Here is a 72089-nt window from a genome sequence, read left to right as displayed (position 1 = left end):
TAGGAACAGAGCGAATACGAAAGTTCAGCTAGGAATAATACGAATATGAATGCGAATACGAATACAAATAGTAATAAGAATAGGAATGGGAATACGAATACGAATACGGATACGAATACAAATAGGAATAGGAATACGAATACAAATACAAATACGAATACGAATTCGAATATGAATAGGAATACGAATACGAATACGAAAGCATGCCTCTGGATACATTCGAGTGTAGAACAACTAGGATATCAGAATACCTAACTAATACGACAAGTATGATAGATACTAGGGCATAGCATTCCAAAAGAATAACTAACTCACATATAGGAAAATAAGGGTTTTCCTGGGATAACGAAATGTTTCAAATTAAACTGTAGGATAACCGAATAACTAAACTTTACTTATAAGAAAATATGGGATTTTCTTGGATAACGACTTTTTTGGAAAACCAAAGGAAACTTGTACATTTTCATAAAACAAACCTCTTATGAACTCACCAGCTTTATGCTGATTTTCAAACTACTTGTATTCTCAGGTCCATATAAGACAGGTACCCGCGATCTTTTGGAGAGACGGAGCATACAGAAGACTCGTCTTAACTTTTGTTCATAAGATATATGTATAACCTTTGTAACACTTTGCTTTCAAACAAATGTAATTATTCATATGTGTAACGCCCGCAGATCCGGGCTAGTCAATTTAGAGGCAATAGGGGTCGAAAACGACTTTTCTATAAAAATATTATTTAGAATATATAATCTTAACCAAGTTGTAGAATATGTCACAAGGTTTCCGTACATATAAAGAACGCCGAAATCCGAGTTATAACGAAGAAGTTATGACCCGTCGAAGTTTCGCGTCGGAACCGGCACGACACCGGGAAGCGTAAAATAGTAAATTTATGATAGAGAGAGAGAGAGATTTAGCCTTAGATCTCTAAACTAAAGTCATAGAATATGTTAAACTAAGAACATCGTTAAAAAGAACGCCCAAATCTGACTTCGTATGAAGAAGTTATGATTTTTCGAAGTTTCGGATTAGCGGTGTACAATCCGAAATTCGAATTTTAGATCGATTGATTTTTAGCCGACACAACCTAGACAAGAATCGAAGATCTCGTTATTAGTAGCGTAACAATAAAAATACAGACGAAAATGGACATCGGATAAAGAAGTTATGAGATTTTAACGGACCAATCCTGTCCCGGCCTGTTAAAAATATAACTTTAAAAATAAAGTCAAAATTAGCCGACGGAGTCTAAACGAAACTTGTAGAGTACATCTCCACCTACGCGTGGATATAAAGAACGTCAAAAACGGAGTTCGTATGAACGAGTTACAAATTATAATAGCATATTTACGTATTAAAATAAAGTATAAATCATGTATACGTACATATATATATATATATATATATATATATATATATATATATATATATATATATATATATGTATATATATCATTAGAAAGGTATCGACGATGCGGTCATTATAAGACTAATGTTGAGTTCTTTCGACATTAGTTTAGTACAAATAGCATTAAATTCATTTAAAATAGTATTATAGATGGGTGTTTAGTTGTTTATATAACTAAAAGGTCATTAAGTAATTATGGAGGGTAGTTTTTGAAAATTCAATTAGTATAAATAAGAGCCTTGGGCTCTCATATTTCTTGCACCATTCTCTTGATTCAAGAGTCTTTCTCTCCTTATCCCCCGAGCATTTCGGTCCCTCGTGATTCGACTTCTCTTTCTGTAGTTTTAGTATAGTAAGGTGAGCGCTGAAGCGCTGCACGAATCTTTCTTAGAAAGATTCAGCGACGAAGTTCTGCCCCTGCAGAGCCCGACTCCTATCTAAAATCCCCTTGAAAGTAAGTTATGCTTACCCTATTTTAAATATAGTTTATATTTAAAATTAGTATTGTTATTATAAATTTATAATAAATATTTGAGCTATTATTATGACTTATATAAGTGTCGTTATAATATCTTTTAACTACTCGTGGTACGGGGAATCTGGTTTAAAGGACCGCATAGGGTTGTTGGATTTCAGAAGTGCTATACGCCAAAATGGTCCTGCCCTCCGGTGTTTTATGTCTGGCCCCTGTCTGTACATAGTAGTTGGAAAGTATTGTTTAAACGCTTATATAATAAAAATAATAAGACTAATAATTAGTCACGGTAATATTAAACTAAAATCTAGTGGTGATAATACTAGGTTTCGTCAAAGGAAATTATTTTAAAGTAAACGAAGCGCTGTCCGAGTACCGAGTCACCACCTTCTCAGGTGAGTACATAGTCCCTTTCATCTTACACATAGATATGAAGTATTTTAATATAAATTACGTGCTATGTGTGCATATTGTCTGAATACTTGCTGTCTATGCTGAGTGAAAGATTTTATACATGTTTTAAATGATTTAAACTATATATGTATTTTATATCTACGAAAATGTTGGGGTAAAACATGGGTAGATATAATAGATGAAATATGAGTTGGATGATGAGTTGAGAGGTGATATAGACTATAAGGTGTGGGTGAGAGGTGTACGATGTGAGAAGCCTTTTTCCCAAACGATGTCCCCGTCATTCAGCAGAGTATGGATGACAACCACGGACTATCCTAGATAGTCCAGTGGAACACTATCAGGCTCGCAACCTGTAGGTGTTGTGAATGATGTGTTCACCCGGTGTACTCTAAACCTTGGTGATCATGCAGACTTGATACCTAGACCCTGGCGATCATGCAGACTTGGTGCCAAAACCTTGGTGACTATGCAGACTTAGTGCCTATTGTATAAATTATGGCGACTATGCAGACTTAGTGCCTAAACCCCGGTGACGATGGACTTCGTGCCGATTCCTTAGGATGATCCTTAGGAATGTATGAACGAGGAATAGTTGATTCTTAGGGTAGATCCTTAAGAATAAAGCAGATAATAGGGATGGGTAATTGGGTTGATTGTTTGATTGTTTGAAAATAATAATTATATTATTGTGGGTTGAAAACCCTATGTACTCACCAGGTTTCCCAACCTGGCCCACTCAGTTTATTTATATCACAGGTGTTGATATGAAGTCACATTACACTGAGAGATTTAAATAGATGTAGATCACTAGTGTAAATAAATGTAAGTTCTATTTATGCTTATGTTTATGTATTAACGATGACATCCCAAATGTTTTAAAATTAACAAAATACGTTTCTTCGAAAATGTTTTAAAAACGTATTTATCATGTTTTTCTGGGAACAAATTCCGCAACATTTTTATTAAAAGAAGTACTCTGATTTTTATAAAACATAAACAAAAATCGGTCTTTTCTAGCCGTGAAAATGGGGATGTCACAGTTGGTATCAGAGCATTAGTTTAAGGGAACTAGGAATATGGATTTATTTCTAGACTTAAACTTAGAATGCTAAGTGATGATTGTGAGGAGTGTGTCAAATAGATTTAGGTAATGCACCTGAATAGACACAAGCACTAGCTTATTTTAGGAATGATGCCTAAATTCCTTTTACGTGCTAAATGATGCTATAGTTTGATCGGATCTATGGTCTGTTGCCGACCGGATCTGGAAACCTTATGTGTTTAGGATTCTAAACGTACGAATACGATATTAGAACTAGCATATAAATGTTTCGGAGTGATAAGGATGATTTAAACGTCAATCTTAAGTAAAGGTCTAGATTCACCTTATTTGGTGTATAGATCAAGATGGCAAGGACCCGTAGCGGAAACATGAATGCAAATGGGAACCGGAACCAACCCCCGGTGATTGAGCAAATACCGGTTGTGGTAACCGCTGCTGAGCCAATAACAATGGCCGGAGTGCAAGCAATGATCCAGGCGATGTTGGATCGTCAAATGGAGGAAACCAGACGTTTGCTCCAGCAAAATCGAGAAGAAGCAACCATACAGATCGAACAGCCCGAGTTAAACGAAGGGCAGACTGAGGAGGGAAACTACAGTGGGACTGTTGGTCAAGCCAACCCACCGATAGTTAGGCAAAACCACTAGGATGGAGGAAATGATGGACGTAGATGCAAATACAAGGATTTCATGGCGTCCAAACCACCGAGTCTATCTGGAAGCCCGACGCCGGTGGAAGTCATGAACTGGATCTCCGAGATGGAGACGATGTTTGAGAGTTGCGAGTGTAGCAACAGGCAAAAGACCGCTCTCGCGGTTCCTTTGTTGAAATCTGGAGTACTAAGCTGGTGGAAGCTACTAGCCGATTCGATGCCCAAAGGAGAAGCGAGCAAGATGTCATGGGAGGATTTTCTAGTGTAGTTAAAAATGCAGTACTGCTCTGAGCAGGATCTTCTAGAGATCAACAACGAGTTTCAGAATCTAAAGAAGGGAAAGATGAGTGTCATCGAGTATGCTGCAAGTTTTACAGAGAAAATGAAGCTTGTTCCTTATCTAGTTCCAACTGAGCTCTCCAAGGTCAATAAGTTTGCCCATGGATTACCAGCAGACTTTGGACCAATGGTCAAGCAAGCAACCACTTTGAAAGGAGCCATCTGGGCAGCCAGGAATGTTGAGACCCAGATTAGGGAAAAAGGTCTGGAGAGAGCAAAGTTGGCGAGAAAAGGAAACATGAAGGATCATCAAAATCCAACAAGGAAAAGAAATTCTCAAAGATTGAAGAAGGAGGAGGAGGTGAAACCAAGTGGTGCGAGAAGTGTAAAAAGAAGCACTTCGGGAAATGTAGCGAGAGGTGACTTGCTACAAATGTGGGAAGACAGGGCATTACGCCAGCAAGTGTGCGTCCAACAAGAAGGTGTGTTATGGATGTAACAAGGAAGGGCATATTTCCAGGGACTGCCCGGGGAAAAATAAGGTAGCAAGACCAGAAACGCCACCGAGGCCAAGGGCATTCCACATGATCCTCGACGAAGCAGAAAACCGTGCAAGGAATCAATGATGAGGACTTCATATCCGAAGATCAAGTTATGCAGTAGCCATAGTGTCGTATGATGTAGCCTATTAGAGGCATAGTCTAGGGTGAACTTGGACACCTATGTAATAGTTTCAAGAAATAATAAAACCTTCGTTTTGTTATCTGATGTGTTAAAATGTTATGTGATTTTCTTGTATGGTGACTTGGGAAACTGCGGGACAATACTTTGGACGAGTATGAGTAGGTGTGAATGGTAGTAGAGGCCTATACTACCGGAAGCACAGGACTCACACTTGGATCAGGGAAAGTCACAATGTTACCAAGAAGCTAGTAACTGATTCTGTTTTTTTTCAAGTATGTCATTACCATCGTTTCGATAATGACTAAAAAGATTGTTAATTTGTGACCCTAGTGGTCGTACCGAATTGAGTCCGACTACGATGAGTATGTTGCGTGGTTCAGGGAACCAAGTTCGATGTAGCGTCCGACTTAAACCAAACAATTGAAATCAAAGCGGTCAATAGAAGTATCGCGTTCGTTGTTAAAGAAGTTGGTAGCCAGAAACGCTACATGTTAAAGTGTGATTATATCACATTAGAACATGAAGGAAGGCATAGTCTATTTTAGAATTTAACTCAAAGAGACCTAAGTCTAAACGTGCATCACATGATGATAGGTCATAATTTGAAGTCTAGCGTGGGGTAGAGAGCAGGTTCACGATCGAGTACTGCTTACAGCCAATGAGTCTAAGAGATAGACTTGAAGGAATATAGAAGTTATAATTATTACCTAGGATGACGAGATGATGTATGGATTCATTATACGAGCTCTGTTTCGTTGATGATTCCGAGACGTAATCATCCTAAGGGGGAGATAATTGTAATGCCCGCAGATCCGGGCTAGTCAATTTAGAGGCAATAGGGGTTGAAAACGACTTTTCTACAAAAAGACTATTTAGAATATATAATCTTAACCAAGTTGTAGAATATGTCACAAGGTTTCCGTACATATAAAGAACGCCGAAATCCGAGTTATAACGAAGAAGTTATGACCCGTCGAAATTTCGCGTCGGAACCGGCACGGCGCCAGGAAGCGTAAAATAGTAAATTTATGATAGAGAGAGATTTAGCCTTAGCGCTCTAAACAAAAGTAGTAGAATATGTTAAACTAAGAACATCGATAAAAAGAATGCCCAAATCCAACTTCGTATGAAGAAGTTATGATTTTTCGAAGTTTCGGATTAGCGGTGTACAACCCGAAATTCGAATTTTAGATCGATTGATTTTTAGCCGACACAACCTAAACAAGAATCGAAGATCTCGTTATTAGTAGCGTAACGATAAAAATACAGACGAAAATGAACATCGGATAAAGAAGTTATGAGATTTTAACGGACCAATCCTGTCCCGGCCTGTTAAAAATATAACTTTAAAAATAAAGTCAAAATTAGCCGACGGAGTCTAAACGAAAGTTGTAGAGTACGTCTCCACCTACGCGTGGATATAAAGAACGTCAAATATAAATCATGTATACGTACATATATATATATATATATATATATATATATATATATACATATGTATATATCATTAGAAAGGTATCGACGATGCGGTCATTATAAGACTAATGTTGAGTTCTTTCGACATTAGTTTAGTACAAATAGCATTAAATCCATTTAAAATAGTATTATAGAGGGGTGTTTAGTTGTTTATATAACTAAAAGGTCATTAAGTAATTATGGAGGGTAGTTTTTGAAAATTCAATTAGTATAAATAAGAGCCTTGGGCTCTCATATTTCTTGCACCATTCTCTTGATTCAAGAGTCTTTCTCTCCTTATCCCCCGAGCATTTCGGTCCCTCGTGATTCGACTTCTCTTTCTGTAGTTTTAGTATAGTAAGGTGAGCGCTGAAGCGCTGCACGAATCTTTCTTAGAAAGATTCAGCGACGAAGTTCTGCCCCTGCAGAGCCCGACTCCTATCTAAAATCCCCTTGAAAGTAAGTTATGCTTACCCTATTTTAAATATAGTTTATATTTAAAATTAGTATTGTTATTATAAATTTATAATAAATATTTGAGCTATTATTATGACTTATATAAGTGTCGTTATAATATCTTTTAACTACTCGCGGTACGGGGAATCTGGTTTAAAGGGCCGCATAGGGTTGTTGGATTTCAGAAGTGCTATACGCCAAAATGGTCCTGCCCTCCGGTGTTTTATGTCTGGCCCCTGTCTGTACATAGTAGTTGGAAAGTATTGTTTAAACGCTTATATAATAAAAATAATAAGACTAATAATTAGTCACGGTAATATTAAACTAAAATCTAGTGGTGATAATACTAGGTTTCGTCAAAGGAAATTATTTTAAAGTAAACGAAGCGCTGTCCGAGTACCGAGTCACCACCTTCTCAGGTGAGTACATAGTCCCTTTCATCTTACACATAGATATGAAGTATTTTAATATAAATTACGTGCTATGTGTGCATATTGTCTGAATACTTGCTGTCTATGCTGAGTGAAAGATTTTATACATGTTTTAAATGATTTAAACTATATATGTATTTTATATCTACGAAAATGTTGGGGTAAAACATGGGTAGATATAATAGATGAAATATGAGTTGGATGATGAGTTGAGAGGTGATATAGACTATAAGGTGTGGGTGAGAGGTGTACGATGTGAGAAGCCTTTTTCCCAAACGATGTCCCCGTCATTCAGTAGAGTATGGATGACAACCACGGACTATCCTAGATAGTCCAGTGGAACACTATCAGGCTCGCAACCTGTAGGTGTTGTGAATGATGTGTTCACCCGGTGTACTCTAAACCTTGGTGATCATGCAGACTTGATACCTAGACCCTGGCGATCATGCAGACTTGGTGCCAAAACCTTGGTGACTATGCAGACTTAGTGCCTATTGTATAAATTATGGCGACTATGCAGACTTAGTGCCTAAACCCCGGTGACGATGGACTTCGTGCCGATTCCTTAGGATGATCCTTAGGAATGTATGAACGAGGAATAGTTGATTCTTAGGGTAGATCCTTAAGAATAAAGCAGATAATAGGGATGGGTAATTGGGTTGATTGTTTGATTGTTTGAAAATAATAATTATATTATTGTGGGTTGAAAACCCTATGTACTCACCAGGTTTCCCAACCTGACCCACTCAGTTTATTTATATCACAGGTGTTGATATGAAGTCACATTACACTGAGAGATTTAAAGAGATGTAGATCACTAGTGTAAATAAATGTAAGTTCTGTTTATGCTTATGTTTCTGTATTAACGATGACATCCCAAATGTTTTAAAATTAACAAAATACGTTTCTTCGAAAATGTTTTAAAAACGTATTTATCATGTTTTTCTGGGAACAAATTCCGCAACATTTTTATTAAAAGAAGTACTCTGATTTTTATAAAACATAAACAAAAATCGGTCTTTTCTAGCCGTGAAAATGGGGATGTCACAATATGTAATGTAATGTTTTGTGTTCACTATGATTACTATGTACATTGGTTGCGATATTCATGATGTCCTTTGCCCCGGAACGTTTCCGCCTTCGGTTTCGAGGTGTGACATAAGTTGCATAACCATATGGTGTTCATGATTATGTTATCAATGTCATCATATTTTCAACAATATCTTTGTGGTACTACAAATAGGCATCGATGAAGTAGGGGTGTAGCCATATAGGTGCAAGAGTGGGCCTACCTCACACAAATTGAGGTTACATATATATAATATGAACAATATAGATTTCTGTGCAACATAAATAAACAATTAAGTTTAGAATTATTTTAATGATTAGACTCATTTTATATTGTTTTAACGATATATGACAAAACCGTGTGCAACTTAAATAAACAATTTAGTTTAGAATATATATAAAGTTCTCTTGTTAAGCATTCTCTAGGAGGTATAAAGTTCAAAACTTGATGAATCTCTTGTTAGATCTTGTTAGCTTTATATTTATTTCCCTTTTTTCCCATATTCTTGGTCTATTTGGGTATGAGCTACTCCAAACCTTATGAGTAGACTTTTCCAGACGTTTTTTAGTGCATGGAGTTAGGGCTGTAAACGAACTGAACGTTCGGCGAACCGTTCGTGAACTGTTCGGCGGGAAGTTCGTTTATGTTCGTTTATTTAATAAATGAACGAACATGAACAAAAATTATCGTTCGTTTAGTTAAATGAACGAACATGAACAATGGTCTCGTTCGTTCACTTATGTTCGTGAACGTTCGTTTATGATGTTCATTTATGTTCGTTCGTTTAAGTTTATTTATGTTCATCTATATTCAATTATTTTTTATTATATTGATATATTATATGTTCGTTTATGTTCATATATGTTCAATTGTGTTTTTTTTATCTTTGTTCTTTTATGTTTGTTCGTTTATGTTTGTTTAGCATGTTCATGAACATAAATGAACGAACATGAACAAAGTAATTTGTTAAACGAACGAACATGAACAAGAAAATCTCGTTCGTTTATCCATTCGTGTTTGTTTGTTGTTTGGCTAACTTAAACGAACGAACATGAACAAGACCTTGTTCGTGTTCGTTTGGTTCGTTTACAGCCCTACATGGAGTCATAAATATTCTATCTTGGTCCTTTCGATCTATGTGTAAGTTATGGAGCTTAGGATCTTGTGATAACATAGGGTTTTGGATTTGGACACTTTCTAGCCATATAAAGTCATGAAGTTTGAAACTTTATGATTTAGGATTCTATTTGGGGGTTAGATCTGAGTATTGGGTGAAACGTCTTAAGGGGATAAGTGCTTAATGAAGAGTTTGAATTTGTCTTGAGTACACAGGGTGTACCTATGGGTACGCAACGCGTAACCTCTTTGAGATGGAATACGTGGGGCGTACTCAGTCTGATGTAGACTTTTAAATTTTGATAGTTGACTTTGACCAAGTTTGACTTTAGGTCATTCGGGGTAATTTAAATTATAGACTGAGACTGGATCCCCGTTTTTCACATAGATGATCTATAACAGAGTTCGGAGCAATGATCATTTTAGCTACTTTCCATTTTGCGAGGTGAGTTTTCCTCACTATAGTTGTGGGTCGAAGGTACGAATATCGGTCCACTAGGTTGTGTTATGTATCATGGTATATAGGAAGATGTGTGAATAGAGGAGAAATAACTTGGAAAAGTTCCAAGCAAGAGACAGTACCTGATTCAATGTGTGAATCATAGTACATAGCAACGAGCGAGGCATCGAAGGAGGCGATATGGCTGAAGAACTTCATTAGAGACCTTGGAGTTGTGCCAGCTATAAAGGAGCCTGTGGAGATTTTCTGTGACAGCGAAAGTGAGTTTGCCTTAGCCAAGGAACCAAGGGATCATGGCAGATCCCGACACATCGACAGAAAATATCACTTTATAAGACACTGAATAGAAGAAGGACTCCTCGTAGCAAAGAGGGTATCGTCAGAGGTGAACCCACCAGATCCCCTCACGAAGGGACTGAGTAGGGTTAAGCATTTACGGCATGCGAGGCGCATTGGGTTGAAGGATGATATTAGTTTTAATGATAGTTGTGAAACTTGTAATAGTTGAAATGTAATTAACACTTGATGATTAAATAAAAGGTGTTTTTTTATTTACGAGTAAAGTTACTATCTTGTGTCAATCATTTACTATTGTTTCACTTTGCATGTTTTGACTTCCAGAATAATTAATATTATTAACACTATCCACAGTTGATCATACATTGGAAGTAGGTATTGAGGTAAGACTGTCATGAATCTGGATTGTAGATTTATGAATGGTTTAGACACAGTAAACGATTGCTACAACATTCATGAGTAATCATAAGGTCTACGTATTGGATTAAATCCACACTCACTTATATCACTTCATGAAATTTATCTCGAGTGATCATGAGATGATAATATCATATAAATCTTCAAACCAAGAGATATGAGTTATTGACTATGAGTTGGTTGTACTTTGATAGTACGAAACCACATCAGTAACTTGATGCTATAAAACGTTCTGTTGTGTACAATTTAACGAGTAGTTAGTACAATAATATGAGTCGAATTTTATCTGTTCCTTTTAGTCCTTGGAGGATTAAAAGTGATGTCTTGGTCCCCTCGGTGATTGTGTTTTGACTTATGTGTCGGGCCCGGTCATAACTAAATTGATGTGTTCTATTAAGTTCTATGTCAAACAAATCAGAAATTTGGAAACAAACTGCTAGACAATAAGTATAATGTTGTCCCATGTATTTGTCTAGCTGATATCTTGAGAACATAGGATTATATGATCACTTATCTAAAATGGTACGTCTAAGTTCGACAAAGGCTTTTAAGATCTACGATTTCTAGTCGGATGCTGAAGTTATACTTACAACTATAGTCATTAGAATTATCCAAGTAGGAGACTGTTGGATAAGGTGTCTAAGTCCATAACTATATTTGGTATGTACTTGACTCGAGAGTAGCATGGTCCATTTGGGTTGCATGTTACAGAAACAATCTGAAAGATGGACATTTGAGAAGAGGTTAATTATGATTTATTAATATATTACAAGTTCTAATATATTAATATGAAATCATATTATTCAATTAGTATTGATCAAGAATTAATTTGAAATTAATTTAGTGATCAAAAGAGACTAATTAAATATAAGGGGTTAATTTGGTAAATCTATGTTTAGTGCAAGTTATCCTCTCTCAAGTCCTCCATTGTTGGTGGGGGTGTGTAAAGCATCTGAGGTATCACATTTAGGGTGCTAGGCTCTTAAAGGTTCAAGGTTTCAAGCTACAACAAAAGGTAAGTCATCTAACTAGTTTTGTAATACAAGTACCCATACTTTTCATGCTAGTTAGGGTAATTCTTTGGAGAATCAAATTGCATGTATAATTAGAGAAAACATAGATCCAAAGCATTTAGGGTTGTATATGTAACTTAAGGTTGTTAGAGTGCTCAAAACCCATCACTTCCATCCTTCCAGAACTCTCTCAATTCCTCCGGTATACTCTATTATCCCTAGAAACCCACCGCCTCATCTCGATCCTTCCTCAACGAGTGTTTCCTCTTCTACCACCTCCTTTCTACGCTCAAGAAATCTCCATTAACGTCTGTCTCTTCTTCTTCTGAGAATCGTCGACCTCCACCACCGCCTACCTTAAAAAGTGGTTTTCAGAATCGTCGGCCCCTACAAGCCCTAAAAGCAACCCACCATTATCCGCCTCTTAACCCAATCAATTTATCCGGTTTACATTTCTTCTACGCACCGCCATTCATCCACCGATACTAGTGACTTTACCATCGTTGCTGATGGTGAATGACGACGTCTTGATATAAACTTTAACAACAACAAATTAGGTGAATGACGACGTCTTGATTCCACGGTGTTTGTGACTCTACATCATTCTCTCTCACCGTTACCGTTAACTTTAACACATGTGTTTTCGACCTGTTGATTTTGGCTTCTGCAAATACGCTCTGTTTTCTATCTTTTCTCCTACTAATGGTTTGAACTAAGGTACAGTTACGATTTTATTTTATCCTCTGTCCACAGGGTCGTATTCTTCAATTTGCAATGAAATTAAAACCCCTTGCAACTCCCACATACTTTTCTTATCCTAAGAGGTATTTTGTTGTTTCTGTAATGAAATCTATTTCATTTTCATCTAAAATCAACTTATGAAATTGTATGTACGAGGGATCCTGGACCATTGATTGGTTTGTCAGGTACAATTCCCCTTTCTGATGCATTTTTTTTTTACTATTTCACTGCAATTGTTGGTGGATACTTCAAACATGGTGTTTCCCTCAGGTTTTGAACCCTAATTTTACTTTATCAAAGGTAATTGTGAATTTTTATGCTATTGTTCTTGGTTTTCTTGTGTATTTTAGTTTAGTTGATGTAGGGTGTCATTTGTTTCTTTGATTAATACTTATGATCTTCTATTTCTCTTTTGTTACAAATTTATCTTCCAATACACCTTTTTTTCATCTGATTGACCTTCCAAGAGAAACATTTTCTATATATCTGCTTTTAGAGATGTGTTACAATGACAAGTCTTGACCTTTGAATGGACTGAAAAATGAGGTTACTTATTTGTTTCTATATATGTAGTTTTTTATGCCTTTCTTAAGACCTTTTTAGGTTTGGATTTGTTATGCTTTTTACTAATTTCAGCTATTTTTACAGAATGTAATTGAAGGAACTCATACACTGTAACATCCTATAGCTTGGATTGATTTTGAAAATGGGCTCATTGATGTGGTATCAGATTCACATTAATTTCAGCTTTTTCGTTTGAAATATTGTTTTGAGTGCCATGAGAATAGATCACATGGAGGTAAAATGCTATAACTGTGACCTTGACAACTATTGTAACTTGCAACTTTAAAAGACTGTTCTAATTTGAAATAGATTTCATTGTTGTCATTGTATTTTGATATTAAATAGTACGTCCATTCTAACATGGTTGAGTAGAAACTTGATAATTAAAGCTACATGTGCATTTGTTAAATTACTTCTAACTTTTTGTTGTTTCTCAGCAGTATATTTGGTAAAATGGGATGCTTACATTTGGCTATTTGCATTTATAGATATTAAAAAGGTATGATATCTTTTGTTGTACATTAGTTTTCAATTGTATTTTTTTATGAAATAGGAAAACCTGACTACCCTCTGAAATAATCCCTCCAAGATTGGGATGGAAAGCTTTGACAATAAAAATATTCATAACTTCTTAGATAATAATTGATACTTTTATTGTCATCGAGGTCCATCCTAATGTTAAAGTTGACACGTCTGATGGAAATAATTTCAATTTTGTTAAGTATATTGGTCAGGAGGTATGGGCCTTGCTATGAGATAAACAGGCAAACACACACTGGCATTTTTTGAAGCAACTTCCTGCTAAATTTTAAACATAAAAACTGAAACCACACGTATAAAGGTTATGAAGTTACACCATGTTGCACAAAAAAATTATATAGTTTATAAAAAAAATGAACGCATGTGCGTTGACTCTAGCTTTAAAAATTTTATCACATTTTCACATAAATGGGCTAATTTTGTTTATTAACAATTTCATTAACATGTTAGCGTAGCATAAACATCATGTTGTTATAAACCAATGCAATCTATTTTACAAACATTTACATCAATTGGTTGGGTTAACCATTTAAACTTATACTATACTAAAATTACTAATGCATGCGAGTGTTAAAAAAATGCCCAAATCATAATATGTAACACCCCGACTCCCAGGTGTAACGACCAGAATTTTCAAAAATAACTTTTCATTTTTAATTATTCAAGCACATATTCATAAACCATGAAATCCCAACATAATTGTTTTCAAATCCACATTCATTACATCTTTATTTAAAACTATCAGAGTGTCCCACAAAATATCGGTGAGAGAATGCACGTCGTGCCATCACGCCTTGCCCTTGCCCTTGGGCTTAGAAGTATCTGAAACAAATCCATCTGTAAGCTAATGCTTAGTGAGTTCCCTATAGCATACCGCACATACAATCCACATAACACATATCATATTAGCCAAAAATGCTACACATATCACATAAGCCATGCATACCAACATATAAGGAAGCCCTAGAAACCCCCAAGGGTCTTACTCTGGGTGCCACAGGAACCCCCTCATGGTCTTAGCCCAATGCCTCAGGAACCCCCCGAGTTCTTGACCTAGGATGTTAGGGAAACCCTCCAAGGTCTTAAATCTAAGTGCCTCGGGAACCCCCCGAGGTCTTTGCCTAGTATGTCGCGGAAACCCTCCACGGTCTTACACCTAAGTGCCCTAGGAACCCCCCAAGATCTTTCGTACAAGCTTCATAGATACAACTACGACATTGCATATCATATAACTCAATACCACACAAGTAACAAATAATGGGCCAGCCTTGGTGCCTTCAACCCATTGGGATGGTGAGGAGACTCACTTATCACGAATGTTGAACTGACAAGCTAGAATCAGATATGTCCCACGTGCTGCTCCAACTCGACTGCCTATAAGCAACAAGAGATAGACTTTTCATAAACCCAAAATTACTCCCAAAGTCACCCTTGGTCGACCTTGATCGAAACCAAGGTCATCAGTCAAAGTCAATGGTCCAAGTTGACTCCAACTCATCGAGTGCATCTAGCGACTCGTCGAGTTCCTTCCGAGTCCAAAAACTCTAATCGAACCCTAGCCAACTCACCGAGTTGTTTCATTAACTCGTCGGATATACAGAAAACGAGGAAACCCAACCCGACTCGTCGAGTTGCTAGGGGAACTTGTCGAGTCCCCCCTTCCTGTTTTCTTGTTGTGATTATACATCGAATACAGTGATTCCAGGGCTTAGATCTGATGCCCTAAGGTGCCTAGAAGGATAAAGTCTCCAACTTTACCTTCTAGAACCATTCCAAATGCTCTAAGGTCCTTAGTAAAGGTTGGAAAGCTCCAAAGCTTTGCCATATGGTCCAACACTCTAGGGATCTGAAATCCCTCCTTTCTAGAAAGGTTTCTAGTCCTGAAAATGTTCCAAAGGTGGAGGCTTATGGACATGCATGTCCAATGCATGTCCCTAGGTCAAAATGGCCAAAAAGAGGGAAATATGCCCTAAAACCCTTGCATGGTGTCCTTACTCGACCAAAAGCCAGATCTAGCCTACCTTGGGACCATTTTACCCTGGAGATTCATAAAGTTGCAAACTTTATGAACCCCATGCATGAAATCAACAAAAAGGGTAGGAAATGAAGAGTACTCTCAAGATCTAGCCATAATCTATGATAGAAATTTAGTCTTGAAGACTTACAACAATTCACAAGAAGGTCAAGCTCAAGGATAGGTGATTGGTTTGCTGGATCTTCACACTATCTCCTTCTTCTTAAGCTTTAAAACCACACTAGCTCACAAAATGAAAGAGAATGACAATTAGGGTTAGGGACGTTCTTAGGGTTTAGAGGTTGATGGGAGGTTAGCCTCAAGGCCCTTAAGGAGATTATATATGGGGTAAACCCTAAAATTAGGGTTTTATCATTATAGTGCCTACTCGCCGAGTCGGCCTTCCGAATCGTCGAGTAGAGTGTAGATCCTGCGTCCTTGAAATGACCTCCACACGGTGAGTTGGACTCCTAAGTTGTCGAGTCCACACACACCAACACCCTAGATTTAGATATAAATAAAGTAATGCCTGGAACAAGTGTTACACCATGTATATGTTTTAAAGCACTTTGTGCGTGTCTATGGACTTACTCGACGAGTTAGTTGCCCCCAACTCATCATGTAGAAGAGGGTTAGCCCGCGTGGATTATTGGACCTACTCGACGATTCGGAAGACCTGGACTCGATGAGTAGGAGATGGAAAAATGGAAACCCTAATTTTTAGGGTTTTCACCATATTTTAAGGACCTTAAGCCCTCACCTTCAGTCCCTTACCACCTCTTGACAGTCAGAAGAAACCCTAATCGTGATTTTACTCCATTTTGTGTGTTAAAGAGCTTAGAAAGTGGTGTTTAGGAAGAAGGCTTGAATTTTAAGGAACTTAGAGCAAAGGAGGGCTTGTGAATCTGACTCTATCTCATCTTGGCATCATTTGGAAGGTAACAAGTGGTTACCTTGACTTTTCCCTAGCTAGATCTCTCCTTACTTAAGTTTAGGTCCATTTTTAGCATATATGGGAGCCATTTCGAGTATTAGTCATGATCAGAAGTTGCAACTTCAATCTGGACTGCTCTAGGTCTCAAACTCATAAAGCTATCAACTTTATCTCATATGAACCTCTCACCATGCCCTAAAACTCATTCTAGGCTTGGTTTTTAGTGTTCTAAGCCTTTAAGACCTTGCATGCATGTAAAGTTTGCAACTTCACATGAAATTTGTGCCTTAGGAAGCTGGATCTGTGAGTTGGAGCTTTAGGGTGGCTTAAAAAATGTCTGAATGCAAAATGGACTAAAGAGACTCGATGAGTTTCATGGTCAACTCAGTGTGTGCGATGAAGATTAACCGTTGTTGGTTTCTGCATGAACTCGGCGAGTTAGCAAGACGACTCGACGAGTCAATTAGGGTTTTCCTGACTTTTAGACATGCATGGACTCGACGAGTTGTCTGAAACTCAGTGAGTCAACTAGGGTTTTCACAATTTCTCAAGTTCTGGAAGGACTCGACGAGTTGGGTCAACATAGACTGTTGACCTTCACCGTTGACTTTGACTTTGACCAGTTTGACTTATGTGGGTATTTTAGTAAATTAGGAATTTATGGAAGTGGTTCTATGGTGAATATAGGTGGTGGAGTTTGCGGCTATGATTCGAGAGTTTGATCTTATCACTACAGTTTTGATAGTTGTGAGGTGAGTTTTCCTCACTATACTCAAGGGTCGAAGGCACCAAGGTCGGCCCTTTTGGATTGTTAGTATGATGTTATACTGTTATGATCTGTTAGATCGGTATCCTGGTAGATAGGATGTTATTATGCTGTTACGATCTTCTAAGTCGGTTTGTATGTCTATAGAATGTTATGTGATTATCTGATATATGTGCACATGTTTTATTGGTGGTTGAGGCTTATCTGTTTTGTGCGAAAGCCAATAGACATGTGCATTCCAACCTGATGGTTATGGGCCATGAGTATTCCATACTGAGGATGATTGGACTTGTAGTGTGTGGGCATTCCAACCGGATGGTTATGGGCTTGGAGTATTCCATCCCGAGGATGATTGGACTCATAGTATGTTGACATTCCAACCCGATGGTTGAGGGTCTGGGGTATTCCAATCCGATGGTTAACTGGACCCATAGTATGTTGTTTGTGATTATATGTGTATTGTTGTGTGTATGGGTATTTTGAGGGAACTCACTAAGCTTCAGGCTTAAATTTTCAATTTTGGTTTCAGGTGCGTTGGATGATCGTGGGAAGGAAAGGCGTTATCATACAGCTCCTCACATTTTATGACTTTTTTTCTGGGATACTGTGATGTAGAACTATTTTGAAAACAAATTTGTAATAACTGTTGGTTTCTAAATGCTTTAAAAAGTTTTAAATTGGCATGATTTTTATGGATCTTACAAGTTGGTATCAGAACCCTGGTTTGAGTGAATTGGAGGAACACTCATGTGAATCCAGTCTCAAACCAAGGAAAATATTTTCTAAATGATTTTCAAATGGTTTTCAAAATATCAACGGAGGATGCAGAGTGTACGATCAGCCAGAGCCAATAAGTAGACCCCAAAATACCATACGGTTATTTGATATTGTGATATGTTAGAACAACATACTAGTACTAGGCTAGAGATCTTCAGGAATTGAATGATAGAATTTTCTGATTATATGATGCATGATAACCTTGGGTTTTCCTTATATGATATTGACATCATTAATGTAGTTGTTTAGTGTATGCATCACGGTTGTACATAATTAAGATCTTATTGCCTGAGAATATTTGGTTTAGCTTTATTTCCTGTTCCTTGTTTGGTTGTAGGCTTGGAGTAGGACTGAGTATTCGAATGTTTATAGGGTCCAGTGTTATGTATGGCTAGCATACACGAGTATTGCAGAATTGGTGAAAGTTTCATGGGTGGGTTGTGCAATGTCGGTAGGCTAGTATGATATATTTAACATTCCTCTAGGAGTGAGGATCGAGCGATCACCATGAATATGCATATTGTTAGGGTGTTGTGATGATACTTAAGGCAAATATGGGTAGGTGTGGAAGGTAGGATGGGTCCGTACTACTAAAAGCAGAGGATCCATACGCATAGCAAGGAAGTCACAACCCCTAGGATTTAGTTGGGAGTTGGTTCCATGTTATTTATGCGGATTATCTGATATCTTCCTGGTGTAATTTCAAAATGGTGGTTATGAGGCGTTTTGTGACTGGATCTGGATCTGGACCGAGATCGGGACAGGGCGATCATGGTGTCCGACAACACTCGAGATCATCGTCCAGGATAGGCCAGCATTGACAGAGGATCGTGTCAGGGAGATCATCCGTGAGGAGGTGGTCGAGATTGTCCGGGGTCAGATTCCGGAGATGTTTGGGTCTATTAAGACCGCTATGATGGAGTATGTTGATGACAGATATGCAACCATAGTTGAGACGGCTGCCGTAGCAGCTACAACTGCTATAACAGTGGCATGGGGAGGAGCTGGTCGAGCTTTTCAATACCGAGACAACGATAACACGAAGCCCCCGACATTTGATGGGGCCCAAGATCCGATAAATCCATGAGGTGGTTATCTGACATGGAGGGCTAATTCTTCACTTGTTCATGTCCTACTAACCAAAAAGGCCAGATGTGCCCTGAACCAGCTGAGGTCCAGGGCAAAGGACTAGTGGAATTTGACGACTAGGTCGTATTCAGATGACCACAGAGCAGCAATTACTTGGGAGCAGTTCATCAATATGTTCAATGACTGTTACATTCCATGGGTCGAGGAGGAATGGTTAGCTCATGAGCTTTTGGAGTTGAGACAAGACGGTGATACGTTGACGAAGATCACTTGTATGTTCACGGAGAGGGCCATGTTCTACCCAGAGTTTTCCTCTAAGCAGGCTCAGATGACACGTTATCTAAGCATGCTCAATACTGACATTCATCAGTTTGTTGCTACTGTAACGTCCTGTTCTAGATTATTTAACTATGGAATTTCAAAGTCAAAGGCTAGGGGCCTTTTAGTCTTTTATGAATGTTAGGGGTATTATTCGATAAGGTTTCAGGCTGGGGTGTGTGGTTAGAAGCATAGGGCTTCTCGCCACCTTTCCGTGGATATAAAGTTCATCGGAAACGGACATAGAATAAAGGAGTAATGACATTTTGAAGATATTGACATTTATGGCACCTTAATGGAAAACTTGACAAGGCAGGCCATGCATGCAATTTGGGATACGTGTGGGTACACCCAGCTTAAGCTGGGTTACGCCCAACACAGCGGAGCAAATGATCGCGGGTTGGAGAGGCGTACGCCCAACGTATGAGCAGTACGCCCAACGTATGCTAAAATCCATTAAAACCTAATTTTGGGTTGAGCCACTACATAAAGAACATAATGGCTTCATTTCTAGCCCCCATATCAGCCTCCCCAACCTTCAATTTGTGAGATCTTGATGTTGAAAATCTTATTTTGGTGGTTTAAAGCTTGGAAGAGAAAAGAAGAAGATTGGAAAGGAGGAACCTTGGAAGCTAAAGCTTATAGATCTGGGATAAGTGCTTCATTTTGGACCTCTACAAGGTAAAAACTTTTGAGCTTGATGATTATTCTCTTAGATCTTTCTTTGTACAAGTTTATGGACTTTTTGGTACCAAGAATGGGTCTTTGAGACTTAAGCATGTTTCTAAGACCAGGGTTGCCTCCCTTAGAGTCAGATGTGTCCATTAAGTAGTAAAGTTCCAACCTTTAGGACTTATATGAGTTCATGCATGAGTTAATACCTTCTTCCATGGAAATAGATTATGGTTTTTGTAGTTGGGGCTTATGTGAGTCAAGGAAGCCATAAAATAAGCAACTTTATGGTTTAAGACGTGAAATAAGACGTGGATATGAGTTGGTAGCTTCTGAATCGAGCTATTCAGATCTTAATAGTGAAAGGACTTAATAGAGCATTACCCTGAGTGTACGTGCAGGTACGCCCAACGTACACGTCATCTAGCTTGTATGCTAAGCGTACATTGAATTACGCCCCACGTAACGCTGCCAGTTTGGGCCTTGAGTAATTATACCTCGGTGTGGGCTGTGCTTTGGGTCTTTAGGCTTCAGTGGGCCATTAGGAGTCACAGAATATGGGCCAAGCATAGGTGTTGGCATTAGGGTAATACCCAATAAAGAGATTGGGCCCAATGTAGCAAATTGGGCCATCAATGGGCTTGGGAAGCCTACCTAGGGTTTGGGCCTTTATATATTACGCTTGTGCCTTAGTTATGGACTATATTGGGGTAGGGGTAAAATAGTAATTTTACCCTGAGAAAATGTAACAACCCGAGTTCCCAGGTATTAGTTATTTTGTATTTTGTTGGTGATTTGTGAGGAGGCTCGGCGAGTTGGAGTCCAAACTCACCGAGTATGCTCGCGGTTATGGGCACGGGTTCGCGTCCGGACTCGGCGAGTCCACGCTGTTTAATGAAACCCTAATTTCCAGGGTATGAGACTTATTTAAAGGGGCTTATGGCCGTCATTTGCGGCGACCAACCCCAGAGAGAACCCTAAAGAGTCTTTGAGTGTTTTGTGAGAGAGAAGAGGAAGATCCTTGATTATTTGTGGGTATTTTGCTTATAAAAAAGGACCAATGCAAGAGGAGACCAAAGAAGGTGCTAATCCAGTGATTTCTGAGCTCAGAGACTTCATTTGAGGTAATCATTCGTTCCTTTCTCAGTCCTTGGTGTAAATCTTAGAGATAAGGTTTCTTTGTGGCCTTTTTGGAATGATCCATGGAGTAACTGGCCTCTTCTCGTGTTGATGCTTTAGATCTAGACCCAAAGAGGTCCAGAGACCCTTTTCCCTCAAGCTTTATGAGTGTTAATGGAGGCCATGAGCTTAGAATAGCATTCTAGAGACCATATCTTCAAATAAGGCCTTTGAACCTTTGCATGGGCACCAAGATAGTAACTTTACGTGATGAATAAGCTTGGAAGGACTGGATCTATGAGTTATTGGAACGGATCTGACCTCAGGAGTGAGTTTGAGTTGATGCATGGAATAGACTCGCCGAGTCTGAAGAACAGACTCGACGAGTAGCATGAAGATTGTCCATAACCACTCAGCGAGTGGTCTTGCCGAGTTAAGGGGTTGACTCAGTGAGTCAGGGAGAGTCAGAGAGGGTTGACGGGTGGGCTGAGTCAAGCCGAAACTCGCCGAGTTGTTCTTGAGACTCGGCGAGTTGAGTCGTGGTGACCCCGCGACTCATGCCAGGTGGAACCCGTCGAGTTAGGAAAACACTCGACATGTCGAGAGAGGATCCCAAAGAGTTAGTGGACATGTGTGTACTCGCTGAGTCACCGGAGTGCACTCGGCGAGTTGGGTCAAAGTTTGACCGTTGACTTTTGTTGACTTTTAGGGTTGGTCAACAATGTGACCTTTGGGCCAAGAAGTGGGTAAAATGGTCTTTTACCCTTGAGAGGATGCCAAGAGAGGATAGAGTCTAGTCTCGAGAGTTATATTCATGAGAGCATTTGCCTTATGTGATAGATGGTGGCGAGTTCGAGAGGCAAGCGTGAGGATATCTGCTTCCTGCTTGCCAGGTGAGTCTTCTCACTATACTTTACCTTGAGTAGGTAACCAGAGTTATGTGATAGAGTATTTGTATGCTATGTATGTTATGTGTTGTACTGCATTATTTATATGTGATTTATGATGTGCATGTTTACAGAGTTAGAACCGGAAGGTTCCCAGAGTTAGAACCTGAGGGTTCACAGAGTTTGGGTGCACGTACCCACAGAGTTATAGCCTCGAGTGGCTAATATGTGTTATGTGTGGTATTTTGGGGAACTCACTAAGCTTCGTGCTTACAGTGTTTTGTGTTATGTGTTTCAGGTTTCTTTCAGGATCACGGAACGGCACCGGCTTGATTGTACACAACAGCGAAAGAGTCATATTTTGAGGATCCTGGTTTATTATGCAAGTGAAAACGGAGTTATGTTTTGTAATTTGATTATGAATGAGATTTTAAGAAAAGTGTTTTTTTTAAATTAAACCATTATGTTTAAATGAAAATTTGTTTTGAAATTTACGGTGTTACAGAAAAGACTATGATATTGAGCTAAGTAATATTATGATCTTGGTAGCTCGGGGAGCCGAAGAAGCAGCAGTCGGGGAATTTCCAGTGAGCAGTAGAGGGTTACCAGCAAGTTCGGCAGTGCAGGTGAGTTTTCCTTCCAGTAGGAACGGGTCTACGACCACAATGCCAGCCCATTTAGTTAGCAGTAGTTCCGGACTTTGGTCTGATGGAGTAGCTTAGTGTGGTTGATGTCTTTGTGATTCAAGCATGTCTTTGTGTTATGTGTTCTGGACTTCGTTCCGATGCATTATGCCTTATATGTGTTTATGCTAGGAGTTAAGTTATGCCATGCTATGTTTAGTCAGTTTCCGGACTTCGGTCTGATGCAGAGGGCAAGGCCCTGGTTAGTTCCGGACTTCGGTCCGATGCAGTTTCCGGACTCCAGTCCGATGTAGAAGGAAAGGCCCTGGTTAGTTTTGGACTTCGGTCTGATGCAGAGGGCAAGGCCCTGGTTAGTTCCGGACTTTGGTCCGATGCAGTTTCCGGACTTCGGTCCGATGCAGTGGGCAAGGCCTAATATGTGTTTATATGTTATTGTATGGTATGTGGTAGTTTGGGGGAGCTCACTAAGTTTCGTGCATACAGTTTCAATTTTGGTTTCAGGTACTCAGTTTCAAAAGAGGAGCTCGAGAAGATTGCAGTGCACACACCATTTGTTTAGCCTAGGATGTTTATACTCTGATATTTTAACAATTGTTACGATACTTTGAGATACAATGTATATGATTTTTATATGATGTTCGATGACTAAGGTTTTATTATTAAATTAAAACAAAAATTTTAGATTGCAGCTTTGGGATGTTACAAGTTGGTACCAGAGCCTTGGTTTGAGGGATTCGGACACACTTTCGGGTGTGTCTGAACTCAAACTAAGGAATTGGTATAGAAATTTTCGACAAGAAAATCAATTTTTGTAAAAAGGAGTTTTAGAAAAGAAAAGAGTTTAGAAAAAGCAAAAAGAATTTTTAGAAAGAAAAGAACTTTGAAAAAAGAAAAGGGTGTGGTGCATGCAATCAGCCGAGCTCAAGTAAGTCTCCCAAATTACCCATGCAAGTTTATGTTATGATTATCAGTTTCAGTTTCAGTAGAACAGCATGCTAGAATAGGACTAGGGTTCTAGGAGAATGCCTTATGTGCCTGCTATATGTGTTCCAGCTTTATGAGAATTGCATGCTAGTATTGAGTAGATAGTAGTAGGATAGCCTTTTTAGGTTATGCCTGACAATATGAGCTCAGCATTGTATGCTAGTACAGTTTATCGTTATGAGGATAGATTTGATTGAGTAGTTTCCTGTGTCTGAATGTTTCTTGCTTTGTGCCTTATGGGACTCTGAGTGATGGGAGTTAGCCATTAGGTGAATACGTCACGTCACATGTGATTAGGGTTGAATAATCTCAGAGTGCTAGATTTGACCCTATTGCACAGCTCTCGTCTGAGAATAACCGTTGTAGGGACAAGTCTTCTACTCGAATGATTATCTGAGCCTCGTCACATGTGATGGTATTCAGGTGATGGCTAATTGGCATTACAAGGAGGCCTTCAACAACTGAGGACTGGTTTGGGTGGAGTCAGAGATTACCCTAGGGCATGCCTAGGATGAGAGTAGTGCTGGGAGCAATAGTAGTAGTGAAAGTGACTTGGTGGAGTCAAGGCAATTCTTGTGGAAGGTACGGATAGATGTGGAAGGTAGTATGGGCCCATACTATTGAAAGCAGAGGATCTGTACTCGATTCAAGAGAGGCCAAGACAAAACCAGGGAACTTGTAGTGTGTATATGTAATCCCTCAGCAGTAAAGTGTATGTTGATTTTTATTGTGATATGCTTTTAGCATGGTGACATTGCGTGAAAGGCCAGCAGTAATCATTTCGAAGGCCGGAGAAGGATCAGGTCCAGGCTCGGGTTCAAGGGCCGAGCAGCTTGAGGAGCGTATGAGAGAGCTTGTATCAGCTGAGATCACACACAGTATCTTAGACCAGACTCATGTGATCTTTGGCACGGTCAAGGAGGGTATACTAGAGATTTTGGATGAGAGGCTTGGAGCCTTTCGTATGGAGATGATGACGTTGATAGAGGCGTGTACCTTGACTTTTCGGGAGTTCAGAGCTTGTGGAGCATTAGATTATCATGGGGCTAGGGATCCCATTGCTAGCAGTAGGTGGTTGGCCGATGTTGCCAACGCTTTCCGCACGAGCCGATGTCCCGAGGGGGACAAGGTCAGACTCACCTCCTGTCTTCTGAAGGACAGAGCGCGATATTGGTGGGAGGAAGTTGTTCAGGCCTTGGGGGATGGTGTCGCGTTGGATGCGATGACATGGAGTGATGTCTCAGCCAAGTTCAGGGCTGAGTTTTCACCAATTATTGAGGTGCAGCAGTTAGTATAGGAGTATAGGAGTTCCAGGACCTTCAGCAGACGACTGAGACTGTGGCGGATATCGCTGCCAAGTTCAAGGAGAGGGCTCTTCTTATTCCACAGTATATAGTGGACAAGGAGATGAAGAAAGCCTGGTATCACGAAATGCTAAGGTGTGACATCAGGCAGTTTGTAAGCAGGTCCAGCTGCAAAACACTGGATGACATGATTGCTCGAGCCAGAGGGAGGGATATTGACATGGAGCAGATCAGGAAGAGGAATTCGGATGAGGTTTATATAGCCACGGGATCAGATTTGAGATCAAGGAATTATCAGAGTCGCAGCTGATGCGGGAAGTGTGGTAGGACGCGCGAGGGAGTATGCAGGAGTGGTAGTGGTAGTGACTCTGGTTGCTTCAAGTGCGGCCAGACTGGTCATTTTAGCAGAGATTGTACCGCTACCACCACTCAGGGGTCAGATCTGATCTATTTCGATTATAGACAGCGGGGCCACAGGAAGGCCTAGTGTCCGAGTTTTCTTCCGGCAGGACAGATGATAGCACCTATCCCTGCCACTTTGAGGATCACCGACGATGATCAGGGCCGGGTAGAGGCGCCTGCGGTGGGAAGCAAGGCTTGTCAGTTGTTCACATTAGAGTCACGAGAGGTATGCGAAGAGTTACCCGACAATATTGGGTGTGTTGCTGATAGGATAACTGCTAGGCTTCAGGGTCAGACAACGAGTATTCATGCGGATAATGAGGTAGTCGGGGTAGCTCGGGAAAAAGAGATTGGTTTGGATGGACAGCTCGGTAAAAGGAAGCGAGCACTTATTTCAAGACAATTGGGAAGAAGTGAGGAGTGATGCCCAGCCGATTTGGGCGTTGGGAGTCGGGAAAACCTTGAGGTGTGTGGTAAGTGCGGAGGGACTCATGGGTTTGCTTGTCACAAGTTCAGGTGTTTCAAGTGCAAGGAAAGGGGGCATGTATCGGGATTGTAAGAAGAATCAAATATGTTTTCATTGTCACTAGTCGGGTCATTTCAAGTCTTGCTGTCTTGTTTTGGTGACGGGGAGAGTTTAGGTTCAGGCGCCCATCGTTCCGCAGGAAGTCAAGATCGAGCCGCACTAGGTCACAGGTATGCCGTTCGAATTCTCCCTTTGTAATGAATCAATTTTTTTTGTTCCTGCATCGATATTAGTTAGCATATGTATTGGAGTATTATATTACCTGCTTGTGATTGAGTTATATGACATCTACATACATTGGATTTTAGAATGATAGTTGAGGACGTCCCATGTAGAGCAAGTTACTTCGGATGCAGTAACTAGCAGCCAGATAGTGATAGAGTGTTGTGAGTCTGCGGGTGTAGCCGTAGCATTCACAAACAGTCAGATAGTGATAGAGTGTTGTAAGTCTACGGGTGTAGCCGTAGCATTCACCAGCAACCAGATAGTGATAGAGTGTTGTAAGTCTACGGGTGTAGCCGTAGCATTCACTAGCAGCCAGATAGTGATAGAGTGTTGTGAGTCTACGAGTGTAGCCGTAGTAATCACTAGCAGGCAGATAGTGATAGAGTGTTGTAAGTCTGCAGGTGTAGCCGTAGCATTCACTAGCAGCCCGATAGTGATAGAGTGTTGTAAGTCTGCGGGTGTAGCCGTAGCATTAACTAGTAGCTAGATAGTCATAGAGTGGTGTGAGACTGCGGGTGTAGCTGTATCATACAAAGGTTGGTAGATAGCATGAGCGTGTTGTTAGGACGTAGGAGGAACAGTAGTAACCACCAGTTTGGGTGCAGCAGTGAGGATTGGAAATCCATGGATTGGATTTCAGAAATTTTCCCAAATGGTTTAGATATGGTTGAGCCAGCGATATGACAGTTGGAACGTCCCTACAGCTATGAGGGCAAGAGAGCAATGGATTGCTTAAGGGTGCTTGATATATAAGGCTACAATTGGTCATGTGGAAATCGCGTTTAGCCATGGTTGGATAACCCCAAGATTTCAACGTATGGAATCGATCAATTAGATCAGAAGGCTGTTAGGGCCACAATGACAAGATAACTAGTAGCAGTTAGTTCAGAGAAGGATTTTCATTCAGAAGTTATGTGGGGCGGCTACGTAGGGAGTCCTTTGGCTCCACGATCGGGCTGGAACCCGGTATTTCAGATAATTGGTGATCAAACTGAGACTAGGGAGGTCTCCTTAAATTTTGGAGAGTAACCATGTGGCAGCATACTGCTTCAGGCAGCTCAGTGTTTCAAGTAGTCATGTTTCAGGCAGTTTAGTGTTTTCAGGCAGATCAGTGTTTCAGAAAGTTTTGGGGTCTCCAACGGTAATGGTATTTTGGATTTTCATGGATAGCTTAGGGAATGAGAAGTCACTCACACCAACAATTATCTAAGTTTTGGTCGAGTATAAGTGAATCGCACGTATAAGTGGGATTGTGAATTCTGTTGTTCGAGTGGGAACATGGAGTAGTTAGCATGTAAGGAATGTTAAGGAATGATTTTGAGGATGAAATCTAATTTAAATGGCTAGAATAATGGATAGTGTGAAAGGTATGCCCTTCGCAGGGGCAGGGGAGGTGGTTAGTTATGGGGAGTTGCCTTAGGAAGGCCATTGATTGCGAAGGATAATGGTTAGGACCCTCAGGATGCCAAGTATAGCATTCCTTTTGGGGGTCGAACTGAGTATACAAGGTTACACATTGTATAAGGATGGTTGTGAGCTTTCAGGCTAGCTGGGAGTGGCTACTATGACCGAGAAGAAGTACCCGATAGAAGTATCCGTAAAATACTTCAAGGACGAATTCTAGTTTAAGTGGGGGAGAGTTGTAACACCCTGTTCTAGATTACTCAACTATGGAATCTCAGAGGCCAAGGCTAGGGGCGTTTTAGTCTTTTATAAATCTTAGGGGTATTATTCAAGAAGATTTCGGGTCGGGGTGTGTTGGTAGAATCGTAGGGCTTCTCGCCACCTTTCCGTTGACATAAAGTTCATCGGAAACGGACCTAGAATGAAGGATTTATGACATTTTGAAGATATTGACATTTATGACCCCTTAATGGAAAAGTTGACAAGGCAGGCCATGCATGCAATATGGGACACGCATGGGTACGCCCAACATAGCGGAGCAAATGATCGCGGGTAGGAGAGGCGTATGCCCAGCGTACGAGCAGTACGCCCAACGTACGCTAAAAGCTATTAAACCCTAATTTGGGTTGAGCCACTATATAAAGAACATAATGGCTTCAACCCTAGCCCCCATATTGGCCTCCCCAACCTCAGAAGAAACCCTAGAACGTCCCAACCTTCATTTTATGAGATCTTGACCTTGAAAAGCTTATTTTGGTGGCTTAAAGCTTGGAAGAGAAAATAAGAAGATTGGCAAGGAGGAACCTTGGAAGCTAGAGCTTATAGATCTGGGATAAGTGCTTCATTTTGGACCTCTACAAGGTAAAAAGTGTTGAGCTTGATGATTATTCTCTAAGATCTCTCTTAGTACAAGTCTATAGACTTTTTGGTCCCAAGAATGGGTTTTTGAGACTTAAGCATGTTTCTAAGACCAGGGTTGCCTCCCTTAGAGTCAGATGTATCCCATAAGCAGTAAAGTTCCAATCTTTAGGACTTATATGAGTTCATGCATGAGTTAATACCTTCTTCCATGGAAATAGATTATGGTTTTTGGAGTTTGGGCTTATGTGAGTCAAGGAAGCCATAAAGTAAGCAACTTTATGGTTTAAGACGTAAAATAAGACTTGGATCTGAGTTGGTAGCTTCTGAATCGAGGTATTCAGCTCTTAATAGAGAAAGGGCTTAACAGAGCATTATGCTGAGCGTACGTGCAGGTACGCCCAACGTACACGTCATCGAGACTGTACGCTAAGCGAACATTGAATTACACCCCGCGTAACGCTGCCAGTTTGGACCCTAAGTATTTGGGCCTCGGTGTGGGTTGTGCTTTGGGTCTTTGGGCCTCAGTGGGCCATCAGGAGTCATAGAATATGGGCCAAGTATGGGTGTTGGGATTAGGGTAAGGCCCAATAAAGAGATTGGGGCTAATGTAGCAAATTGGGCCATTAGTGGGCTTGGGAAGCCTACCTAGGGTTTGGGCCTTTATATATTATGCTTAGGCCTTAGTTATGGACTATACTTGGGTAGGGGTAAAATATAATTTTACCCTGAGAAAAGACTATGATGTTGAGCTAAGTAATATTATGATCTTGGTAGCTCGGGGAGCCGAAGAAGCAGCAGTCGGGGAATTTCCAGTCAGCAGTAGAGGGTTACCAGCAAGTTCAGCAGTGCAGGTGAGTTTTCCTTCCAGTAGGAATGGGTCGACGACCACAATCTCGTCCCGTTTAGTTAGTAGTAGTTCCGGACTTTGGTCCGATGCAGTATCTTAGTGTGCTTTATGTCTTTGTGATTCAAGCATGTCTTTGTGTTATGTGTTCCGGACTTCGGTCCGATCCAGTATGCCTTATATGTGTTTATGCTAGTAGTTAAGTTATGCCATGCTATGTTTAGTCAGTTTCCGAACTTCGGACTGATGCATAGGGCAAGGCCCTGGTTAGTTCCGGACTTTGGTCCGATGCAGTTTCCGGACTCCGGTCCGACGCAGAGAGAAAGGCCCAAGTTAGTTCCGGACTTCGGTCCAATGCAGTTTTCAGACTTTGGTCCGATGCAGAGGGCAAGGCCCTTGTTAGTTCCGGACTTCGGTCTGATGTAGTTTCCGGACTTCGGTCCGATGCAATGGGCAAGGCCCAGTATGTGTTTATATGTTATTGTATGGTATGTGGTAGTTTGGGGGAGCTCACTAAGCATCATGCTTACAGTTTCAGTTTTGGTTTTAGGTACTTAGTTTCAAAATAGGAGCTCGGGAAGATTGCAGTGAACACACCATTTGTTCAGCCTGAGATGTTTATACTCTGATATTTTGACAATTGTTACGATATTTTGAGATACACTGTATATGATTTTTATATGATGTTCAATGACTAAGTTTTTATTATTAAATTAAAATGAAATGTTTAGACTGCAGTTTTGGGATGTTACAACTACCCAGCGATGTGATACCTTGCTGGAGTTACAGGAGGCCGCTAGGCGGCGGGAGCTTGAGATTGAGTTGCAACTGAGAGAGCAAAAGCTAGCCTGGCACAGTCACAGTCGGCGCCAAAGCGGTCTAAGACAGTTGATTCTAGGTCAGGGGGACAGCAGGGTCGCACTTGTGGGAAGTGCGGAAAGGCTCATTCGAGGGTTTGTCGATCAGGGAGCAGGTTCCACAAATATGGCAAGCAGGGCCATCTTTGTAACACCGTAAATTTCAAACCAAATTTTTTTCAAATTTTTATAAAACATAATTCATTTAATATTCATAAAAACAACCATATTCGATTATCCCATTTAAGTAACACAAAATCCCAAGATCACAAATGTATAAACTCCGTGTGTGTGTGTACGGATCAAGTCGGCGCCTTCCCGCGGTCGTCACTAATACCTGAAACAACAACATCAAACACTGTAAGCACAAAGCTTAGTGAGTTCCCCAAAATACCAAATATAACACATATTAGCCACTCGAGGCTATAACTCTGTGGGTCCGTGCACCCAAACTCTGTGAACCCTCAGGTTCTAACTCTATGAACCTTCCGGTTCTAACTCTGTAAACATGCACAGCATAAATCACATAGAAATAATGCAGTACAACACATAACATACATAGCATACAAACACTCTATCACATAACTTTGGTTACCTACTCAAGGTATAGTATAGTGAGAAGACTCACCTCGCGTGTCTCAGTAATTCGTAAATCCCTTAAATCACTAGTGCTCGATCTACCGAGCTAAAGTCCTCCTAAATCACAATACATCACTAATTAACACTTTCCCAACTAAGGTTGACTACTCTTTAACAAGTCAACTTAGGTCAACGTTGGTCAACGGTCAAGTTTGACCGGACTCGGCGAGTGCACTATAGTGACTCGGCGAGTCTGAGCGTATACACTGATTTCCCTGAAATCCTCCCTTGACACGTCGAGTATCCTCCTAACTCGACGAGTTCCACCTGGCATGAGTTGTGGGGTCACCACGACTCAACTCGTCGAGTCTCAAGAACAACTCGGCGAGTCCAGCTTGACTCATTCCACCTGTCCACTCTGATTTCCCCCTGACTCACTGAGTCAACCCTCCCCAACTCGGCAAGACCAGTCGCTGTGTGGTCGGGCAAAATTCATACTACTCGCCGAGTCTGTTCTTCGGACTCGGCGAGTCCGTGCCATGCAATGACTCAAACTTGCTCATAAGGTTAGATCCAGTCCATTAACCCATAGATCCAGTCCTTCCAAGCTTATTTAGCACGTAAAGTCACTATCTTGATGCACATACAATCTCTATATGACCATAAATGATGTTTTTGTCTCAAATACTACAACCCAAGGTCATAAACTCCATTGCTATACATAAAGCTTGATGAATGAGGCTCTCTGGACCTCTATGGATCCAGATCCAGAGCCTCAACACAAGAAGGAAACTAGTTGGCATCAAATCATCCCATAAATGTCCATAAGAAACCCTAGATCCCATATACTTCACAAAACAGAAAGTAATCCGAAATCATACCTCTAGATTGATGATTTAAGCTTCAAATCCACAGAATAGCAACCTCCTTTGCTTCCTCTTGCCTAGAATCTTCTCCTTCTTTGCTAAGTAACACACACAAGGGTCAAGAATGCTTCCTTTCTCTCTCCAAACGTTCAAGCACACAAGGGTTTCTCTCTAAGGGTTGGGTAAGCACAAATGATGGCCATAAGGCCCTTTAAATAGGCCGCAAACCCCCGAAATTAGGGTTTCACCACACAGTGTGGACTCGCCGAGTCCACTCTTGGACTCGTCGAGTCCGGACGCGAACCCGTGCCCAAATCCACGATCCTACTTGGCGAAGTCTGGGCTCCAACTCGCCGAGTCCACTCACAATTTCCATAAACAAATCCAAAATAAATACCTGGAAATTCCGGGCTGTTACAATTCTCCCCCACTAGAACTAGACTTCGCCCTCGAAGTCTCACTCTGCAAATAACTCTGGATGCTGCTCTCGCATCTCACGCTCCGGTTCCCACGTCATCTCGAACCCCTTCCGATGTTGCCACTGAACCAAGACCAAAGGTACCTCCTTGTTCCTCAGGACTTTGATTTTTCGATCTCTGATGGCCACTGGTCTCTCAGCATAATTCAGGCTCGCATCCACCTGAATATCGTCTAATGGAACCACTGCCGACTCATCGGCTATACACTTCCGCAATTGCGACACATGGAAAGTGTCGTGAATCTGCCCCAACTCTGCTGGCAAATCCAAGCGATAGGCTACCCTGCCTACCCTCGCGACTACCCGAAATGGTCCGATATATCGGGGCCCCAACTTGCCCATCTTCCTGAATTGGATCACTCCCTTCCAAGGAGAGACCTTCAGGAGCACAAAATCACCGACCTGGAACTCAACTTCGGACCGGCGTCTGTCCGCATAACTCTTCTGTCGACTCTGAGCAGTCAGTAACCTCTGTCTGACCTGCTGGATCTACTCTGTCGTCTGAAGCACTATCTCCGTATTGCCCATAACACGCTGCCTGACTTCTCCCCAGCAAATGGGGGTTCAACACTTCCTCCCGTACAACAGCTCAAAGGGTGGCATACCGATGCTCGAATGATGGCTGTTGTTGTAAGAAAACTCGGTCAACGGCAAATACGTATCCCAACTTCCCCCGAAATCCAATACACATGCTCGGAGCATGTCCTCGAGGGTCTGAATCGTCCGCTCACTCTGTCCGTCTGTCTGGGGGTGATATGCGGTACTAAAATGTAGCCTAGTACTCAACTCCTCATGGAACTTCTTCCAGAACCTGGAAGTGAAACGCACGTCCCGGTCGGAGACAATCGAGATCGACACTCCATGCCGAGATACCACTTCCCTCACATATATCTCTGCTAACTTCTCTGCGAAAGAACTCTCACTGATGGCAAGGAAGTGAGCGCTCTTCGTCAACCTGTCCACAATCACCCAAATTGCATCGACTCCCCGAGCAGTTCTTGGCAATTTGGTGATGAAATCCATGGTGATCTGTTCCCATTTCCATTCGGGAACCTCCAATGGCTGCAACTTACCATGTGGCCTCTGATGTTCGGCCTTAACCTTACGGCAGGTTAAGCACCTCTCAACGAACCACGCAACATCTCTCTTCATACAGGGCCACCAATACTCCTTCTTCAAATCCAAATACATCTTAGTGGCCCCGGGATGGATCGAGAATTTCGACCGATGAGCTTCTTCCATCAAAATGGCACGCGCACCTCCCACGAACGGTACCCAAATACGCCCCTGAAAAGGCATAAGCCCCCGACCATCGGTAATGAACTCCGATACCAGTCCAAAAACTCGCTCTCTCTTTTGGTTTTCCAACCTCACTGCCTCAGCCTGTGCTCCTCGAATGGTGTCCAACACCGGAGTCATCACGGTCAAATGCAAACATACACCTCGCAACGGGGCACTCTTCGCCCGGCAACTCAGGGCGTCGGCTACCACATTAGCCTTGCCCGGATGGTACAGGATCTCGCAATCAAAATCCTTAACCACATCTAACCACCTCCTCTGCCGCATATTTAGGTTGGGCTGATCCATCAAATACTTCAGACTCTTATGGTCCGTGTATATCGTACACCGAACCCCATACAAATAATGGCGCCAAATCTTTAGGGTGAACACCACTGCCCCCAACTCTAGGTTATGAGTGGGATACCTCGACTCATGAGGCTTTAACTGCCTTGATGCATACGTTATCACATGCCCTCTCTGCATCAGCAGCGCTCCCAATCCCAAAATCGATGCATCGCAGTATACAACAAAATCCTCCATTCCATCCGGGAGGGCTAACACCGGGGCCTCGCATAACCTTTGGCGAAGCGTCTTAAAGGAGGCCTACTGCTCGGGGCCCCATGAAAAAGCAATACCCTTCCGGGCCAACCTAGTGAGTGGCACTGTGATCCTAGAGAAATCCCTGATAAATCTCCGATAATAACCGGCCAACCCTAGAAAACTCTTGATCTCGGAGGGTGACCTCGGCACTTCCCAACTCATAACTGCCTCCACTTTGGCCGGATCGACCAATATCCCATCCTGGTTAACAAGATGTCCAAGGAACTGGACCTCTCGCAACCAAAAGTCACACTTGGAGAATTTGGCATAAAGCCTCTACGATCTCAGAACTCCAAGGATCTCCCTCAAATGCTCCTCATGCTGCTCCCTAGATCTCGAATATACCAAAATGTCATCAATAAATACGATCACTGACTGATCCAACATCGCCCTGCATACCCGGTTCATCAGATCCATGAACACTGTCGGAGCATTGGTGAGCCCAAAAGGCATCACCACAAACTCATAATGGCCATAACGCGTCCTAAACGCTGTCTTCTGGACGTCCTCATCTCGTACCCTCACCTGATGGTAACCAGACCTCAAATCGATCTTGGAGAACCAAGATGCTCCCTGCAACTGGTCGAACAAATCGTCGATCCTCGGCAACGGGTAACGGTTCTTGACCGTCAGCTTGTTCAACTCTCGGTAATCAATACACATCCGGTGTGAACCATCCTTCTTCTTTACAAACAGAATGGGCGCTCCCCACGGCGAGCTACTCGGCCGAATAAACCCTTTCCCCAGCAGCTCCTGAAGCCGCGAGGATAGCTCTTGCATCTCTGGAGGTGCAAGACGATAAGGCACCTTAGCGATAGGTGCGGCCCCCGGGACCAAATCAATACCGAACTCTACTTGCCTCACGGGAGGCACCCCCGGAAACTCCTCTGGAAAAACATCTGGATACTCACACACTATAGGAACCTCCTCCACCGACCTCGGCCTCCTGGAATCAACCCGCGTATCTGACACGTACGCCACAAAACCCTTACAGCCCTGCTGTAAACACTGCCTCACCCTAGCGGCCGAACAAAATGCTGATCCAGAACGGGTACCCTCGCCGTACACTGTAAGAAATCCCCCACTAGGGTCTCGTATGGTCACTAGTTGTCGCTTGCAGTCGATAACCGCACCGAACTTGCTCAACCAGTCCATGGCCACGATGACACAAACATCCCCCATGGCAATAGGAACCAAATCAATCGGGAACTCAACACCGAAAATATCGAGTACGCACCCATGGATCACCTCCGTGGCATATATCGCCTTCTCGTCAGCTATAGAAACTCTCAGAGGCCGGCTCAGCGCCTCGCGACTAATACTGATGTGCTGACTAAAAGCCAAAGATACAAAGGACCGACTCGCACCCGAGTCAAATAGTACCAAGGCAGGTACAGAATTCACAAGAAAAGTACCTACGTATAACATGATATAAGCATAATATTTCAACATATAATAAATACACGAAAGAATACATACCAGCCACGACATCGGGTGCTGCGCGGACCTCCTCCACGGTCAACTGAAATGCTCTCCCACGTGCCCTCGGCACCTCGGCCTTCACTGGCCCACTCCCGGTAGCTCTGATGGCGGCAGAGGCAGATCCATGAGGTGCTCCCTGAGCTGATCCCCGTAACTGCGGACACTCCGCCTTCCGGTGTCCGGTCTGGTTGTAGTGAAAACATATTGCAAACCCCTTGGGGCAGTCCTTGGCCATATGCCCCTCCTTGCCATATTTGTAGCAAGATCCCGCTCTACACACTCCATGTAACGCCCGTAGATCCGGGCTAGTCAAATTAGAGGTAATAGGGGTCGAAAATGACTTTTCGACAAAAGATTATTTAGAATAAATAATCTTAACCAAGTTTTGGAGTATGTCACAAGGTTTCCGTACATATAAAGAACTCCGAAATCCGAGTTATAACGAAGAAGTTATGGCCCGTCGAAGTTTTACGGCAAAACCGGCACGGCACCGGGAAGCGTAAATAGTGAATTTACGATAGAGCGAGATTTATCCTTAGCAATCTAAACGAAATTCGTATAATATGTTAAACTAAGAGCGTCGATAAAAAGAACGCCCAAATCTGACTTCGTATGAGGAAGTTATGATTTTTCTAAGATTCGGCTTAGCAGTGCACGACCCGAAACTCGAATTTTAGTTCGAGCGGTTTTTGGCTTACGCGACCTAAATGAGAGTTGAAGGTCTCCTTAATAGGAACTCAACAGTAAAAAGACAGACGAAAACAGAGTCCGGATGAAGGAGTTATGAACTCTTCGCGGTCATTTAACAGTCTAAACGCCTCCTACTGTTAAATTTGAGATCGGTCGAGAATTAGCTGACGGAGTCTAAATGAAAGTTGTAATCTTGATTTTACCTACGCGTGGATATAAAGAACGTCAAAAATGGAGCTCGTATGCGAAAGTTATGATTTTTCTAAGTTTGAAGGCTGATACGCGATAGGGGGTGACGTGGCACTACCAGAATTGGACACGTGGCACCACCAGAAGGCCACCACATGGACCAACTCGACGAGTCATGACTCAGACTCTATGATTCCATCAGATTCCTCCCCTATAAATAGAGGTGTCGGGTTCCCTCATTCTTCACACCTTCCTAAACTATTCTTTCTCTCTCTAGACTCTCTCTCTCTAGCCCCCTAACCCCCCTAAAAGCCTAGGTAAACCCCCTAGCACCCGAAGGAAGCCCCGAGGCTCCCGGAGTCCCGAGAAAAAGGGTCTTTCGGCTCGGAAACGCTGCTCCAGTGAAGCCCGGTTTTCGAGAAAACCCGCTGTAAGTGAGCTATGCCTACGCTATCTTTAGTATAACTTATGTTTTAATATAGTAACATTATTAGGAACGTATAATGAGTATTTGGGCTATTATTATGAGTTATATTGAGTGTTATTTAACGCTTGTATAATAATAATAATAGTCAGACTATTAATTAGTCACGGTTATCGTTAGACAAAACCACAGTGGTATTGATACTAGGTTTTATCGAAGGAAATTGTTTTGAGAGTATCGAAGCGATGTCCGAGTGCTGAGTCACCACCTTTCAAGTGAGTGCATAGTCCCTTTCATGAACATGATTTAAATACAAGTATTAATTATATGTTTATGTGCGAGTTAATTGATGTTGCTTGAAATTCGTGTTAAAGAACATACATGATTATATATTATAATTTAGGATAAAGAGTAGACCTAAATTAAAAATGAGGAATATTGGGTAGTATATTCTTACGAGTACAAGTGAGTTAAACTCAGAGAATAGAAGTTAGTATATGTCACTTATCCGGGAGTATGGATTAGACATAGTCATTGTCCCTAGTCCGAGAATATGGATTAGGCATAACCATTCGTTATTAATCCGAGAGTATGGATTAGTCATTGTCCCTAGTCCGAGAGTATGGATTAGGCAGAATCATTCATCATTAATCCGAGAGAATGGATTAGTCATTCTTCCCTATTCCGAGAGTATGGATTTGGTAAATTCGTTCATTTCTGATCCGGGAGTATGGAGTAGGTAAAACGACTAATCTTAGGTCCGAGAGTATGGATAGCCTCGTTGCGAGGATCGACGGGGTGGGATAAGAGTTGTTTATATATATGTATGGTGAAATTTTATATTTTGTGAATTTTAAACTATATATATGGTATAACATTGTGGGATTGAAATCCCTATGTACTCACCAGGTTTCCCAACCTGACCCACTCAGTTTATTTATATCACAGGTGTTCATATGAAGTCACATTACACTGAGAGATCAAAGAGATGTAGATCACTAGTGTAAATAAATGTAAGTTCTGTTTATGCTTTTGTTCCTGTATTGACGATGACATCCCAAATGTTTTAAAATGAATAAAATACGTTTCTTCGAAAATGTTTTAATAACGTATTTATTGTGTTTTTCTGGGAACGAATTCCGCAACATTTTTATTAAAAGAAGAACTCTGATTTTTATAAAGCATAAACAAAATCGGTCTTTTGTGACCGTGAAAATGGGGATGTCACACTCCATCATGACCCTTGCCGCACTTTCCACAAGTACGGCCCTTCTGGCTCCCTGATTTGGGATCAGCGAGCTTGGCCAACTTGGCTGCCGGCTGGAATTGTACCGGTCGTCGATCCCTCCCATGAGACTCAGCCTCCTCCCTAGCCTGGGTCTCCAGCTCAATCTCCCTCTTCCGGTCATTTGCCTGAAGCTTGGCAAATGTCCGGTATGAGGAGTTCGCCACGAACTCCCGAATGTCCCGTCTCAAAATACTTAAATATCGACTCATGCGTGCCTGCTCAGTGGACACGTGCTCAGGGCAGAACATCACCCTCTCGTGAAACATCCTTGTGATCACTGTAACAGACTCAGTGCCCTGCTTGAGGGTCAGAAACTCCTGGGCCAAACGCTCCCTCTCCACCTGGTGAACATACTCATCTCGGAACATGGCAGTGAACCTCTCCCAGGTCACTGCCGCAAGCTCAGCAGGCGAAAACTGTGTTGTGACAAACTTCCACCAGTCCTTCACTCCCAAGCAAAGCTGGTTCAGCGCGAACCGTACTCTCAAATGCTCAGGAGATGAGCAAGTGAAGAAACACCCCTCTATGTCAGAAATCCATCTCATGGCCGCCACCGGGTCCTGGGTCCCATCAAACTCCGGTGGTTTCGTGTTGTTGAACTCCCGGAACAGCAACGCGTCACCACCCTGCGGCCTAGCAGCAGCAACAGTTGCAGTGGCCGCCGCAACCGCAGCCTCAGAAAGAGCGGCATAACGCTCATCGAAAGTCTCGATCAGTGCGGTCTTAATAGACCCGAACATCTCTGGTATCTCTGCCCTGATGACCGCAGCCACCTCCTCATGAATGATCTGTCGAATCTCCTCATCACTAGCCCCGACACCCTCCGGCATATGACGTGTCCTCACCATGATCAACCTCTGAAATACAACATACGATAAATTAGAATCCGCTCGAGCACACTCACACTCGACAACCCATCCCTCCTTGATTCTTGGTATTCCGAAGATTCTTATCTGGACCGTGCACCGCCCCGGTGCTTTCAGTAGTACGGGCTCAATACTACTGTCCACACCGTCTCACTACACACCCCAAATCCTCCTCTTCGGATCCCAAATTCCAAGTACTCTATCACTCTCTAACAGGTCTCTCATAAGCTCCTTGCTGCTACCTATTCGCTCTCAAGCATCTCATAGCAGCTCACATCTCCCTAGGCTAAGGCATCATAAATCAGGGCACTCTAGTCCTAATAAGAATACCTAGCCTACTCTAGCAAGAGAATACATCATAAACATATAATATACGGGTATTTTGGGAAATCACCGTTCGGGCGCTGACTGATCGTACACATATTTCATCCTTAAATTTCTCTAAAAATCTTTTACTCTTAGAAAAGTTAAATGTCCTTTTGAAAATATTTTTCCAAATCCTCAGTTTGAGTTCAAATACTCCCGAAGGTGTACCCGAATCCCTCAAACCAAGGCTCTGATACCAAATTGTAACACCGTAAATTTCAAACCAAAATTTTTTCAAATTTTTATAAAACATAATTCATTTAATATTCATAAAAACAACCATATTCGATTATCCCATTTAAGTAATACAAAATCCCAAGATCACAAATGTATAAACTCCGTGTGTGTGTGTGTATGGATCAAGCCGATGCCTTCCCGTGGTCGTCACTAATACCTGAAACAACAACATCAAACACTGTAAGCACAAAGCTTAGTGAGTTCCCCAAAATACCAAATATAACACATATTAGCCACTCGAGGCTATAACTCTGTGGGTCCGTGCACCCAAACTCTATGAACCCTCAGGTTCTAACTCTATGAACCTTCCGGTTCTAACTCTGTAAACATGCACATCATAAATCACATAGAAATAATGCAGTACAACACATAACATACATAGCATACAAACACTCTATCACATAACTTTGGTTACCTACTCCAGGTATAGTATAGTGAGAAGACTCACCTCGCGTGTCTCGGTAATTCGTAAATCCCTGAAATCACTAGTGCTCGATCTCCCGATCTAAAGTCCTCCTAAATCACAATACATCACTAATTAACACTTTCCCAACTAAGGTTGACTACTCTTTAATAAGTCAACTTAGGTCAACGTTGGTCAACGGTCAAGTTTGACCGGACTCGGCGAGTGCACTATAGCGACTCGGCGAGTCTGAGCGTATACACTGATTTCCCTGAAATCCTCCCTTGACACGTCGAGTATCCTCCTAACTCGACGAGTTCCACCTGGCATGAGTTGTGGGGTCACCACGACTCAACTCGCCGAGTCTCAAGAACAACTCGGCGAGTCCAGCTTGACTCAGTCCACCTGTCCACTCTGATTTCCCCCTGACTCACTGAGTCAACCCTCCCCAACTCGGCAAGACCACTCGCTGTGTGGTCGGGCAAAATTCATACTACTCGCCGAGTCTGTTCTTCGGACTCGGCGAGTCCGTGCCATGCAATGACTCAAACTTGCTCATAAGGTCAGATCCAGTCCATTAACCCATAGATCCAGTCCTTCCAAGCTTATTTAGCACGTAAAGTCACTATCTTGATGCACATACAATCTCTATATGACCATAAATGATGTTTTTGTCTCAAATACTACAACCCAAGGTCATAAACTCCATTGCTATACATAAAGCTTGATGAATGAGGCTCTCTGGACCTCTATGGATCCAGATCCAGAGCCTCAACACAAGAAGGAAACTATTTGGCATCAAATCATCCCATAAATGTCCATAAGAAACCCTAGATCCCATATACTTCACAAAACATAAAGTAATCCGAAATCATACCTCTAGATTGATGATCTAAGCTTCAAATCCACAGAATAGCAACCTCCGTTGCTTCCTCTTGCCTAGAATCTTCTCCTTCTTTGCTAAATAACACACACAAGGGTCAAGAATGCTTCCTTTCTCTCTCCAAACGTTCAAGCACACAAGGGTTTCTCTCTAAGGGTTGGGTAAGCACAAATGACGGCCATAAGGCCCTTTAAATAGGCCGCAAACCCCGGAAATTAGGGTTTCACCACACAGCGTGGACTCGCCGAGTCCACTCTTGGACTCGTCGAGTCCGGACGCGAACCCGTGCCCAAATCCGCGATCCTACTCGGCGAGTCTGGGCTCCAACTCGCCGAGTCCACTCACAATTTCCATAAATAAATCCAAAATAAATACCTGGAAATTCCGGGCTGTTACAATCTTGCCAGGGATTGCAGGCAGCAGACTCCAGCTACCGGAGTCATACTTTGTTACCATTATGAGTAGGTGAGCCATATGAATGCCTATTTCCCCTACTAGCCACTAAGCCGGCATAGGCTCCCATGCCGACTACATTGAGGATTGCTGATGGGAGGCAGGGTAGAGCGGAGCACCAGAGAGCTTAGGGACGCGTCTTCCAGCTCATAGCAGAGGAGGCCAGGGTAGCACCAGACGTGGTTGTTGGTGTGTTTCTATCCCTTATCTTACTGATTATATATGTTTTATGCTTATCTGTTTGAATCCTTTTAATTCATTGGTTAAGAAAAGTGCTTTCAATCATTCTTTTCATTTGATCTTTTAGGGATCTTGAAATTATTCATTAGAATAGGTTATTGTTAGCTTTAAGGTTTCAAGAAAGTTTACGACTATTCCATATCATAGATTTTCAGATTTTCATAATTAAATCATGCGGATTGTAAAGTTTTCATGCTTTCTCTTTGGTGTTCTTCATTTTCTTCTATGTTGTAATGATTTAAGAAAGCTATTAAAATTCTTTTATTTATGCACTCCAAAGTTGACAAAGAATAAAATTACTTTCATTTTCTATAATAAAAGGCAAGAAATATGAAAGTACATTGTTATTGATTTATATTTGAATGAAATATGCTTACGTGTGGTAATCGATTATAACATATTTTGATATTTTATTAGTTTTTTGATGCTTTGTAGGTTACCAATTGCCCTTGGCTTAAAATAAATTTTCAGTTGTTGTTAAAAGTCATGTGCATTAGTTTATTTTTTGGATAATAAAAGAAATAGTATCATAGACAGTTAAGTCTTCTATTTATTAATATAATGATTTACCACTTATTTGATTGTTTTTGACATATTTTATTCGTTTAATTATTTGTAATTAGTTTGAACGTGAATTTCTTTGTGTTTTCTTTATTGAATCGATCCTTTTTATCACCGTTCAAGCGATCAGGCAGCTAATGGAGATAGATGTGGATGGCGTTGGAAAGGTTGCCCTCAATCTCTGATGATGTTAGGGAGGAAACTCTTTGGTATGTTTATTTCCTTTAAGTTTTTCTTTGTATGTTTTTACCAAATGACTTTTGGATTTAGTTTTTTTTTTTTTTGACCGAATATGTGGTGTTTAGTGAAAGAAAAATGGGAGAGGGTGATAAAAACAGTGTCTCTTGATTTCTTTAATGTTTAACAAGTAGACGATAAACTTTGGTGATGGATTATCTAAGAATGGAAAATTTATATCTTAGAAACTGTCTTAAATGTCAGTTTTTATTATTCAATTCATTGTTAGCTTTTTAGGTTCATATATACATGCAATAATTTTTTTTTTCTCTCTGATTATTTGTATACATTACCAACTTCACCCTTTTGATGTTACATTGAATATGTTGTTGTAGGGGAATAATGATTAGAAAATTGATAGATGCATCCAATGCAACACATCCATATATGGAGTTCTGCACGTAGAAGCTGTTCGTCAAGATGCAATTTCCATGAATAAGAAATCAACAATCTATCCACCTCCTGATAAAAGCTTTTATAAACATATATATATATATATATATATATATATATATATATATATATATTATAATTCTATTAATGTACCAACCTTATTCAATCACTCTAGCAACCTTCTGTTCATCACTTTCTTTTGGAGTGTTTTAGGTGTGTGTTTATTAGATTATTGAGAAGCAAGTGGTTAGTAGTAAGAAGAAAAAGGTAGTCAATGGTTTTGTAGCTCGGGGTGTTGAGAAGAATAAGGTTGCCAAGAAACAGGAAAACAGTTCTTCTGAAGAAAGCTCATCAGAATCTGATCGCGAACCAATGAAGGTATAAAGTTCTATGATTTTATACATATTTGCATATGTTTGGTTTACTACTCTTAAACACGTATTGATGTTTATTAGGGCCTCACTTGCTTAGTGAACGTGATTTACAAATTAATGAAGATACAACTTATGAAGACATATGGTTAATATTTATCTACAATACCAAAATCAGCTACTAATCTGGCAGGTTAGCTGGAAAGAAACACAAACTTTTTTCTTTTCGATTTTCTAAAGTTAAAATTCTAAAAATGCCCTATTATGTAAAAAAAATATTCTCAATTTTCTAAAGTTGAAATTCCAAAGATGCCATTTTATGTAAAAACAAAATTCAATTTCTAAAGTTAAATTACTTTTATTTTATTTTTACAAGTATCGGAGCAAGAGGAGGAAGTTGCACTTTATGCCTTTAAAGTTTAAGAAAGAAGATTCATTTCCAGTAGTCCTATCACTCTTTTAAGGTTAATAGCAACCTATTTTTCTTGTGAATTAATATAGGCATTCTACTTATCTGCAAACATTCTTTTTTAATATTTTTAAATGACTGTCCATATAAATAGGTTTTGTGATAGCATGAAAAATTGGTTTAGATCGAGTTTAACATGCTATTATGTCATCACGATTAATGGCAATAGGGTGTTGTCTATCAATTCAGTTTTCCTATATGTGTATATGATGTTAGCTTTTTTTCCTTTTAACTTGATAAATGTATGACTCTATAACATGCTATGGTTATTGGATAATCATGTTTTTCCTTATGTCGAAATTAAAATGAATATTATTAAATTAACCATTTTTTTACTTCTTTAGTTTCCAACTTGCTTTTTATAGAATAAAAAGAGCAGTTATGATGTAGTTGCTTGAACATTTTAGGTAGTAATGATTCAAAGTTCTATATTATTTTGATACTTTTCTTTTCTACTTACCTTGAATATGGATTTGATGAGTCATTACATGAGACTTCTCATCGTCTTTTCCACTAATGTTTATAGGTTTTGTGTACTTGGAATATCTCCAACGAATTATAGTAATGGCTTTATATATATAGATTTTTCAAAATAAAGTAAGATGTTATACTAAGTAGATTTGCATTTAATAAATCAGGAATCGTAACATGGGTTACCCTTCTAGTTATTATTATTATTATTATTATTATTATTATTATTATTATTATTTTGCAAAATTATTACAAATTTTGTATAAAAGTAGTATTTCAAAAATGATGAAAATAATAATTAGAAGGGGTGTTTTTTTTGGGAACGTCTTACAAAAATAATTAAATATTTAATAAAAATATAATCAATTAGTAATCATAAAAAACTTTCAGATTTGGTTGGTATGAGTTTCTCCATCTGTTTTTTGAGTTTTGGATCTATTCAATTATTTTTTTCAATTGTCAAGGTATATAAAACCAAACCAAACCGAATTTTTAAGTTTTCAAAACATAAAAACCATATTATCGGTTTTTGTATTCATTTCTATTTTCAATTATTTTGGTTCTAGTTTGTTTTTCATTCAACACTTTAAATTGTTGTTTTAAACTAATAATATATATGTGTATGAACTTTCATTCACAAATTTTTACCACAAATATTAATAACTAGGTGTAGAACTCGTGTATTACACGGGTTGATTTAAAAAAAATATTAAACATTAAAGTGTAAACATAAAATATTTTTTAATGTATAAACTTTAAAATAAAGAAGATACATATTTATTGCAATTTAATATCATATATATCATATTTAATACTTTGCATATATAAGTATATGACTTTAATTTTAAAAATTGAAATAAACCAAAAATTGACAAGTGGATAATATTTATTTCAAAAATACCACAAAATGACAAGTGTCAAAATTAATGAGAGGTTGACATGTGGTAAAAAAACCTTCATTTATTAAGGAGGATTAAATTAATATATAAATTGAATATATAAATATCTTTGGATGAAGACAAAAAAATTATTTGTAAATAGCTTTCAATTTCTATCAACATGAAAGTTCAATACATATCGATTGAAGACAAACGGGCAACAAGTTGCGCCGTTAGTCCTTTCTGGATGGCAAAACCAATTCTTTTGAAAACAACATTTGTGGATCTAGGAGATATTACATTAGAATGCATGACCCATTGGACTCTATTAAGGAGCTTCACCGCCTCTGGTGCGAGAAAACCAAATGTATCGAATGCAAAAGGAACATACACATGTTGATTTTCTCTACATGCATTCTCGTGCTTTACCACTTTGCACGCAGCGGCTTTTAAAGCGGAATGCCCAGCTGCGAAACCTCCGCTCCCCAAACCAACGAGAGGAGAGACACTAGTAAGATGCACGCACGCATGCTTCCCTCCTATCCATCCAAAGACCAAAATGTTAGCCGGTCTAAGTGTGGACCTGCCATCCTGCGGGTCCATCAAAAAGTTCATTGGCGCTTCTTTCTTCACAGAAATACCAGCACGCCGACAAGCATCAAAGAGAACATCCTGAACCACATCATGTCTATACTTGAAACCAGGGAGCTCTCTACAATGAACCGCGTGTTCCCCAAAGGTATCCAAACATGCCTTGCGACAAACTGGGCATATCTCGTCAATTGGGAATATGGGAATCATGAGGTGGTAACGAAGGATAGTTCGGTACTCCACAGGAGACATATGCTGGCCAAGACCAACAGTAGGGATAGTTAGCAGAAAATCCTGAGCATGAGGCGCCCGCAGACACTCAAAGACTGCTTTCTGTCTGACAGTCATGTCGAAGTTGACTTCCATATCTTGGACGATTTTGCTAAAAAGGGCACACGCCAAAGCTTTTTTGGGATTTAGGGGGGGGGGGCGGTGTCCTTATTAGTGAAACCGCTACAGTCAAATCCCGGAAGCGTATCACGAAGACGAGTCATAGCACATAGGTAATACGAGTCCATACCACATATGCCACTGTCATGTAAGATGTGGTCTTGTAATGCCCAAGATTGGGCCCTCGAGGCTACAAATGCGTAGGAGCAAACCTCGTAGGCCGAGTACAAACCCAAACCACCGAAACGAATAGGTAAGGAAGCCAAGCGCCACTGAATGTCTCCAAAGAAGGGGCCTCCACATACCACCATATCCTCGATAGACCTGCACAATCCTTTGTCAAAGAATAACGCTGCCTCTTCTATGTGTACCGGCTGACATGTTCTTAAACCAAAGAAAAGTTTTGCAATGCCCATACATGATCGAAGCAAAAGGAGCTCACTCTGCGGGTCACATAGTTGTGGAAGAGGGCCCATCAAATCAACAGCATTGACCGCTCTTTTCATGGCCAACCCGCTAATAAACCCCGCGTCTCTGCTAACATCCCCCCCCCCCCCCCAAGGAGTTTCACCCCCAAAGAAGGTCTCCATATCTCCATAGGGAATAAATCAGCACGAAGCTTCCTACCATCACATGAGGGCCAAAAAATCTTTGTTTTCTTGATGTTCAACTCAAGACCCAAACCTGGACCATGCAACCGAATTATGTTCAACACTCTAGCCACCTCCTATGAATCCCCAATGACAGTCCCATCATCTAGGTACCAAGCATGGAGAAGGAGCTTACAATTGTCTTTAATCGTGTGCACAAGCGGGTGCAAAACAAGGGGAAAAGGAAGAGGGCCCAAGGGGTCACCTTGTTGCACCCCAGTGGCAGACCATATATGTTGGTCTCCGATATAAAGTCACGTTGCTTGCCCGTACAAGAGATAGAGTTTTATTCTAGGTTATACCAGTGGCGGAGACAGTAGAGAGTTGGTCGGTGCTTCGCCCCTCTAACTTTTCCAATAAAGCTTTATATATTTCAAGGAAATCAAATTAGGAAACTCCTTTACTTCCAAAATATAAAGAAGAAAAGAAATTAGGAAAAAAATGGTAATAGCAATTACTAATTATGTGGAATTTACAAAGATATAGGAATCGAATTCACAAAATAGAGGGGAATAATCGTATTTTGACTTTTGAAAGGAACATTGAAAATTTTGAAACATCTAACTTCTAAAAAGGTTTAAAACCCCCAAACCCAAAATCAATAAAAAAAAACTAAAAATCGAAAAACCTTTCGTCTTCGTCGTCCCTCCCCAGTCCTTGATTCACCCCCTTCTTCGCTTGACAACCCATTGTTGACTCCCTGAATGTCCGAATGAAAATTGTAACAGAGTCGGCTATGCCTCTTGCCTCCGTCAGCCTGAGTATGAATCAAGCTTTGCCAGTCCTCGATTGCCCTCTCCGTCGTCGGCGACCTCTGCATCTTTGTCTCTTGTTGTTTATTAAATAAATTTCCAGGCTAGGCTTACTTTTTCTCTCGTGAGTATTTCTCTCTCTCTCTCTCTCTAACATAAGTATTTACAGGGTATATTTATTCAAGATGCATCTTTTTTATTTGAGCATGTTTTTGCAATTTTGTCTTTATTCTTCTTAACATAGTTTATTTACCTTTGTCTATATGTGGTTGAAAATCATTTATATTATTAGTTTATTTGTCACTCATTCCGATAAAATAATAAAATACACATAATTAATTCTATTGAACTTTATTGATTTTCTGAAGGTTAGAATATTTTAGTTTATTAGCTTCTCAGACGTTTATGAAATTTACTTTTACTAATTTGATGGCTACTCTATTAGTTTTTTTATGTCTATAAATATATCTTTATTAATTTTGGGGCTGATTGTATGTGCTAATTTTAATTATACAAGTGCTAATTAATTCTATTGGACATCATTATTATTATTTCATAAGGAATGCTTCTTTTGGGTTCAAATTGGACATAAATATTATAATTTAGTCTATAAATGGAGAACTATTTTATTTATAGTCTAAAATCTTCAATATATGAAATAATGAACCTCACAAGACCAAAAAATAAAAAACAATGTTGTGTATAATTTAAAATCTTCATACGTATATGAAGATACAAACTAATGCTAGTTAATTAGGTTCGATATACGTGTGCATGAATTTTCGATTTGCCGATACCTTTTATATGATCAAAACTAGCTTTAACGCGTTTAACGTAAAGTGCCCCTATCCATTTGAACCCATTTGTCCGATTTCAGTTAATTGTTAAGATGCAAGCCCCTTTAATATAAAATTTTAGCTCCGTCCTGGATTACACATTTGTAAACTAAACTAACTTACTCATTTATCATCATTGTGAGAGTATGTTGAGAGAATGCAAAAAAGCAAAATAAAGTGGAATAAAAAAAACTAACATCAAAACTTATGTAATCTACCGATAAAATATTGAATTTCCACCGGAAAATAATGTAGTATGCTAAAAATATATGATTAATCATTGATTGATATTATTTCATATCTGACATTTTTAGATATTTAAATATTTGTTTTCATTTTTAGTTAACAAATATCTTTACTGAAAAAAAAAAGATTTATAGTGATCTCGAAGAGTCTTATATTTTTTATATTCCTTATTAATATTTTTTAATTATAAAAAAATAAGTGCATATTTTTAAATTGAAAAACTCATATTAAAAACAAATTTTTTTATTGAAATTAGTTATATCATTAAACTACCAATGAAATAAACTTACAACTATTGAAAAGTAGATCTTGAAGAAAGTGGTGTATAACCCATGTATTATATGATTTAATTTAAAAAATTATAAACGTTTAAATATTTGAGAACTTTGAATTTGTAAAAAAATAATATAAACTAGGGAAGATGCCCATGCTTCGCATGGGTTAGAAAGGGTTTTGTTTTTGGTTGATTATATTAATGGAATGCACTTACAGGTGAAAGTGGATTGCATTTAAGGATAAAAGTTTCCAAAAAATCGAAGAACAAAAAATAAATAACCATTAAGAATCAAACCTCTGTACTTACATTGATTTGTTTATTTTCAAGCCATCTATTATTTAGACACCAAATTTTGAAAAATCTTTGTGCAAATAAAGAATCAGGGAAAAAAAATCCGACCATACTCGAGAACTAACTCATTGCTTTTCTATTTGATTCATCAAAATCAGCTTCACTCATCAACTCTTCTTTGAACAATCTGCAAGATAGATAAAGTACACGATACTTTACTCAAGGGTAGTTTGGACATTTGGTCAAACAACTAAACTTTGTAATACAAAATAGAGAAGGATAGAAGGATTGGATAGACAAACCTCATCTGGAGTGATAGGAACATCATCATCTGCAGTCTTAGTTAGTATTATTATATTTGCAGGTGTCCTAATGTTTTTCACCATTCCTGATGTCACATATGATATGTTAAATGTTAAAACCAAAAAAGTTTTCATGTTTGCCAAAAAAAAAAGATAAGCATTTAGAAGTTTGTTTATCAAACTGTCAATATTTAAGCAAAGAGCTTTATAAAAACCTAGATATAAGAGTAAACAATGAGATCTTCCATGCATGCTGTCCCAAAATCAATAATTATGATCCTTGCTGTCTTCACACTGGTAACAAACAATAAATAGAGGGGTTTATTCGTATATTATGTACTTATATGGAAGGAATCAGATTTTTTGCATACCACATATTAGAGAAAATCTAACAATAAATGCAACCTTCTACAACATCAACATTTTATTATTATTTTTTTAAAAACAATAAATCAATTCAATTCTCTAAAAATCTAACAAACAACAAAATTGTAAATAATCGTAATGTAATACGGTATCAGACACCGATAATCCAACAAAGTTCTATATCAAATAGTCGTAATGTAGTAACTAATTTGTTTCTGAACCAGTGGTAATGTAACCATCAGACACCGATAATCCAACAAAATTTTGAAAAAATAATACATATCACACTACTTTTGCAATTTTGGTCCCAAAACCTTTTCTCTATCAAGTTTAGTATTTATTCTCAAGTTTTTCATTCCTAATGCTTTCATATAGGGGTGCATATACATTTTTATTTATGTTGTAGTTAGCATGGCCGCTTAATTTATTTTTAAATGGCAATTTTGCTCTTGTATAAAATCTGAAAAGAACAGTAATGAAATAAATTTAACAGTTAGGCTGTTAACTCATATGACATAGGAACCAAAGTCATTAGGGAACTTCAAAATAAGAACAAAATTTGCAAAAGAAAACTTTTTGGAACGAATTTTCAAAAAAAAACATGTACACTCAGGTGCCATTAATGTAAAAGTTATTCTTGTAATAACGGATAAAAATATCATACCTTTACATTCATACGTCCTGTGAACGACTCAATGAGGGAATCAAGAGAAGTGCAGTCTGATAAATCCCAAAGCTTGATTGTGTTATGAGTAGATGATGATACAGAAGTCATGTAATCTACAAATTTCACATAACTAACGATTTTGTTGTGTCCAACTAACGTAAAAAGTGCCCTACTTGGATCCCTCAAATCTTAGTAATAAATCCTATGATCAGCTGAACGAAATGCTAAACTACTCACCAAATCAGTTGGAAACTTAACACAAGAAACTATCATCTTCGTTTTAATGGTCCCCACACTCTACCCCCTGCATAAACAACCAATGCAAGGAAAATCAACTTATTACATGAATTTTTTATTTTTTTCACTTATGTACATTTAAATATATCTACATTACGTTTACTTTTCAAAGTTGAATTACCTGATTGATATTTCAAAGCTTTAAAGATCCGTCGTCACTCCCGCTCGCTATCATTGCCGGTTTCGTAGTTGAAAAGTCAACTGACCACACACATTTTTCGTGGTCTTGCAACTCCATAAATAATTCGTTCCGTGTGATATCCCATATGTAAAAAAAATTAAATGACTGATTAATATTCGGGGTTAATGTCATAAACGGATAACCAACTATTTAAAGTGTTTGAAAAACACCCCTGAATTATTTATTAAAACAATAAAAGCCAATCCAACCAAAAAATTTATACTGAAATTAAAGCATATGAAATACCATTACATGATGCATATCAATATGTGAATAATCATCAGAATAAGTGCAAAAAACTATTTGAAAGTTATGAAAGTGAAAGGGAAACCTGAAGGAATCGAGTAAGCAATGGTTTGTATACAAAACACCTTTAAGACATGAGATATCAAATTTACACCTACAATATGTAATATATGTAAGTAAGTATATATAATCAATCAAGGATATTCATCTCAGTTGGAACACAATTGGAGGAAAAAAGAAGATTACATGAAAGTTTACATACTATTTGTAGATCATGGAATAAAATATCGGTTCTTTCAAGCATTGGATCGAGTAGTTGGTCTGCATCTCCAAACCTGCCAACTTTTTCGAAAGGAGTGGGAGTTCAACGGTATCAACTTTCAGTCATGAAATGGAACTGTAGCTTAATTGAAATCCGAAATCAAATATTTATTTGAAAAGAGTAGTGCAAATAGTAGTAGAAAACATAAATAATTAAATTGTTTAACAGCTAAGCAATAAGAATAGAAAACTAACAGAGTTTAAAGTTGTTGATTATTCGTACTGAATTATAATAAATTTACAAAATAGTAAATTCCAATGACCTTGTGCCAGTGTAACTGGCATGGGAATCCTAGCTTCCATGCTCTGCATCTTTAATGATATCTTCCACAAATAATCAAAGCTCATTGCAGCTGGAACCTCCAATTGCGTGCATTCATGACCTAGTAATATAAGTTGTGTTTACAACACAGTAGACATCAAAATTGACAACTAAGCATATAATGAGAGGTGTGTTTTAATTATAGCAATCACCAATTAGAAATGGTTTGGGTAAAAATAGAGTCGGAAATTAAATAGCGTACACACAAGACAAATGTCTAATTCTTCTTGGAGATAAAGCAATTGGATTCTATCTGAGATTCAAAATCAAACAACTCAAAAGTAAACTATCGAGTATAATCAGAGACTGAATCGATTTGGCCGTAGTCGGTAAGATTGCCTTGAAAGGTGCTTCCTCGATGGTGAAGTTGGAATGTGGTGAGAGACGTAAAGAAAAATAAACAAACCTGGTCTATTTCTTATGTGAAGTAAGGTTTAGGGTTCGTTTGCTGACAAAAGTGGTGCTCTCGTTGTTGGTCCGGGGATGGAACGAAGATGCAGTAGCGGTCGATGGAGGCACCGGCTTTGAGACTTCCAATAATAGTAGAAGTCGACCATGTCAGTCGATTTCTCCGGTGCAACCACAATCGGTGGCAAGGAGGTGGCCTCTGGTTCCCTTTCATTCCGACTGATTGAACACATTAGTCAAAAGGTGACTTCAGAGAAGCTCCACCGTTGGTGGTATCTGGAAAATTAGGAACATGTAGAAGTGAACAATCGGGTGGAAATAGAGAAAAAAACGAAAGAGGGACGATGCTCTAATTGTAAAGCGGTTGGAGGTACCGAATAGTCTTTGATCGAGAGAGAGAGAGAGAGAGATTATAATCTGTAACACTTTGATTGGAGAACAAAACGGTAGAGAAGAAGAAGCAGACACATATCTGTGAGTAAGACTGTCCGGCCACGACCACCATTGACCATTCGACTCCTTTTGAAAAGTTAAAACATTTGACAACTTTGTATAAGAAAAGGGACTAATTCTGCCAATCCCTTAGCCACTTTTAGCTAAGGGTGGACAAAAATATGGCAAACCCCAACAGCAAGTACAACATAGTAGAAGGACTTAATTTGACAAAAAAGACTACAGAATACTGTTGCTAAGGCTTGAGAACTTTAATATATTGTATAATAATGATTATTATTATAATGGAAATATTTTTTATCTTTTAAATTTAAACAAATAATTTAAATAAAGAAAAAAAAAAAAAACTAATGAATTTTAATTTTTAGAATTTTGAAATTAAAATGTAAGTTCATTAATGATATTGATATCCATTTATTAATATATTTGTTGCAATTATTAAATTAAAACATTATGTGGAATTTTAAAAAATAGCAAAACTTATAAAATGATATGTGGAAAAAATTAATTCAAAATAACCACAAATGACATTTAGCTAATTAAATGAGAGTGTGATAAATAAAAAAAATTTAAAAAACCTTTCATTTATTAAAGTAGATACATGGACATTGCAAGGTTTGCTTGTAGATGAGGTGCTGATTTATATGCGAAGGTGGGGGAATTGGAGATGTGAAAAGAGATAATTAAGGGAATTCAATAATTCAAATTTAGTTCCCATAATTTCAATTTTAGCAAAGATTAGTGGTCTATTTATGTTTAATTATGCATAGTTGAGTCGTATACCAAACTATCCAAGCATAATAATTAAATATTTTTAATTGATTTCCACTGTCACCTCCTCAATTCATGATGTCTCTTATATTTGGTAAAAATTGATGGTATGGTTTTCCAAATAAAGATCAGTAGTATTTGCATTAGATTATGGTACATGTTGTTTTATAGATTGTACCTAAAAAATGTCCAATATGTTTAATAATATATATATATATATATATATATATATATATATATATATATATATATATATATATATATATATATATATATATATATATATATGTGTGTGTGTTTTTAATAATAGTAGTAAAGATAAAGCTCCTACCAATTTGGGCGTAGAGCAAGTCCATGTAAAAGCTGTGGTCGTGGAAAATGTGGGCCCAAATATCCATGAGGTTTCCATCATGGGCATCGGCGGGGACCCGAATCATATTCTAAGTGTCTGGTTTAATAATGGTTAATAATATTGTTTTTGGGTTAAAGTTTTGTATCTATAGAGTGATTTTAATGAGTAATTGACTAATTGTATAAGAGATTTTCTAATATGTGCTCTAAGGGTACATATAAGAAGTATTAATTAATCATAATTATTATCATAATTAAATGTGAAATGCATTAATTATAGAGATTATTAATGAATTTTATATTTAATTATGGTAATATTTTTTATAATTAATGTATTTAACATTTAATTATGGTAATAATTGTGATTAATTAATACATCTTATATGTACCCTTAGGGCACATATTAGAAAATCCCATTGTATAAATATCCGGATAAAGTGGTGTGTGAATTAGTAAATTAGTTATGTTCCTTTTTTAAATTTGATAAACCATCTAAATGAAGCAAATGACTAATTTTCCTAACATTTCAAAAAATAAATTTCATAATCTTCATCAATTTTAATAATTATTAGTATTTTTAAAATAAGAGGAGTTGTAAAGAAATGTCTGAATAATTATTGGCATAACTTAAAAAACTTAAGCTACATTGGTATAACTCATTAAACCAAAAAGAAATAACCCTTTACTTGTATTAGTAAAAAGACAAAACAACACAAATGGTCATTGTGGTTTGCTCAGAATTGTCATTTTGGTCAAAAACTGTTTGGACTAGCACCAGAGGTTCAAAGTTTCATTTTGTTGCTTGTTTGGTCCAATCTTTTTTGAGTTTTTTCAAAATGACGGATTTGCCCCTATTAATATGATTTTCTTTTTTTCTTATTTGTTTTTCTGATTATATATTTTTTTAAAAATAAAAAGTAAAAATAAATCTCTCTCTCTCTCTCTTATTTGTTTTTATTTTTCTGATTTTAGATTTAAAAAAAATAAAAATCTCTCTCTCTCTCTCTCTCTCTCTCTCTCTCTCTCTCTCTCGTGCATCTTGTCATCCAACATCATCCATCTTCAACCTTCAACAAACCCCATCACCAAAATCACCTTTAATCTCATTCCACCTCACCATAACTTCAACACCTCCACCAAAAATTCCCAGTTGCCAAGATCCGCTTCGATTCCACACCCACCTATCAACGTCGATTACCTTGAAACAAAATTTAGCGACCATGGCACTTCCTTTACAAGCCTCGGAGGAAGTTCACGATAAGCAAAATGATGGGATTTCATAGTCTCCTACTATCTAGAATATTTGCAATGTTGGAGGAAGTCTAGACAATTCAGGTGAATACTCAATTCACGGTATCTATTTTTTGTTCCTCTGTATGAATGAATTGAAATTGCCCTAATGTTCTTAGGCAGAACTGATTAGTAGCTATATAGAAGACAAAACTGAAATCAAACACATAGTGACTTTGAAAGAAGATGTTATAAGCTTAGAGATTGTGATCACGAATTTCAGATTGTCATCACTCCGACTAACGGGATCGATTATCGGTTACTCAGCTGTAAGCACACCGGAAGCATCATATGCCATCCAGCTCGAGAGAGCAAATTACTTCTTTAAGCCACAAATTTTCTCAAAATCCAACATTATTCCTCCTGATATCCACAAGAATGATTCGCGTCAATAAGGGTTGAAGCGACTGCTATCGGATTGGGGACTCAAGCCCAAATCAAGACTTGAAAGATGAAACAACAAAAAATAGGGAAGAAGATGAAGAGATTCAAGGTGAAGAGGATGATAACCAAAAAAATTTAATTGAGAAACTAAGTTTGATCTCTCGTTCAATGATTTAAGTTGTGACATTCCCGATGAAATTTGGGGTATGAAGAAGATAGAAGCGATTAATCTCGAAGGGAACATGCTCGATTGGAATTTAAACTCCAATTTCAGCGACTGGGAAAACCTTAGGGTTCTTCAACAATTTCCTTCGATGGGTGATGGTCTTTGTGTGTGTGTGTGAGAGAGAGAGAGAGAGAGAGAGAGAGATTTTATTTTTATTTTTTATTTTTTAAATCTAAAATTAGAAAAATAAAAACAAATAAGAGAGAGATATTTATTTTTATTTTATTTTTATTTTTTACTTTTTAAATATAAAATCAGAAAAAAGAAAAAAGAAAAAAAGAAAATCATATTTACAGGGGACTAAACTGCACAAATGGTCCCTGTGGTTTGCTCAAAATTGCCACTTTGGTCCAAAAAAGTTTAGACTAGCATCACAGGTCCAAAGTTTTCATTTTGTTGCAAGTTTGGTCTGATTTTTTATAAATTTTTATAAATGACGAGTTTGCCCTTTATTTTTTATTATTTTTATTTTTTTAATTGCTTTAATGTTTTCTGATTAAAAGAAAAATAGAAAAATAAAATTAAACCTTCAACCCACCCTCTCACTTTTAACATACTAACACTCTCCTTCTCTCTTTTCATTTGCTACCAGAGCACCACCGTCAGTGCCACCCATTTAGCCGGAGCACCACCATTGGTGCCATCCATTTAGCCACCACCTAACAACTCAAAACCAACGCCACTCTAATTTGCAACTCGAAGAAGGGAGGTCCGACACCATCTTCCTTAGCAAACCCTAGATTTTCGCAGCCTTCGTTTCTCTACTTTTCCTGCGGTTCACCGTTCCTCATATCTGAAAGCCTCCACTAACCTCGGACAGGAAAACCCTCTTATGTGAAAGCCTCCACCACCATTTGGGAACCCTAACCCTAGCCGCTGTCAAATCTAAACCATGATGAACGATACAGCGAGGTAGGGAGACCCTAAACGACCGATTGGAGCAACGAGTTTGAACAAATCTCCATTGTGTTTTCAGATATGCAAGAAGGTAACACCAGAAGATGGTGTCGTCTTCGACAGAGTTGCTGGCGGCGTTGTAGAGATGTTGCAAATCTGGAGATTCAGAGTTGGTTGAGGTACCGGCGGCGGAGCCACCCATCAATTTTTTCGAAACCCTAGCTGGTTCATGTATCAAATCTTGAACAGATGTATGTATTTGGTGTTAGAAAATCTCTGGATTTTGTATGTGTTTTTATATGTTAAATTTCTAAATTTTGTCCATGTATTCATCTGGAGAAGATAGTGGTTTCATCATGAGAGAGAGAGAAAGAGAAAGAGAGAGAGAGAGAGAGAGAGAGAGAGGGAGAGAGAGAGAGAGAGGTATGGTGGCGGCTCTGGCATGTGGAAGTGGTGGTTGTTCACATTTTACCAGCAAGTGATTGAGGGAGAGAGAGAGAGAGAGAGAGAAAGGTGTTGACCAGTGGTGGTGTCGTTAACCAAAAAATCAAGGGTGGTTGCGGTGGTAACCGCTGATGCTTCTAGGGGTTGACCGGTGATGGTGGTTTTACTGGATGACGATGAAGAATGGAGAAGAAGGGGTCTAGTAATAGAGAATAGAATAGAAGGGTGAGGCGTTGAGGGTTTAATTTTATTTTTATTATTCTTTTAATTAGAAAACATTAAAGTCATTAAAAAATATATAAAAAAATGAAAAATGAAGGGCAAACTCGTCATTTAAAAAAATTCAAAACAAATCGGACCAAACTCGCAACAAAATGAAAACTTTCGACCTGTAGTGCTAGTCCAAACATTTTTGGATCAAAGTGGTAATTTTGAGCAAACCACAGGGACCATTAGTGCAGTTTAGTCTTAACAGGGGCAAATCCATCATTTTGAAAAAAATCAAAACAAATTGGACCAAACAAGCAAAAAAAAATGAAAACTTTGGACCTCTGATGCTAATCCAAACCTTTCTGGACCAAAGTGGCAATTTTGAGCAAATCACAGGATCTATTTGTGCAGTTTTGTCTTTTGAAAATTCAAAACAAATTGGACCAAACAAGCAACAAAATGAAAACTTTGGACCTCTGATGCTAGTCCAAACATTTTTGGACCAAAGTGACAATTTTGAGCAAACCACAGGGTCCATTTGTGCAGTTTTGTCTTATGAAAAATCAAAACAGATTGGACCAAACAAGCAACAAAATGAAAACTTTGGACCTCTGATGCTAGTCCAAACCTTTTTGGAGCAAAGTGATAATTTTAAGCAAACCACAGGGATCATCTGTGCACTTTTGTCTAGTAAAAAACTCAATTAATTTTCTTATAGTTGAGTTGATTAGGTTATTAATTATCTCGAATGTGAACTTAAGCAGGGAAACGTGAGATGGGAGCAAACAAGTTGAAATCCATTTAAACATTATTCCTATGTTTACAATCTCAAAAAACTTTATATAAAAAGGTATTATTCTAATTTTGTAATTTTGATTATCATATTTGATATATGTCTATATGAAAACACAAGAAAAAAGAAGAACGAAAGGTCGCCTAAACCCAACCCCATTGATTTTGATTCGTATTATCAAATTGCATGTTTGAAAGTCTTAAACAAGGACCCGACTTATCTATTCCGCTATACGTCAAACAAAAAAACTAACCAAAGAATATATGTATGCATGTAACGTTTCAGAAGCATTACTATTTTAAAAGATAGCAAACGCTTTACTGATTCTTCAATCCAAAAAGTACAATAATTATGTCAAAAAAATGTCTCATAAAAGCATAAGGATAATATATCCATGAAACATAATGTTTTGTCCCCTTCATTGTAATTTGAGTAAATTATTGAAATCGTCCTTATGGTTTGATCAAAGTTACACATTTGATCCCTAACATTTCTTTTGCACTATGATCGTCCCTGTGGTTTGATTTTGTTGCGTTTTTCGTCCCTTACATACATAAAATTAGGGACCAAATGTACAATTTTAAGGAAACCATAAGGATGAAAAACGCAACAAAATCAAACCACATGGATGATCCAAGTGCAAAAAAAAAGGGACTAAACGTGTAATACTAATCAAACCATAAGGACGATTTCAATAATTTACTCTTGTAATTATAACAAAAGCTTCATGAAAAAATTAGCGATGGGATTGATACTAGAAGATAAAGCCTAAAACTTGCATAAATATTAAGCAATTACACCAATCATAACTTTTTGTATCAATGTGAAACATTGTTTAAAAGTAAATTTTTTCGATAAGCTACTAAGGCTTGAGGAAGTAGCCGGGGTTAACTATGGCGTACACCGTCCCCGGTGGGTGGCTTGTCTTAAGATCGACTACCACGACATTATGTCACACTTTCTTTCTCATCTTTACTCTCTCTCTCTCTCTCTCATTTTATTCCAGTTTTGACCCTTTTTTCTTCAAAATTCATTTTTTTGTATATTATAAATAACACTAACAATCATCCAGTTTTATAACAGCTAAAAATATTTCTTCCATCTTTCAAGAATACTATTTCTATTTCTTTTGAAAGCAACCATCGTGTCTTCTTCAAACATTCAAAACAACCATAAAACACCTACACAAAACACTCAAAACCCTTCAGCACTTAATCAGCCTCATTTTAATCGATCTATCTATCACCAAGCGTTAACCATTATGTCGATATGCTACTGTATTATAGTCAATATCACATGCAACTCAGATGCACTCCACCATAAAATCAACCCCATCTACAAAACCCTATCTACAACTCCATTCCCAAACCGAATTCAATCTCTTCAATTTTGTTTCACAAAGTCAACCCAAAATTGGTTTCCCAAACTCAACTCGAATCAAAACCTGAACCCGAATTCGTTCCGGAAAGTCAACCCGACGAAGTACCTAAAAGAAAGGAAAGACCCTGAATAAATCTTAGGAACCAATAAAAGTGATGGCATTAACACACACATGGGTAGATATATTCTAGGATCAGAAAATGGAAAATGACAAGAAACATTCATTATTTTTGTAGGCAGGTTCTTAGACGTTTCCACCATAAAATAAAGAAAGGAGAATATTGTACAGAAAAACAAGTGTACTCTAAATGGGGGAAGACAGAAAAAGAAGCATGTTGTTTAATGATTTGTATAACAAAATGAAACGTCATTGGCAAAATGGAGAAAGTTACAAGCCGATTTTCAAGAAAGTGCTAGAAGTGAATCAAAAAGAAAACAAGAAAGCTTTCACATTTGTTCAGTTTCGGAAATTTGTGAGAGATGAAGAAAAATATAAAGAGGTAAAAACATCCAAACAACATGTTGGTGGTGATTCCGAAAGGTCAAAAAATATGGATTCAACTACACTATCTCAGATACTCATGTTGGGATCGACCGCAACAATGATGATATCGTGGACATTTCATCGCTGTTCCATCCAATGGGAATGGACAAAGCCAAAATCAAGGACACTAATAAATCCAAAAATTTGGATAACTTAAAAATGATGGGTCAGAATTGTGGGCCTAAATGCCAAGATTAGACAAAAATTTTGAATTTCTCTCAAAATAAAGAGCTTAGGAAACAAAAAGTTCATGACATAAAGATTTTATTACAAGATACAAGTCACTACATCGTAAATGAGCGAAAAGTGGTGGTAAAAGCCTAAATTAGGAAAAAAAATATAACAATCATTTTTAATATTGTGTTATGTCTTCTTTTTCTTCTTCTTTATTTATTTATTTATTTATTTATTTTTGAAGTTTTTAGTTTCATGTTATGTATTTTTAATTTATATATTTTAAGTTTTTGTATAAATTAAATTTTGTTTAAATAGATTTAAAAAATAAATAATGCATGTTATGTTTACCATTCAGAATGAAAAGATGGTAAAGTTTAGGTAACATTGATGTGTGAGGTGTGACAACCATAACTTTATTCATCTAGTTTAAGGTCAACTCTAATGGACTTCTAAAACACCATTTTAGAGGTCAATTTTACTTCAATCAACCATCAAAAGGCACACCATTTTTGTGTCTGACTCCTTTTTGACACCAAATATAGAGGTTAAAAGTAAAATCCACTAAACACACCATTTTAGAGGTTGGTTGGAATGAAATAACTAAAATGGTGTTAAATAATCACCATTTTAGTGTTTGTGGTTGGAGAAGCTCTAATGTAAATCTACAATTTGTATGTAAAACTACAATTTGTGATATATATATATATATATATATATATATATATATATATATATATATATATATATATATATATATTAGTTTATAACCCGTAGGAACCACAGTTATAAAAGTAATTAAACTTTTATAATAAAAATTTGTAATTATTAATCAATTATTTTAAATAAATCATTTTAAATAAACTATTAATTAAGAGATATATCAAAAATTTTAAAGTTATTATAACTTTAAATTTAACATATAATTAGAAAATGTAAATTTGAATTTTAAAATGAGTTATCTAATATATTTGCATGACACAATGATATAATATTAATGAGGAGTTTTATTAGAGTGACACTTGGCAAAAGAAAATTAAAACTATTTATTTATTAGAATATATATATATATATCACTGTTATAAAAATCTCGACTAAATCCCGATTAATCCCTAGGCACTACCCGACCAACTAGAGAACGTCTAACTATTAATCCCTACCTACACAAATGAGTGACGCAGTATAAAACAATGAAATTTTAATATTTTGAAGAAGTTTTATCTGAATAGAAACTATTTGAGAAATAATTGGTGGTGTATTAATAAAATAATATTAATTTATTTTGTTGTGATATTAATGGTATTTACAAACTTTAATATGATGTTAATCATATTTAATTTTTTAAAATTCAATGAATTAGCATTTTATGGTCATCGATTAATCTCACGATCTCCGTCTCGCCGATTAATCCCTTAACATAATTCTGCCTATATATATATATATATATATATATATATATATATATATATATATATATATATATATATATATATATATATATATATATATACTCCTTAATAAATGAAGGTTTTTTTTTATACATGTCAATCTCTCATGAGTTTTGATACTTATCATTTTGTGATCTTTTTGAAATAAATATTATCCACTTGTCAATTTTTGGTTTGTTTCAATTTTTAAAATTAAAGTCATATACATATACTAGTTTATAACCCGTGAAAACCACAGTTATAAAAGTAATTAAACTTTCATAGTAAGAACTCAGAATTATTAATCAATTATTTTAAATAAAATTTTAATTAAGAGATATTTTTTAGTTATATAAAATTATAATCGTTAATTTAAATAAATATGTCAAATTATATCACATTATAATTTGTATTAATTTTATTTTAATTTTATTCTAATGTTATTAATTTAATGTAATTAGAGTGAGAGATTTAAATTTTGAAATATGAATTTTGAAATGGAGATTTAATAAGTTGACAAGTGGTATACATTAATTAGGAGGCCTAATAGGGTAACACATGACAAAAGAAAAATAAATATGCATTAATTAGGAGGCCTAATAGAATGACACTTGTCAAAAAGAGATTAAAACTATTCTTCTATTAGAATAAGATATGTAAAATATTAAATATCATATATATGATATTAAATTGCAATAAATACGGTTTCTTTTCTTATTTTAAAGTTGTACATTAAAAAATATTTTTTGTTTACACTTTAATGTTTAATCTTTTTTTAAATCAACCCGTGTAATACACGGGTTTCACACTTAATATATATATATATATATATATATATATATATATATATATATATATATATATATATATATATATATATATAATATGTGACTTTTATCGGTTATGAGCATAATTTTAGCGACTATATGTAATAACTAAGAATGCATGCACCCACATTTTTGAACTTTTTAAGGTATATTAAGGAACTCTAATTAAACCACTTCTGGAAATCTCATGTTTTACTATATAAACATCAATAAAATTCTATTTAAAAAAAAATCATAAATATCAAATTGAGAAGCAAAATTTGTTTTTGTCTTTCATTATTTTCGTGTCTGTAAGATCCTCAATTTCATACCAAAAAAATATCGATTTGTTTATGTTTATTTAAAATCCATAGTATCATTTTTGAATAATAATATTGTGGAATTTGTTTCCAGAAAACATGAAATGATATTATCAAATCATTTCAGAAAAAAAAATATTTTATTTATATTAAAACATTGGGATGTCATCGTCAATACAAAAACATAAGCATAACAAAATATTACAAGCCTTACAATAATTAAACTAGTGACCTAATACTCCTTGAATCTCTCAACAGAATGTATCTTTCATATAGTCACCTGTGATACAATAAATTGAGTGGGTCAAGTTGGAAAACCTGGTGAGTACGTAGAGTTTTCAATCTCACAATGTGATAATAATGTATTTCTCAAATATGTAAATCCAACTATTATCATTAACACAAATATATTGTATCTCTAAAACAATTTATCTCATCCCATCGATTTTCACGTATAGATCATATACAAAGATCTTACAAGATCTAGCCTAAAGGGTCAATAAACAACAAACTGACGACACTGCTTCGGAAATTCCCTGGCAGCAAACGAGTATCTAACTCTTGGACTTCTTGACTACTGATGGTGCTCAATCTTGCACCCTCTCTTTGTACTATTTTGGACTTTCAATCATAACCTTAGAGTTACAAATTCGATCTTTATTGGAGACTACTACTCTTTCTTAAACATACTTAACTTAAGATAAGTCATTTACTTTGCTTACCGTAACAGATCGATGGGTCATGTTGTAATGACCTCTCGTCGTATGATGCAATGCTAGACTCGGGTCTTTTTGAGTCAGATTCCAGAATGAAATATACCTTCCTTCATGTTCTAATGTTATATAATCGCTTTCTAGCGTGTAGCACTTCTAGCTACAAGCTTCTTACTTTAACGGCAATCGCAATACTTCTATTGATCGCTTTTATTATCTTTCATTTCAATACTATGGATTAATTCGTATGTTACATAAAACTTGGTTCTCTGAACCACGTAACATACTTATCTTATCCGGATTGAATTTGCTATGATTACTAGGGTCGGAATAACAATCATTTTCTTAGTCATTACCGAAATGATGGTAACAACATGTAACATCCAAAAATTTTAAGCCAAATTTAAACCTTTTCAACCATGAAACCAAATAGTGTTTTACAAAATGTTTCCAAAGTATTATTCATCAGAGTGTCCCAAAATATAATCATATGGATGAGGAGCGGTACGGTCAAGCCTTCGCCTTGCCATGATCTCCGGAAGTACCTGAAATAATAAATTGAAACTGTAAGCCCGAGAGCTTAGTGAGCTACCCCCAAAATACCAATACCACACCGATAATACCATATCAATAACAGATAATCAACAACATGCATACTGGGCCTTCGGCCTGACTGGACCGCCCTGTAGGGCCTACAGTCTATCTGGATCTATCCTGAGCCTTCGGTATAACTGGACCGCCATACGGGCCTGCACTCTATCCGGACCGCTCGTAGGGTATGTTGGCCTTCAGCACAAAGCAGGACCGCCTCAACCCAATTGATATAATGAGGATAACTCACCTTGCTAGTAGCTCGGAATGATATTGTCCACACCTCCAAATATAGCTCCGACCACCTTGCCTGTAACCATAAGTGGTTCACTCAATAATCACTCAAATCACCAAACTACCCTTGGGAGGTACAAGATATCCCACAGTCAAGTCAAGTCACTAGTCAATGGTCAACAATCCATGTTAACCTATTTGCTGAATATAACTCTCTCTGCCTCGAGTCCCACCTGATTCCATAATTTCTTGACTCAACTCGTCGAGTCGATACGCGACCCAGTGCTTGGAATCCAAACTGACTCGCTGGGTCATCTCCCGGACCTCATCGAGTCCATGCGGGACTAATTTGGAGAAAACCCTACCCGAATCGGCGAGTCATCTCCCAGACTCATCGAGTCCATACGCATACTCTCATGATCACGCGATTCAGAACTGCCCCTTTGTTCCAAACAGTATATCTAGGTCCCTAGAGTGCATTAGCAACGTAAAGTTGCTACCTTTACGTATTTGCATGACTCAAATTCCACATCTAAGCTTGTAATGGAACTTTACTGATAAACAAGGGTTCCTTCATGACCCTATTAAGAACTTTATGAACTTAGGGCTCAAAAGAGGTTCAGATCTGAAGTTTCAACTTCAGATCTAGCTCCCATACCATACTCCCTTCATGAATAGTTAAAGAAATCCCTAATCTTCACATGTGAAAGATTATAGAAGAAAAGAGGTCAAGGTAACATCTTGTTACCTCCAAAACATGCCCAAGCTGAAGTAGACTCTGGATCCACACGAAATCCTTGATGCTAGCATCTTGATCTACAAGTTTCCTTCATAAAATCACTTCCCAAATCTCCAAAACACTCTCCAAGCTCACACTCACGGAAATTAGGGTTTCTGGCTCTCAAGGGGTGATAGAGGATAGTGGGAGGCACTAATGGTCCAATATATAGGGTGAAAAAACCCTGAAATTTAGGGTTTCCTCTGCCAGCTCCTACTCGTCGAGTCTCATGTCGACTCGCCGAGTCACTCATTAAATGACGCGTCCTGACCCCCTGCTACTCAACGAGTCACAGCGTCAACTCGTCGAGTAGACCTCAAAACATGAAATCTAAATGGAATAATAATGATACATGACAGTTGGGATGTTACACAACAGACATGAACAAAACGGAATCAATTACTAGCGCCTTGGTAACCTCATGAGTTTCCCTGATCTAAGTGCGAGTCTTGTGCTTCCGGTAGTATAGGTTGTAACATCCCCAAAATCACGGCCAGAAAAGACCGGTTTTTGTTTATACTTTATTTCAAAATCAGAGTAACCTTTTAATAAAAGAGTTGCGGAATTTGTCCCAAAACAATAATATCATAAAGAGTTATCAAAAGCATTTCCTTAGAAATGTATTTCATTAAAAGACTCGGGATGTCATGTTCGATACAGTACAAAAGTATAAACAATACAATATAAGCCTTACTACATTATTTCATATCCGTAATCCCTCATCCCAACACATCACAACTATGCTCGAGTGCCACTACCTATAATACATAAAACTGAGTGGGTCAGGCTTGGGAGCCTAGTGAGCACATAGGGTTTTCAACCCACAATAAATAAGTTTATTAATTTCATTGACCAACAATAACCTGATTACCCGTTCCCATTATCCTCACATTACGTCCCTAAACACCTATCATAAGGGACCTATCCTAAGGATCATCATCGGGATGGACACTACTGCTAAGGGGGTTCCTCAACAATAAATGTCCTAAAGGCAACCATGAGGGGGATGGAGTACACCGGTGAACACATCGTTCACAACACCTACAGGTTGCGAGCCTGCCAACGTTCCACTGGACTGTCTATAAGAGTCTGTGGTCGTCATCTATACTCCGCTAGATGACTGGATCAACAACAACAACATCGAGACCTCTCATCATTTTATCACACATCACCTATTACATCTACCCATGTTTTACCCTAACATTTTTGTAGATATAAAATACATATACAATTTAAATCATATAAAACTTGTATAAAATCGTTCATCCAGCATAGATAGCAAGTTTAAAAATAATATACGCACATAGCACGTAGTTTATATAAAATACTTCATATCTATGTGTAAGATGAAAGGGACCATGCACTCACTTGAAAAGGTGATGATTCCAAACTCAGACAGTGCTTCGCTTCTTAAAAATAATTTCCTATGACGAAACCTAGTATTATTACCACTAGAGTTTAGTCTATTATTCGCCGAGACTAATTAATAATCTAGCTATTATTACTATTATATAAGCATTAAAAAAAATACTTATATAACCCATAATAATAGCCCAAGTATTTATTATAAGTTCCTAATAACGTTACTATAATTAAATAAAAGCTATATTTAAAATAGCGTAGGCGTAGATCACTTACAGCGGGTTTTATAGAAAACCAAGCTTTGCTTGGAGCAGCATTCCCGAGCCAAAAAACTATTCTTCTCGGAGCCGTCGAGCACTCCGGGGCTTCCGCCTCGTGCTAGGGAGGTTCCTTAGGCTTTTCGGGGGATTTCGGTGCTAGAGAGAGGTTCTAAAGAGAAAGTAAATAGAAGAAAGAATGGGAAAGGTGTGAAGAAAATGAGGGTGAGAGAGGTGGTATTTATAGGGTGAAATGTGGCTGAACTTGGTGCCACATGTCACCATCTGGTGGCAAGCCTTGGGGAGAAAGCAATGGCCAAGATTGTGCTACGTCACCCATTTTCGCACAGTACACTTCCGACTTCTAAAATCTGTAACTTTCACATACGAGCTCCGTTTCTGACGTTCTTTATATCCACACGTAGGTAAAAATAAGATCTACAACTTTCATTTTGACTTTGTTGGCTAATTCTCGACCAATCTTAAATTTAATAGTACGAGGAAATTATATTGTTAAATGTCCGCGTAAAATTCATAACTTCTACATACAGACTCTGTTTTCATCTGTCTTTTTTCCGTTGAGTTCCTATTAATGAGATCTGCAATTCTCATTTAGGTCGCATAGGCCAAAAACCAATCGATATAAAATTCGAGTTTCGGGTTGTACACTGCTAAACCGAAACTTCGAAAAATCATAACTTCCTCATACGAAGTCAGATTTGGGCGTTCTTTTCATGGACGCTCTCGGTTTAACGTATTCTACAACTTTTGTTTAGATATTTATGGCTAAAACTCTCTCTATCATAAATTCGCTATTTACGCTTCCTGGTATCGTACCGGTTCCATCGCGAAACTTCGATGGGTCATAACTTCTTCGTTACAACTCGGATTTCGGCGTTCTTTATATCTCCGGAATCCTTATTTCGACCACTACAAATTTATGTAAAGATATCGGGTTTATCTCACATTTTAATTTTGACTCTTATTTTTATCCTTTATTTATTATACATTTATAAATAAGTAATAAGCACATAAATACACATAATTCACATAATACTCAAATATTTCATTTTTATTATTTCAGAAAGAGTTACAATAGTTGACCTAGAATATTACATTGTCAAGAAATTCTTATCCCCGAAACCCGACGTTACATAAGTCTCTACTACCTTTCCCTGATCTAGGACTTCTTCCATCCGTATCTTCAATTATCAATTTTGCTTCAACTCGATTGGTGGAGGAAATGCCAAATGATGGGATAACTTCATGGATTATACCAAAAATCTTTCTTTTTGAAAATCGAAAGTGTACTTCTCCCGTACTAGGCGTATTATTTATTAGATGTATTCTAAAGGCAAGATACCTTTCTTACTGTATCTTCCGATAAGTATCATTCACTATCATCAGCTTTCTTATTTCGTCTATTTGATCAGTCTGGTACGATTCCGTATCATGACGTTCCATACAGTGTAATAATTGTTTAAGACGAGAATTTTAAGATAGAGAAGGTTTAGATGTGTAATCGTCCTTATTACTCCGAAACGTTACATGCTAGTTCTAATACCGCAATTAAACGTTTAAAAATCTGAACACATAAAATTTCCAGATCCAGTTGGCTATAGGCCATAGATACGATCAGACGATAGCATCATAAAGCATATAAGGCATCTTATAGCATAAATCATTTAGCACATAAAAGAAATTTAGGTATCTTCCCTGAATAAGCTAGTGTTCGTGTCTATTCAGGTGTACTACCTAAAATATAATAGACACACTCCTCACAATCGTCACTTAGCATTTTTAAGTTTAAGTCTAAAAATTTCCTAAAATTCTTAGTTTGCTTAAACTAATTCTCTGATATCAACTGTGACATCCACAATTTCACGACCATAAAAGACCGATTTGTTTATGCTTATTTAAAAAGCATAGTATACTTTTTGAAGAATAATATTGCGAAATTTGTTCTCAGAACACATGATAATGATATTATCAAAGCATTTCCGAAGAAATGTATTTTATTTAGAGTAAATTACACGAATGGTCCTTATGGTTTGGGGTGATTTGCACGTTTCGTCCCTAACTTATTTTTTTTAACTCAGAAGGTCCCTACAATTTGTTTTTGTTATGTGTTTGGTCCCTACTATTTGTTTTTGCTATGCGTTTGGTCCCTGTCTTACCTAAAAATACTATTATTTAAATAGGGAAAATTGTGGGATAGATAAGGTAAGGTGAGGGAGGTGTGGTTAAGGGTCTGCTTATTTAAATAAATTAAAAAATTAAGGGAAAAATAGTGTTTTTAAGTAAAACAGGGACCAAACGCCTAACAAAAACAAACAGTAGGAACCTTCCGAGTTAAAAAATAAAAATAAAAATAAGTTAGGGACCAAACACACAAATTATCCTAAACCATAGGGACCATTCGTGTAGTTTACTCTTTTATTTATATTAAAACATTGGGATGTTATCGTCAATACAAAAACATAAGCACAACAAAATATTACAAGCTTTACAGTAATTAAACTGGTGGCCTAATACTCCTTGAATCTCTCAGCAGAATGTATCTTCCATATAGCCACTTGTGATACAATAAACTGAGTCGGTCAGGTTAGGAAACCTGGTGAATACATAAGGTTTTTAATCCCACAATGTGATAATAATGTATATCTCAAATCTGCAAATGCAACTATTATCATGAACACACACACACACACACACACACACATATATATATATATATATATATATATATATATATATATATATATATATATATATCATATATCATATATCTAAAACAATTTATCCCATCTTGTCGATTCCCACATATAGATCCTATACAAAGATCTTACAAGATCTATCCTAAAGGGTCAATATGAACAAAAAACGGACGACGTTGCTTCGGAAGATCCCTGGAAGAAAACGAGTATCAATAAATACATCAAATGAGGGGAATGGAACAAGTTTCACCACGAACCTTCGTTCATAAAAACAACAAGACAATTAAGTCAGTGGTGGTTTTCTAGATAATTATGCCTAGTAGTGGTCTGACATCGTGAGGTATTTTACCCCCAAACTCACCCTATCCGGCAATACGACATCATATATACCTAGTAGTGTTCTATTACTGACACACTCTAATGGGAAGTATATGAAGTTCCCTCAGTTACTTCGTGAAAGGAAACGATGGAACACAAAGCTTATCAAAAGAAAAGCATGGGGAGATACTAACAAAGTACTCTCGTACGATCCCGTACCCCGACACATAATAGTGTCAAAAAAAGGACTTTGTACATGATAGTACTTCTGGCAAATTATAGTACCTTGGTATGAGTAGGACTCATACCCCATAACATAATAATACCCCTGTCACAAGCAACACCTAAGACACAGAGATTTGAAAAAGACTTGGTACACAGAAAGTACTTTTGTACGTAGGACATACTCCACCGATCATCAATTTTCTCGAACAGAGTTTCTACCCTATATTCTGATCACACACTTACCCTTAATAAGATACTACCCAATATCTAAACTTAATTGAACTAAGCATCTCTTTTAAGTCTTATTTCATCACTAAGCAAGCCAACAATGCTTATAATCAACTTTCAATACTAACTGTGTTTCGGCAACACTATCCTAATTTAGTGTAATATTTTATATAGAGTATTAAGTATTCACATGCATTTATCTTCTCATTTATAATACTTCTATTATTATTATCATGTAAATACAACTCAACCCGTATAGAACCATGTCTGGTTCACATGGCGTATAGCATCAAATATACACATAATTCATATTTCTAGATAATAAGCATATATTTCACATATAAACTTTCAACATATATTTAATACTTTTATTAATGCTTATATTAAAATCATGTTCATGAAAGGGACTATGCACTCACTTGTTAAAGTGACGACTCGTAATTCAGGCAGATCTTCGCTTCTAACAATTGTTTTTTCCTTTGACGAAACCTAGTATCATTATCACTAATTTTTAGTCTAATATTTATTGCGACAAAATATTAGTCTAGATTTATCATTAACCCAAAGTCTACTTCAAGATCTATCAAGTAAGGAACAACCATGTATGATCATTTCGGAGGTAGGGTCCGTTTGGTATACGAAGTATACAGTTTGGAAATCTCACTTTAAACACCTCACTAAATCATAACCTAGTCATCATCCCCGTAAGTAGATTAATCAGTATAACGACTTTGAATTACTGATAAATCTTGTTTATAGGTTCATAATAATGATAATGAACTTAAACATAAGTTATACTTAAAGTATAGTAATCATAACTCACTTACTGGGGGTTTTAGTGAGGAACCGGGCTCTGTGCAGGAAGAACTTAGAACCGAAAACTCTTCTTCTTGGGGCCTTCTGGTGCTCCGGGACTTGTTTCTAACACCTAAAATGTAACATCCCAAAAATATAGTCCAAAATTTTCGTTTTAAATCATTTAAGAAAAAACCATAATTCATAGAACAACATAATAAAATCATATGTCATGTATCTCAAACACCACATCAAAATACTATATCAAAACCATGTATCAAAATATCAGAGTCTAAAATATCCCAGACCGAAAACTGTGGTGTGTGCCATGTGGTCATCCTGAGCTCTTTCCCTTGCTACCAGAAGTACATGAAACCAAAACTGAAAATTGTAAGCACGAAGCTTAGTGAGTCTCCCCAAACTACCACATACCATAGATATAAACACATAATAGCATAGGCCTTGCCCTCTACATCGGGCCCCACCGGGCATCAGATAAACCTAGCATCAGGCCCCGCCTGGCAATGGACCGAAGTCTGGTATACATATAACATAGCAACAAGCATATAACACATAAACACATAACATATAAACATATAAACCTTCCTTGGGATTGCCCCGACATTGGACTGAATTCCGGAACACATAACAAATAACATACAAGCCAAACATTTCTTGGGCTTGCCCCGACATCAGACCGAAGTCCAGAACACATAAACATACACGTGCAAGAACACGAAGACATCAAGCATACAAACATACCTCGGGCTTGCCCCGACATCAGACCAGAGTCCAGAAACAAATAATCTACATCGGGCTAACCCCGACATCGGACCTAGTTCTGGCATACGCTAACATACATAAACGGGTCAGCATTGGTTCATTCGACCCTTTCCTACTAGAGGAAAACTCACCTCTCAAGATGGCTGCTAAAATCTCAAGTAAGGAATCTCAGATGGCTGCTCCAACGACTCCCCAACTATAAATTCACAAGGAACACTTAGTCAAAAACTGAAAATCCTGTTAAGGGTAAAATGACCATTTTACCCCTAGTCAAAGTCAACACTCTAGTTAAAGTCAAAGTCAATGTCAACCTCTAGTTAACAACTCATCGATTTACCTCCTAACTCATCGAGTTCCTATGCTATTCAGACTCGTGATAAACCGAGTCAGCTCGTCGAGTCCTTTCATAGACTCGTCGAGTTCCACCTAGTATGGAATCGGGACAAATCGACTTAACTCGTCGAGCCCCCATTCTGTACTTGCCGAGCCCCCTTGTCTGTTTGGCTATCTTGATGGATTAAGCCCCTACACCTCAGATCCAAGCTTCACACTTCACATAAACCCTGAAAATATCTTTTAACGCTAAAGTTTCCAACTTTACTC

The 72089-nt window shown here is 38.0% G+C and overlaps 2 long non-coding RNA genes across 2 annotated transcripts; both read right to left on the bottom strand.

Moving 5' to 3' along the window:
- Positions 1–48903: 48903 nt before the first annotated feature.
- Positions 48904–49502, bottom strand: LOC144998726 (uncharacterized). The gene is made up of 3 exons (XR_013660415.1): positions 49423–49502; positions 49208–49293; positions 48904–49092 (listed from the first exon to the last, which is right to left on the bottom strand). It is a non-coding gene; the product is annotated as an uncharacterized LOC144998726 (long non-coding RNA).
- Positions 49503–50277: 775 nt separating this feature from the next.
- LOC144998719 (uncharacterized) lies at positions 50278–51333 on the bottom strand. The gene is made up of 3 exons (XR_013660411.1): positions 51227–51333; positions 50659–51118; positions 50278–50544 (listed from the first exon to the last, which is right to left on the bottom strand). It is a non-coding gene; the product is annotated as an uncharacterized LOC144998719 (long non-coding RNA).
- Positions 51334–72089: the final 20756 nt, after the last annotated feature.

Source organism: Lactuca saligna, chromosome 1 (genome assembly GCF_052625555.1).
Source record: "Lactuca saligna cultivar CGN05327 chromosome 1, ASM5262555v1, whole genome shotgun sequence".
Taxonomy (NCBI): Eukaryota; Viridiplantae; Streptophyta; class Magnoliopsida; order Asterales; family Asteraceae; genus Lactuca; species Lactuca saligna.
This window is presented reverse-complemented; position numbering and strand designations above follow the sequence as displayed.